The sequence below is a fragment of the Venturia canescens genome, chromosome 3, assembly GCF_019457755.1.
Source record: "Venturia canescens isolate UGA chromosome 3, ASM1945775v1, whole genome shotgun sequence".
Classification (NCBI taxonomy): Eukaryota; Metazoa; Arthropoda; class Insecta; order Hymenoptera; family Ichneumonidae; genus Venturia; species Venturia canescens.
This window is the reverse complement of record NC_057423.1, coordinates 5,685,210-5,757,298: the sequence shown is the minus strand read 5'-3', so window position 1 is coordinate 5,757,298 and position 72,089 is coordinate 5,685,210. Positions and strand designations below refer to the sequence as shown.

At 43.7% G+C, this 72,089-nt stretch overlaps 2 protein-coding genes and 1 long non-coding RNA gene across 3 annotated transcripts in view; all 3 read right to left on the bottom strand.

Annotated features, from left to right (window-relative positions):
• Nucleotides 1–9,790, bottom strand: part of LOC122407546 (uncharacterized) — a 10,788-nt gene extending 998 nt beyond the window's left edge. Inside the window, exons 1-5 of the long non-coding RNA XR_006260217.1 lie at nt 9,026–9,790; nt 3,744–4,212; nt 3,336–3,458; nt 942–1,365; nt 753–804 (exon numbers count right to left, since the gene is read on the bottom strand). This is a non-coding gene — a long non-coding RNA (uncharacterized lncRNA). The remainder of the gene's footprint in view (nt 1–752; nt 805–941; nt 1,366–3,335; nt 3,459–3,743; nt 4,213–9,025) is intronic.
• A 13,289-nt stretch (nt 9,791–23,079) lies between these two features.
• LOC122407787 (Sex combs reduced) lies at nt 23,080–51,010 on the bottom strand. Its single transcript, XM_043414209.1, has 2 exons — nt 48,741–51,010; nt 23,080–27,217 (listed from the first exon to the last, which is right to left on the bottom strand). The coding sequence occupies exons 1-2, from the start codon at nt 49,591–49,593 to the stop codon at nt 26,913–26,915; spliced, it is 1,158 nt and encodes a 385-aa protein (XP_043270144.1). The 5' UTR covers nt 49,594–51,010; the 3' UTR covers nt 23,080–26,912.
• A 7,541-nt stretch (nt 51,011–58,551) lies between these two features.
• Nucleotides 58,552–60,999, bottom strand: LOC122407480 (homeobox protein Hox-B5-like). The gene is made up of 2 exons (XM_043413722.1): nt 60,224–60,999; nt 58,552–59,884 (listed from the first exon to the last, which is right to left on the bottom strand). Exons 1-2 carry the CDS (start codon nt 60,945–60,947, stop codon nt 59,295–59,297), a joined length of 1,314 nt encoding a protein of 437 aa, XP_043269657.1. The 5' UTR covers nt 60,948–60,999; the 3' UTR covers nt 58,552–59,294.
• Nucleotides 61,000–72,089: the final 11,090 nt, after the last annotated feature.

Below are 72,089 nucleotides of genomic sequence, written 5' to 3'. Positions count from 1 at the left end.
TGAGAATGTTACTTTTTTGTAATTTTCATTGATTTTTTATTTTTTTCTTTTGCCAAAGTACTTAAGTTTTGTCCAGAAAGCAAGTCACTATATCTTCGACTTAAGTTATTTAAGTGGGGTTGCAAAAATACAATTTCATTTCATTCAATTTTCATAGGATTCGAGGGTAGATCGATCATTCGCTAAATGAAAGTGAAATGCAATGTAATTGGCAGCTCTCCAGGGGCAGCTTTGAGGCTCTTTTTCTTTTCCTTTTTTCATCCACCGAACACGTAAATAACAGCTGTGGTCGATACTGACTTGAGAGACGCACGAAATTGCCCCGTTTTCGCAGAGTCATTCAACGAGGAAGGATCCGTTATAAGCTCAGTTGGGATTCGAAAATTGGACATTCGAGCTCGAGAATTAGGAAAAAATGAACACCGCGCTTGATCACCGATCTTATCTTGCTCGGCAGAAAACATTTGGGTCTAGCGATTTATAAAATTCATTCGAGGCTTCCCCCCCTTCGAGGGCCTCATTCGTTTTCTCAATTTTTTTCCCCCATCGTAATTAACATACTTTTTCAAATAATTAGTTAACTAATCCTACGTCCAAACGATTTCAAAAACTCATTTTATCTCAAAGTTCTCTCAAGACATTTAAATGCAGAAATGGAAACAAAAAATCGACCCCACAAAACGTCACGGAATGAAATGTTCACCAGTGCAAAAAACGAAGTGGAATTCTTATTATCGAGCAACGGTTATTACTTCTCTTTCATTCGGCTGCAAGAACTTTCATTTTCCCTCGGTGACTTCGATCCTGAAAAAAGAAACAATCGATGAATATGTTACGCAAGAAATAATCTATCAACTTTAGTCTTAATTGATACGTATTTGGTGCGTTCGTGGAGTAAATCGATGGAGAAAATCTGTCTCGTCACGTGGCACACTTCTTACCTGAGGTGCAAACACGATCTCGGGGCTATCCCAGCACAATGAGGGAGAAAGAGAAAGATCGAGAGAGTAATGCGCTCATACACCTGCACTGTCGATATGTGCTGCATGCACACACATACACGAATACAGAGATAAATATTTATGTTCAGATATCGATGTGTGCATCGTGATTGATTTGACTGTTGGTGCTCGGAACTGCCGAGACGAGCATCCTCTCGTTCGCTCCATTAACGGCTCGAGGATGACACAGCCGAATCGTAAGCAAGGTCGAGTTTCTCGTCTCATCTTAGCGGTACAACTCTTTCCGTTCTCCCATGCGTCGCTTAACAGCTTCGCGATCAGATCCTCGTGACGATGCACCATCGGCTTCTCTGTAATTCTCTCCAGGTTACTTGGTCAACGTGTCATCGTATCGGTACCCTACCTGCAATCAGGACACGAATCAATTAAAATATGCAAAACGATCAGTTTCTTTTGCAGCTTCTTATAATCAACGGAATGAAAGTATCAATTTTGTGTATCCCATTTTTCGAATGTCCTAGTGGACCGTGAGCATCGTTTTTATTTTGTTCAATTTTTTCAATGAAAAGTTGCAGCTTTGGTTTGAAAAACCTGATGCTCGATGGAGGGTTAACACGAATAAGACGTTACTGCTTGTTTTTTTTTCTTATTGATACTTTTATGTCAAATGCGTTGATAAAAAATTAACCATTTCTGCTCTACTTTTGGGAGAAATTCATTGCAATTGTTGTTATAAATTGGATACCGACATTGGTGGTTTCAACTATTCAATTTTCTCGTCCTTGCTTTAATGGATGTAGAAAAAACATTTGTCCACGAATTTTCACATAATTCCTACAACTGACTCTGTAATGCAATTGAACTCTCGTTGCAGAAACATGCCTAAGTTGTCATGAAAATGGCGTTTTTAATTGTAATTGAATTTTAATAAGTCCATTTCGACTTTTCGGATTTTTGGCAGGTGTCGTCTTTATCGGCTAATTTTTCTGGCCCACTTTCTAAAGGAGCAAATAATTCGTCGGTTATTTTTGCCACTTTTTTGAGAATTCTCTTTCAATATTCATTTTTTTTCAGTAATCTGCCTTATCATAGACTGAAGTCGCCTCTTGAAGCAATAATCGACAGTAAAATTTAATATTAATTTTGAAACACAATTGTTTAAGTTTTTCGAAATAACGACCCGTTAAAACTCAGAAGTTATTGCAGCAGTCTGCCAAATCCACGAACTAATCTTACTGAAACAAAAATTGGAACGCGCCCAAAATGGAGTTGCGGCATTCGAGACCGCAAAGATCCTTGTGGGTTTCCTTCCTCGAGATTTTTGGCAGGGAGCGTTTTTATCGACCACACTCTCGTCGCATGTATAACGTTGTTGTCACAGATTAAGGATTTACCGGTGGGTGTTTGTGTACAAACCTATCAGATTAGATAACAGATTAAAGACTCCCTTCGGGGGTTCGGAGGCCGAGTTTGTTTATCCGAGAATCGAATTGGACAAGTTAAATCCTCAGGGCTAAGCAGGCAAGGGATGAAGACGTTTGAACAAAGGTACAAAACGAGTACCGGTCAAAATCGAGCATTAAGGGAGGTTAATATTGGCCTGGGATTGAGATAAATCTCGGTTGTCCAGGTTCTGGTGTCCCATCAAATTTGTCGTATTAGGAGAGTTTGCAAAATTGCTCTTGTGGGCGAGGCAACGCGTGGTAATTTTTGAAAAATCTTTGGCTAATCGGCTTAGATCCAACCTTCTCGTCTTTCTTACGTTCCTTGGCCCGATGGTTCTTCAGTGCATTTAGTTTATGCGAGGGCGTTTGAAATGCCCCGGTAAAATGTCAAAACACGTCTTCCCGCAGCGGGTTACTTGACTTTTCGAGCTCCAGGAGAGGAGAACTTATCGGTAAAGCCTTTTACCGGGATCCGTGTCGATCGACACGAATCCTCTTTATATCTCTGGACGTTATTCCGGCCCAGACGACACAAAGACTCGTCTCATATTCCCTCGGGAGTTTTCACTCAGAGTGGGCGGATTCTCGTCTGCATAAATGCGCAAGGATGTGGACTGTGCGAGCTAAAGGAGTTTCATCTATTATGTATAAAAGTCAGTATATCTATAGATATGTCGCTCGGTTGGGTAGCCGAGAGTTTCAGTTTCGTGTAGCGGGCCAAGGGTCCCCGTGTCGGTTCTCTATCGACCCGACTCTCATCGCGGCCACGACGCCATCGCGTTTTCACGTACAAAATGCGACGCTGACGCCGACGCTATCGCCGCCATCTCTCTCCCTGCCTCCCCTTTCCGTCCGCCCTCCCCCGCGCCCCTCTCTCGCTTTCTCTCTCTCAATTTCTCTCCCTCCTGCGCCTCAACCCCTAACTCACGGTATATAATTTCCTCCCTCGAAATTGTTCCTTCACTCGCCTTTCTCAGCTCCGGCAACGAACGCTTTCGAGAGCTTTTCCATCGATCGAACCTCCTCCAGCTCTTTCTTGCTCCTGCACAACCTGGAATAATGCAATGCCTCAGTTCAGTCACGCTCATGAATATTCAGTTGAATGAAACAGATTTTTGCGTCAATCGTCTCTCGAAAATGATTTTCGACAACAATTTTTATTGGTCAAATGCAGTGTATATGGTCATCTTCAGTCTATATATTTCTGTATAAATTTTACCAAGCCCCAGTCACTTTGGGCAACGATGCAAAGCATTCGTGATTGCCGAAGATGCTCAAATATTCTTGACACTCAGCCAATTTTGACAATCAATTATAAACTAACGTTCGTCCTTACCTCATGCTAGAATTTTTGCGCTCATAACCTTTTGACGCTTTTCCCTGGCTCTGTCCACATTTCTCTTGCTCTACCATCGTCCAAATGTAACTCGTGGCGCTCGTCCCCCCCGTTGAAGTTGGCTCATGAATGATAGGACTTGGCTCGCCTTAAACTAGGTCCAGTCAGTCGACACAAAGAGACTCACTTCTCGTCTCGTTGCTTTCGGGCGGGCCAAACTGTATCTGTACATATTCTATGTACGTACATACGCACGAATGTATAGAAGCAGTCGGTCGCCAGTATACCAACGAATAAACCAATAAACGGGGACACAACCATCTGCTCGCCAGCCGGCATCTCGTTTCTCCCTTCGTTCCAACGTCAGAGTTTACCGAATATATAGGTCCGTGTCCTTCCCGCGTCACCACATTGCTCCCTATCTCTCCCTCCACCTCTCTCTTCCTCTCGTTCTCATTTTATGGCGCTTCTGAAATGAGATCCACGAGGGACTCTATGAGCAAGGATACTGTCGCGAAAATTTACCACTTCACCATTTTGCCCAGCAACTAAATATTTGCTTTTCATTCTCTTGAACCCCAACATGCAACGCCCATTTTTCCTTGTTTGATTTTTTGTGTTATTTCCGTTTGAAGCAGACGTTTTTTTTGCACGGAAAACTCCAAATTTCATTTTTTTATCGATAATCCAATTTGCCTGATGAAAAATTTTGATTTATGTTGGAGTAGCATGCAGATGGAAAAAATAAATGATTGTCGTGAATTGAGCTTTATGACGGAATCGGAGGAATCTAATTTTCATTTAATCCGCTCAAATGAAAGAGAAATAAAACAAAAAATGTGGATTTAAAGATTATTCGTTGCGCCAACCAATCAACTTCGGTGCAGTTAAAATATCAAATTTGATGAGACAGTTTCTCTTTATACGTTGGAAACTGGATGGAAGTAATTTGAAAAAACGTTGTTCCGATGCTGCGATGCTCGTGAAAAATAACGGTTTTTAATAAAGGCTAGAAAAAATGAAAGCCCATAAAAATGAGGAAATAATGAGGTTTTTAAAGGAACTAATTCGACGGCGAAACGAGGAGAGAATTTCGCTGTGACCTGACCTCATCTCGATGAAGGATAGAAAGCCGAGGCCAGGAAGTGATAATTTGCAATGGCGCGAGAGCTCTGCACGGAGTAAGGGGCGGTGCGATCGATCGTCGTTCCCACCCCAAAAGCACCCCTCGTGGTATGAAAACCCTCTCCGAAAATGCGCACCCCCAACTGTAGCCGAATAGAGCCAACCATTTCCTCGCCAGATTCCTCTCGATCCAATCTACCTCAAATTCCGGCTACACCGGATATAAGAATACGAAAGAAGATTGCCTTTTTCTCATCAAATTTTTTCGTCCCTCCCCAGCAATCCCCAATCCCGTGCTTCTCGCTCCGAGGCGCTTGCAAACCGGAAACTTTTTCTCAGCGACGAATAAACAAAGGGATCATGATGAACGGTCAATCTCATCAGAACCTACGAAATCCATTTTTTGTGGAGGATTTAAAGGTATCATTTGTATTCGTTGCACCCTGATGGAAAGTGTCAAAAATTGTTTTCTCCATGGCGAGTCAATTAAATGTGTCGAGTTAATCAGAGAAAAGCTCCAGAATCGAATTTCCTCTACGATTTTAATGACCAAAAAAATATTCCAGTGTTTTTTGTTTTATTTTATGAAAAACTATATGCCACTGAGTCCAGAGTTATTCTGAATTTCGTTATTCCTGCTGGACCGAAATTAACTGCATTCCTGCTCAGATGTTATCGAGCAAACCCAATTTCACGATAAATTCGTTCAGTTTCATACCAACCTAACGTTACATTCTCGGAAACAATTATGGGAGCGAAATATAATTTCTCCTGGAATCGGTTTTGGCTGAAAATATTTGGAAGAATCGCCGACGTTAGGCCAAAAAATATTGACTCGTTCATTTATCAATCAAGTTTAATAATTTTATGAAAAAACCAAGCTAACAGTTCATCAACAAGTGCATCTATTTTTTGTTTCATAGAAAGCGGACATTTTGTATCGTCCATTAATTTTTTTCATTACTGATCATCAAGAATCTTTCAAAATTGGAAAAAAATTGTCTATATTATTTTTCAGTGAACAGAATTTCTTTCTGAACGAAGTGAAAATCAAGGTTTTCGAAAGTCTCATCGGATCTTGCGTCCTTGACCGTGAGAGGGACCCAAAAGTCGTAAAACTTTCGTTTCAGGGACGTGCTCCCTTCGCCATTTTCTACGTATATTGGTCCGTAGCAAAAAGGGCTCTGGTTACCTGCTGCGCGAAGTCGAAAGGTTCGAAAAGGAATAACGAATATCACGGGACCGTTTTCGTTTTCTTCCTTCTTCACTGGGTTCGTAATCAAAAGTTTTTATGTCAATTGATCTTTGAACAATTTCAGAAATTGTTTCAATTCTTCAAGAAAAACTGCGATCGCTGTGGTTCCGGTAGTGAGGACTCTCAATAAAAAAATGTCGTTCCCAACCTTTCGATAAGAGTTGAAACGATCGAACGAATTTCGAGGAAAAATTTACGCCAGCCTTTACGATTACAGTTCGAAATTAAAGACTCCACCGAAAGTGTCAGCATCAAAGCATCACAATTGTCGCAATGAAATGGATCCTCAAAAAACGAGAACAAAAACCCCAAAAAAAAGATGCAGAAAAAACGATAATCGTATAATAACGAAACGAGAGTCCTGTTAAGTACACACTCTGTAACAGACACTTCGTGTAGTTAGCAAACTGTGGGAATCTGCTGATCCGTGGTGCAGACAGTGAAGGAACAACGAGATAGGCCTCGTTTCGTGTCTCATGCGAGCGCGAATCGCAAATGACGTCATTCCCCGCGGAAACGGTTCAATTTATGTCGTTCTCGTTTCATCCTTCTCTCGTTAAACTCGGTCTATGTTACAGCCTCAATTATCACATCGGCCGGAGTCTTTGAATTGGCGTTTATGAAACCAAAAGAAATGGACGAAAGTGCGACGTCGATGATAGAGGCAAATGTTGCGATAATTAATTAAATCATCAATTATCAAATGCACACTAATCGAGCGCGTGTGATCGATTGGTTGATACTCAAGGGATGCCTCATTCGAATAATTAGAGGCGTCAAAGATACAGATATTCGTTTTGTCAGCGGGACACGCTCTCTGCTTATTCAAAGATTCAATGCTGCTGTGTATACACATGTGGACACACATTCGTTATCGATACATTTAGAAATATGCCACGCGCGACGAAAGAGCATCGATCATTCTACAACAAAGTTTGTCACGTCATCGTCCTCGTGTGCGATATGTTACGTGCTTTTGCTTCTTCAGCTCCATTAACATGCCGATTCATGACTACCTATATTCCTCGTTATGTCACACAGACTAAATGTATTCATTTTACTTTCTATCGTCCTCGAACCAACGAAAAAGGAATCTGAGGTGGCCTGGATTTGTTGGAATCTCGCTAATTTTTAAGACGTTGTCTGAATATTCCGATCGATTTGCCGGGGTTTGTTTTCAAATTCGTAAGAAATTTTTAACGGGACTGCGAATTCGAAGATTCCCAAATTCGAGAAGAATTCCGGGAGGTTGAATTTCGGGATTGTTTCAGTTGGAGGAGAACCGGATCCTTCGAAATTTCTGCATTCCGTACATAAATTACCGGGACCCACAAAAGCCACGGAACGTTTGATCGGAAATGAGAATCAGGCGATTCGTTTCGGTATAAAATTTACTGGAACGAATGTCGAGCGAAGATTCAGCGAAATAAACAAAATTAATCCATTTTACGATTTCAATATTTATTTGAGGTTCGCGACGTAACAGGAGGCATAAAAATCTAATGGAAACCTCTCGAGAAATTGAGAGAACGACTAAAAGCTTGTTTCGTTGTGAGAGAGAATGAAGAAGATCGGCGAGAGCCTAGCAGGGATTGGAAGACTGAATGTGGAATGCGGGCGAAGTGGACTCCTTGATTGGGGCCCGAGCTCAGCCGGTTTACCCTCTCGCTCATACACACGTTTGCAGAGACTCGACACAGACACGCGCATACAAAGAAAGTGCTTGGACTAACATACAGCATGTAATATCGACTTCCTCGAGATTATTCCGACGATTTCACGTTCGATCGCGAGCGCGCACACACACCGTCTGCTCCACTCCTGTTTTTCTCTCCTTTTTATTCTCTTTCTGCATCTCCTCCGATCACGTTGTTTTTTTTGTTTTTTTTTTTTTTCATTGTTTTACGATTGGCTCCAACGAGCTCTCCAGTCTATCGCTTCTTCGTCAGAAGAGAATCGAGTTAAAGGCTTTATGAAGCGGTGCTTGCTAATCGAACCTCGCCCACGAAATGGATTTTGTGCTCTTCCAGTTTTCTCAATCTCGCCAAAAATTATTGTTTGCTTAACCTATACCGTGAAATCAAAACATGCTGTTTAAGAGAAACTTTTTTGACAAAGAGATCGGTGGGCCACCATCGAGAGGGGAGAAGAGAAAAGACTTTTGTACGAATCGCTCCGAGTGAGCCAAAATGTATCAACCGCTTTGGGACAAAAGCGAATTTTTACATCGGAAATATTAACGGATTTACAAATAAATGGAAAACAAATTTCAATGTTCGATCTTCATTGATCGATTAAACATTCATCGTCGTTGTGAAAAACCAGGAGAATCGAAACCTTCCGTGAGAGCAAGCCTGGACGGGGGTCTCTCCACAGTTAAGTATTAGGCCTAATTCTACGCTCGAGTATCGCGGGCCGAAAAACGCGCGAGTCTCAAGATCGTGAAGTCACGGAAGTAAAATTCATTGTGAATGAAAGTAACGATAGCATGAGCTCAGTTGTAAAAACACCGAATGGTGGATGATGAGCGAGTGAAAATTGAATCGTGTCAGGTACACTTTTGAGCGATGATTTGTCAAATTGAAACTGAAACGAACACGCGAATTGGGAGCTCCTAACCGAGTCGGTGAAAAATCGATCGGGCTTGAGCAAGCCCACCCCTTCGCAGCATTTAGAGAACGATGTAAAAAAGGAAACGAGCCACCCTACCGTCACCGGCGCCACCGTCGGGCGTGCTTTCATCCCCGAAATGCAAGAGCGACTCCCTAACGGCAAAGAGTTCAAAAATTGTGATCGAATCTTAAAATAATTGAGAGATTTATAAATATAACAAAGCCGTGAAAGAATGGAGGAATATTTTGAGTAGCGAGTCTTTAAGGTCTCAATCGGTGGTTAATTTTACCTCGGAACTTGTGAGATCACTCGTTGTCACGAAACTGCCATTCATCCTGCGCCAGGAAGCTGCTCCACGTGATTCCCGAAGCTCGTTCTCCGTGGTAATGTTCGTTCGTATTTCCCTCTCGTTATGACAGCAAACTTAACGCAGATAAGCTCCGATAACGTGATCGATTATGCGAGAATCATTGTTGTTGTGACGATGATGATGCTTTGATATCGAAAGTTGTTTAACTCGACGAGTGACGTGTGACACTAGTGTACGAAGCACTCCCAGTAGCCGCGATCCCGTAGAACCGTTTGTGCGTTGGCTCGTTGGATTCTGGCGCGTCGGCGCGCATCTTCTCGAGTCTGCGTGCGGGAGAGTCCAAGTCTGACTGTTGGTCGTTTTTCGAGGCTCGCTGCTCTCTTTCTCCCTCTGACCAGCTTGTCGGGGCGTCGCCATTGCGTAGGATTGAGGAATTGGGGGGGCCGAACGTTCCTCGTCGACCTTTCGATATAGCGGAGCGACGATAAGACAAAAGGAAGGATGGCGGGAGGGGGAGGGTGGGAATAATCAGTATAAAAATCCGATTCGCGATTTCGGAGCTTCAAAAATTACTGGCGATGCAGTTAAACTCATTCCCGTTGCCTGAGAACGTGCTCGCGCGTTTTCGATGGAATAATAAATAGAAAAAAATGGCTTCAATATAACGTCGATTCGTCGATAGAACGAGTGTCTTTTTTCTCACTAATATCACTGTGGAATTGGTCGTGAAAAGTACGTGTTGCCAGAACCAAGTCAGCAGGAGAACTGCCTCGAAGAATCGGCTCGGGGAACTCAAGCACGACCTCATAAACCGCCTTTAACATAAATTATCATTGGCGACAGTTACTACCATCAGTGCAGCAGTAAACGAGCGGCAAACTCACACACACACACACACAACCAGCCCCGTGTATACTCACTTTGGAGGATCGGTGGGCTCGCGAAGAACACATCCGATGTAACATCCACAGTCGAACAACGTTTCTCGCATCCTCCTTGCCATAGTACTCCTTTAGCCTCGGCAACGTAGCACGCTTTTATTCACGGAGAAGGAGAAACATCACGCAGCTCGTATAGAAATCGAATAGAGGCAAGGGCTCCAAACTGCTCCCGCAATTCTCCAGGCGCTACGCCGAGTTTTGCTCCGCTCGTAAATTCGCGGGACAATCCCTCCCTCCCCTCTGCTCGTCTCTCCACCCGTAAAGTCCCGCGATGTACAATAGTACCGAAACTTTTGCTTCGGCGACCCGAGCGCGGTCTTCCAGTTGGTATATTACTCTGCTCCGTATACCTGGACAAAGTTTACGGGGCTGGGAATAATTTTTTTTTCATTTTACTCGCTCTGGAAAACACGCAACTCGCCCCTGCATTTTGCAATTATTTTTCATAAATTTCACTCGTCAGGGCCTCAAGTAAAACTCGAAGATCGTCATGATTTATCTGTGGATTTAACTTCCTGTCCCGGCGATGAGAATTTAATTATTCACCGGGTACTGAAGCGCGGGAGACTTTCCTACTTTTCATTTTTTTATGGTTTTTAATAAAGATTACTTTCGAAGGATTATTTGTGATTTCACTTGCAATGAAAACGATCGAGTCGAGGATTTATCGCGTTTAGAAACTTCGTACGTCAATCTTCCAACTTTTACGATCTTCTCGTTTCTCATCCGTTGCCTCGGGGAGTTCGAAATTCGGAAACTTGTTGAAATATACTGCGTTCGTTATAAATTGGAAAAATTAGAAATTCTCGATCTTCTTGCTATATACTTGGAATCGAATCCAGACCGATAAAAAACGGTGATCTTGATACTCGTGAATAAGAACGGACTGTCCCATAAAAAGTCTGATCCCTGGAGAAATGAGAGCTGCAGATACGCACAAAAGCCACTGTAATCTTTTCCAGCGAATCTCGTGAAAACCGAAACGTTATTTTGGCCCATAAAGAAAAGATAGAGGGACGCGACCAGATGCTTCGATCGTTAAGTAGTGTTATCTGCCACTAGTTTCTCTTGGCATGAAACTTTATCATTAACCTTGAACTTCGAACACAAAAGGTGCTTACGTTGAAAAAGATATTCGAAGGCTAATAGTGAGTCGACTAAAATTCAAATATCATTTCAGTACTGACAAACGCTTTTTCATCAGCTAGCAGATTTTTTATGGCTCATTAAATTTTTTTTAATACTTTCAATAATAGTTTGAACAGAAAACTGTTTGAACAGAAATATAAAATTCCCCAGATTTGACGAACTTCATTTTCACAATTATTTAATTTAAAATATTTTATTAAACCGTACTCAAATTGTATTTAATTCTTTTTGGGTTTCACCACATAAACGTGATTCCTCATTGGCAGTCGTCCAGTCGATTCGCACCGTCTCAAGTCAGCAGTACTGGAACCGTTGCTCGTGAATCCAAATATTCAAAACTTTTAGTTTCGAAGACCATCTACGCAGTGATATTTGAGCTCGGATTGTTTAGCTTTCCGATTCAATTAATCAAAATTTGTAGAAAATACATCTCGCTTCGGATGCTGCCTTAACGAGGTAGATCTCGCTGACGAAATCGTAAAAACCGGATGAACCAGTCGGCGGAGTTGTGTGGACTGGTAGACGAAAATGAGACTTTGGGTCGACTTATTTCTGAGGATAATTTGCCGACTCGGATCCACAGCCGGTTATGAGTCGGTTGCCGATCAGACTTTGCCCGCGGTCGTTAAAAACATCGGTACCCAAGCGCAGGTAACGCAATCTCTTTCTTTCCGATCGCAATCGCGAAAGCCTCTTGATCGATTGTGGGCAGTAGCCAAACTTCGAAAATTCGTGGAATCGGTCATCAAGGATTCCGATCGGAGTAAATCGAATTCATCACGAATTTGATGAAAATTACTTATTCAGCTAAAAACCCATGATTCGTCAAGCAGCTTTCTGCTTTTCCCCTTCGTTGCAAGGGAAAGCAACCAAGGGGAAGCTTCGTCCTTCCGAGTCTAGATGGCGCTGTGAAAAATCGGATTCGATTCGAGGGAATGCTACGCCATTGGTGAAACACGGCAGGTGGTCGACTCGTATGACGCATGGCCGGCTCCACCCTTCGAGCCGTAGGCTTTACTCAGGACACCACCTCTCTCCGAGTTTCCTTCCTCGCCCCCCTCCCCAGCAGATGTTTTGATTCATGATGGCTGCTGTTCGATGCCTGCGCCATCTCTGCCTTGCTTCCTCAAGCCTTAAAACCCCGGCGGTACGGCGTCGATCACGCAGAACTTGTGACCACGAACTAGTGCAGAAGAATTCTACTTTGGAGCTTCGACTTCGATTTACTTGGGTTCAGGGTTCCGGCTCATTCTTCCAGAGGGCAGTTTTAAATTACAGGATATTTTCTACCCAACGGATCTTTTGATTATCCGTACACGTTTCGTCTCGAATTTTGATTTTAACTTTCACGTTGGTTGTTGGTATTCTCAGAAAAAAATGAGGATTCATTCACAACGATTTTGGTTCTAGTATTTTTCGGAATTGTCCTAATTTTTCAAAACTATTTTACGTGAAGCATGTAAATTTAACGATTCATTGCCAGTTGTCATGTTTTGGATAATGGTTCAGATTCCAAAAGACTTTAGCGCAGGGATACGATTCAATGGCAAAGGAGCCGATAGCCGAGGATGAAAAATGCAGCTTCGTGTTACGTGAAATATAAAAATTTCGTGGCTGGTACTATCGTCAATGAGTTTTATTTTGAAACTGTATAAATTATCCTCATATTGTCGAAGTTGATATTGTAATCAGAGGCTACAGAGACGAGGATTCGTAAGTATATCTGTACATTGAGTGGAGAACAATAGGTACGGTTATAAGAATGAGCCATTGAGTGTCACGATCCCGAGAGTAGACACTATCGCGCCATAACGCTCGGATAAACGTAGGAGCCAGGCGAGAAGCCACGTCTAGTCGTGTTTGCTCGGATCTCGCAGGAGACGTCATCCCAGGACTTCTTTTCGCTAAACCCAGCAGAAAAATCCGATCCCTTGGGACGAGTATTCCAGGACATGGAACTGACATTGCTCGGAGAGTGACTCCGACTCTTGTGTCTTCATTGAAGATGACGTCTGAGACGAGAGCAAAACATTGTTTCTTTCTCTTTCTGGATCTGTTTCTTTTATTGTCCACGTCAAACGTCCGCTGTCCGTTCGAATCTCCTCCTCCCACGTGGACCTCGATGCACCTATTTTGGGAAAATTGTGTCAAACGATCAATGTTTTTATACTTGTTTTCAAATTACTTCAAAGTTCTTTTCAGATGACTTTTGATCTCTGGCGCCACTGTGATTGTGAAAGAGTTTCTCCGAGACTCGGTTGTGTCATTTTTCGACGTTTTTTTCTACCGATTGAAAAGTTTCTAGTGGAAAAATCATTAATATTTTGGTCGTTCAGGATTTGACGTATCGACAAAAAATGCAGAGTGATCGAGCCCGGAATTTCTTATCGTTGAAAAAGTTCTTTAACTTGCTGTGTGTTCCCAAATTTTAGTACGAACTTCTTGGAAACGATTTTCTTGAAGTTATCAGCACACGATGCCCCCCGGTGACTGATTATGTATATCGCGTGACCGTAACATAAATAATGATGAATATTCTGCAGTTGTCCGCTCGAGACTAGAGAAGCTCTGGCGGGGCCGGATCTTTTTTCCCTCGTATCAAGACAGCGATAGCTGGATCGTTCCTAGTTTTTTTCCCCCTCCACCCGGAAGCCGCAGTCGAATCTCGGCGCGTCTGACATGCAACGAGTGATTGATTCACTTTCCTCTTTCCGTCTTATCCATTCCATCGACTGTGTTGAAACTGCACTGAGGAGATCGAGAACAACATGCGAATGTTGAAATAATTAAAATCGTGCGTTTTTTCGAGGTCACACATGAACGGATCGGTTGGGAAAAAAACGATACGAATGTCTCTCCTAGGTCGCGATTGCTGCCGCGCCAAATTCAGCTGAGAGACAATGGAGAGGATTGGAAACGCGAAAGGCGTAGCCTGAGCCTTTTCCAAACGACTGAGTCTCCACGCACTTATTTCCAGCCCTTAAAATAGAGGAGGGAAGGAGAACTGCGGAAAAAAGATAGGAAAAGGGAAACGAGAATGTGCTCGGGCGACGAAACAACCCAGCATCACGTACATCGAGTAAAAAAAAACAACTAAAGCACACGCTTCATCTCTTTTCGAAATCCACCCTCGGCCTTGCTCTGCGTTGTTTTTAGCTACAAACCACCGAATAGTGGAGAAGAGTTTCATCTCTCCACGCTATTCGTACTCCTGCGCCGAGGAAAACTACTACAATTCTACGTCACACTTCCGCACTAGGACGGAGGTGGACAGGAGAGAATAAAGAAAGGCTGTACATGGTGAAAAAGAAGCCGCGGTTGTGCTAGTAAAGGGCACACGAGGGCGAGCGTTACAGCAAATAACTCGTACGTGTATACGAATTCTGTGCAGTTTGGGGAAAAGGGAACAAGAGGGTGGTTTTCACCCTCTCGCTCCTCTCTTTCTCGAAGTGAAGAGCCCCGCCGAAAACTGGAGAACGCGGCATCGCGCACCCGTCAAGGGAGATTTATAGCAACTCGAATTCCTCGACTACTAGTCGGCGCTTCTGGCGCTCCCCTCGCACCTTTATCCATTTGCAAAAGCGAGATGTAGGGAACAAACGAAAATGCGCGCGCGAGTGAAATGGAACTTTCAAGGGATGACGGACGTTCGGTTGCCTTTTTCATAAAACTCGAGGCCGGTTAGGCGAAGTTTTCGATGCTCGAAGTGATAAGACAACACTTTGCCCGTAGTTTTGCGAATGAGGAAAATTGGCCTCGGGACCAGTTATCAAAAGTTCAAAACTCTCTTCGCAGTATATTGGTCAAAAGTAGGTACGGAGGTGACGAAAAATTGGGCGTCCAAATCGCGAATTATTCGAATCATTTATTTTTGTGGGTCTCGTGATCGATATGATTTTTAATAACGAAAACTCGCCCTTTCCAAATATCCAATTGCGTATGTTAATGAATAATTGTGAAAGATTTATTTGGTGTTTACGTGAGATGTTTGTTAAGATTGTAACCATGAGCAGTTTGTGCTGTTGATTCGATGCTGGCGAAGGGGGCGAAGGAGATATGAAAAGGTTCGTGTTCCAAGGCACGAACTAATTACAGCAGGACGGATCGAAAAACTTCGTTCGAACTACATAGGCGTTCGGGGGCACAGACAGACTGCAGTCACAGGACAATTTCCGCTCCTTTTCTCTTATTTCTTCTTTATTTCTTTCTTTTTTTTTATAATTTTTTTTCACTTCTCTTTATCTCATTTTCTCGCGTTCGACTCGCGCAGACATGAAAGTATAGAGCAGGTGCCGGAAGAAATACTCGGGTGCGCAGGTTGTCGGGCCTCGTAAAGCTTCTTCGTCCGCTTTACTCCACGCGTTGGCACGAGGTTCATCAAGCAAGTTGAATTGGAGCAAGTCTTATTTTCTTTGTCGAGATCTCCAGACGAGATACTCTTGGCTCGCGTTCGATATCTCCGGATCCCTCGACTCTTACTACGAATATATTCACATTCCTATTCTCTATATCTGTATATATAAACAAGTATTCTCTGTTAGCACTGAATTGCAAAGCTACTTAATTTCACCATCCCTGATGATTCGATATCACGACCATTCAACTTTTATCTCTGGGAATTTCTCGCCTTCTTATTATCCAGCGAATTCCTGGGGCACAGCAGAGGACACCGGAACTTCAATTTATTCTCACACACGTACGTCGTCATTCCCGCTATTGGCCAATTATAGCATGCAATCGATAATGTTCATGTTCGATTCAATGTTACCTCACGTCGTCTCCGAGCTCAAGAAAAATTGGGGAGCAGATACTTTGCGAAAGTTTTTCGATTTCGATGATATTAAAAAAGCATTCAAGTGCATTTTTAATGAATTTTTTTACTTGATCGATAACGCTACAGTGTATCGCTTGGTGTAACTTTGTAAGGATTCGAGTTGCTTGTAAAACGAAAAAAAAAAACGAAGCAGAACGATATTGAGATAGGATAAGACTGGGAGAGGTGCAGAGAAGGAAAAGACTCGGCACATGGACACGAGAACGTAGTTTAGTGAGGTGGCACGCGGAATTTACGAGATAGCCACCCCACTTCACCCTTTATACTGCTAGCTCGCTCGCTCTCCAGCTCGATCCAAACGGTGTGTCGGCAAGCGCCTCCTTCAACAGGTGGTCGTTTTGCTCAACTTCTGTATTGTAATTTATAATTTAATTGATTTATGTCTCGGGCAAGTGGGTATCTCGTCGTCATGTTCGGTGAAACAATACTGCGGATCATGGGGAAGATGCGAAAATATGATTGTAAAATGGGGCAGCGATCTTGGGGAATTAACGAAACATTTCGATTGGCTTATCAAAATTCATGTGACGGAAATTACTTTTTTAAACGTTTCATTCGATTGGATTATTTAAAATCATGAAAATAATGAATTTATTGGAAATTTTTAATGGCGAAGTACGAATTGAGATTCATAATGCAAACGAGCTGTAAATTTGTTAAATTAGCTTGCTATTTTGTTGATTTATGCCCTCAAGCATAACTCATTCTCGCAGATAATATTTTCCCTTTCATGCACTTTTACCTCAGCGAAAAGGTTCGATAACCCTTTTCGTCCCTTTCAACGTCCTTTTTCCCACGTCTCTTCCGTCCGACGAAATTATTGCACCTCTTTTCCCGCAACAGTGTAACGCAAATAGAGCTCGTCACAAAATATTCGTCCGCATTGTTCCAGCCGCCCAGGCTTTGTCCGGCCACCCCTCATTTTGACCTCTGCTCGAATATGCTGCAAAAGCATTCGAGCTCTCGTAAATCAAATCCTTCGACGCAAAACTTTGGCTAAAGGGTTTCTCCTCGATTGAGGATTCTCCGAAATGCTTCACGCTCGTATTTCACGAAACATCTCTAACGCTCTGTGCAGTTTTACGAAATAGCGCTGCATTTTCTCTCGAAATTAAGCACTCGGAAATTTCTGTTCTACGAGAGGACAGAATCGACTTGAAAACGACACTGCAGTATTCAATAATATTAACAAAATCAATTTAGCGTAAAAGCTAAAAGTCTTAAAAAAATCTGCGTCAAATTAGAATATTTCTCGTTCAAGTTACTCTCAAAACCATGGCCAACGTATTTTCTTGTAGGAAAACGAAAACGTTTGAAACACTAATTGAAGGACAGTGATGATTCATAATTTCTTATTTGTTAGTATTCCTAATGGAAACACTTTTCATACACTTTCAGCCTCCAAAGAATTCTGTGTTCCGAACTTCCTTCTGGTTTTTCCTCATTTCTCCATGCCCTCGTTTCTAGCCGTCAACCTTTCAGCTCATCAGCTGTAAAATCAGTGAATTTTTTCAGTGAGTTTTTCTCGTATTACATTCCCACTCAGAGCTTTGTATTTTTGTCTCGATGTCCGAGGGTCGAGACACGAATGGCGTTGCGGCGCCAATAGGAGATGCGTGGCTCACTTCCGTAAGCAATCTAGAGCTCCGCGATAAAAAATCTACAACGGCACGTGGGATTATGGGCGATGTAAAGATGATCTGGGATGTCGCTTTTGGGAGAAAATCTTGACAAGCAAAAAAGAAAAGGCGGGAGCAGGAACATGCTGACTCGCTGGGTGGCGGTCGTAACTGTTTGGGCTAAGAAGCTGCCTGTTCGTGTGTGTATTGTATGGAAGGAAGATCGAGAGTTCCGTTAATCGAGATTCTGCCGGTGGACAACGCTCGGCGAGAGCAGATAGTTCGCGATATCGAGTATATTTGCATAAAGGCTATCGTCCTGAGTCTTTGTCGAGAGAGGAGAGCTGCCTCCCACGTATGTGCGCGAGGCTGTCACTCAATTGGACTTGGGATTCTGCGAGCCTTCGCTCAACGTTAGGTCCACGAGGAAAAGAGTGGAAGAGGGAGGAAGAGCGAGCGAGAGGGCGGAGAGGATCTCATTTCCTCTTCCTTTTTCTCCCTTTATTTCTCTTTTGAGTTCGAACCTCCCTGGCAGCGAGACTTCGCGTCGCATGTTAATACATATAGAAGAATAGCCCTGTGTATACTGCACCGTGTACTCTGCTGGCTGCATTCCTGCATGCCATTACCCGGGGGCCTCTCGCTCGCGCATTTCGTGCGTAACTTTTGCGCCCTCTCATCCTCATTTATTAAATTAAGAATTAGGCACTTTCCCGGAGCAGAAACTCAAAACAAATTTCGTCACGAGATCGAGTAGTGTGACGACATCAAAATCCGTATCGTGTTTTAAAAAAAAGCTGATAAACTTGCGACGAGTGTTTCATTGATTTATTCAAATGAGATCAAACTTACGAAATTTACATTCAAAGAGCCTAGTGCTGACCTCGCTCCCTGAGTTGCGTCATTGCCTTTCAGAACTTCCGCGTTTCCCTCGCGAAACTGTCCCCAATTTCCCAGTCATTCGAATCCCTCAAAACTTTCGTTTATTCATCCAACCGCTACAGAACCAAGCGTACGACTCGCTTCTATGCAACTTCCTAATTTCCTCCAAGTATCCTCGTGCCCAGAAGAATCACAATGATAAAAATATCCATCGCATCCACTTTGTAGCGAGAAAATATTCCTGAGGGTGTAGGCCCGGCGTTCCCCGCTGTGCTCACCTTTCCGCTCGTACTTTCTTTCGCGTATACAGGCGATACCACGAGCAAAGGAACGAGAGAAAACTCCAAACTGGAATGGATAACACGGAGGTATGAGTGTAACACACTCGTATACGAAAGTAGGCCCAACAAGAGCGGAACATTAATAAAACATTAAGGGTTTTGTAGACGATGTATCGATGTAGTGTTTATATTATCTTCTTTGATGTCGACATGTGAATTGGACAGATTTGTTATTCAGACTACGTACATAAAAGTGGTGAAGTCTTGCTCCGCTCCGTTTGTGGACAGAATCACGCAGACTCGTGGACGATCGGCGAGATATCGCCGAGACTTTTGTGTACGTATATAGCGATTTATATGTAGAGCGTATCATCGTCTTTCTATAGAGGTTTAACTCTCTCGGTCCCGGGACCCGGGAACGTCGAAGGTAACGGACAGACGCGGAGAGACGTGGACGTACGTGGACCTTACGGGATGGACGAGATCAACCAGGACTCGGACGTGTGTCCCGCCGCGGCTTTATACCTTTTGTACAATTCTCCATCTTTTTTCCCTCCTCCTTCTCTTTCTTTTTCTCAATCGCGAAAGCTTGCCCTGCCACTCAAGCCACAAACCCCCGCGTACGGAAGAAGCTTCATCCGGATTCGCCAACTCGAAGAATATCTTTCTCTCCCTCTCACTTTTTTCCTCTTCTTCTCAGGTATTATTCTTCTCTTTTGCCCTGATACCTTCGCGGTTTTCCATCTATAGATTCCTCCCGCTTCTACGTATCGAATGCACCGTACGAAAGATCAGAGGTGCCGGAATGGTCTTGCCTCGCGTTTCTTCAAAGCGTCAAGTAATTTCTTGCTCACCACCCGCCTCAACGAGGTCTCACTGTGATCGCCTTCTGACTCCTTCAGCGCGGTACAACCATAATTCGCTAATGTATATCTATAGATCAATACACCTTTTGCTTTCTCTCAAGTCGCTCGATTCCACATTTATTCCTTTTTTCTGGCGTACACCTCTGTGTACGCCGATAATTTTTTTTTCGTTGGACAACTCTATGAACATATTGCGTCAATTTTTTACGACGTTACCTACAATTGCGGGCATCCTTTTTGGGCGATTTTTTTTTATTTCATTGAAACTTTGATCCAAACTATGTAAGATGTCAGTAAGATTATTGCACTGTTGACAAAAAGTTGTTTTGAAATTTTCGTGAATTGCAGTTTTTTTTTGTTTCTCTTGCGATGTCATTTTTGTTTCGTTCGTTTAATTACTTTGAGATTTATTACGTTTAGTTTTCATTGAAATGTGATGATCCGAAGTAAAAGTCTCGATCGAATATTGTTCGGAGGCTCATTCGAAGAAAATGGAAAATTCGTGCGTGCACACTCGGGCGATTTCGACACGGAATTCCTTGTAGTTGTTTTATATATAGCATTGTCGTGCTCTCGCTCCGTACTGGCTCTCTCCGCTACTTTGAGAGCTCGACACAGAGCGCGATCTCGAACCTTGACTCTTCATTAATCACTCTCCTTGGATACACATTCTCAAGTTCTCTCTTTCTATCGCTCGCTCGCTCCATCACTATTGTGCCTGGCGCTGTTCGTCGCAGTATCAATGACTGACTGGCAACAGGACCGCGAGGGGTTACGGTGTTTGTTTTAAATTCGACGTGAAATTGTCGAATTCTGTGCCCCCGAAGTCGAGAGAAAGTCGAGTGTTCTCATTTGTTTGGTGGAAAATCGTAGTTTCCACGTTTCGTTATTTCTTTTACGAATTAATATTTATTTCAATTTTGCCAACCGCAGCATTTGAGGGAGTGACAAAAAAAAAAAAAAATCTTGAAGGAAAGAGAAGGGAAAAAATTTTGAAAATTCCCGCAGCATTCTGCGTGCGTGTATTTTCTAGTAAACAGTTGTATACGCTGGCCCTTGAGAGTAGAAAGACACTGTTTTATACAGGCGCCAAGAGATCGTGGCCCCAACAGTCCGGCGAGCAACCAGTGAATTTCGAACTTTTTCACAGCGGGACATTTCAGTATTTAATATTTATGGAATCGTATGGGTGGCTCGCCGGGGACACGGGGAGGGGGATTCTATCAGAAACGCATATACATAAATAGCCGCGAATGCTTCGAATGTTGTTGGTTTGAAAAGAGGGTAGAAATGAACTCGGCGCCGGGCAAACTATAAAAAAAAAATTGAAAAAAAAAAAAAAATAGAAAACCTAAAAACAATAAATTTCGCAGCAAAAAAATGGGAGAAATGTATAAGCTGGAAAATAAAAGGAGCGAGAGAAGCTCGCGCAACTAGGCGGGATGATCAGCGGAGTGCAAAAGCATCGCAGCGACATTCGAATCGTAAATAACTCAAGATTGCGTTATCTCGCAGCCGCGCGCCCGAATATTCTACGATCACAGGTAGCTTTTAGCCTCGACGAGCTTCACCTCTTGGTATTTCTTCCTCCCGTATATACGCGCACTCGCACAGGCACGCGCACATGCTTATACCGCAATGCTCGTTACACGTGCGCAAGTAATACTACACGCTGCATTTGTCTCCATATGCAAGTAAGCGTTTTAAGAGCGTTATGGAAGATTAGCGAGTTGCCGCGCTCCTTTTCCGTGCCACTAAATTTTTAATCTCGGCGCGCGCATACGCGCTTGATACACACTTCCGAAAGCGTTCGGTCGGAACGAGCAGTGCGTCACTACGATAGCAATAAATTTGCATCAATTGAACATTCAAGGAAATACGAGAGAGGAAGATACTCGAGAAGAAAAGCAAGAAATTCAAATTTCCTCGACTCGTTCGCATTACCATTTTACTTTTTTCTCGTTTTTTTTTTCTTTTTTTTAGAATTAGCGATATCCAGTCATGGGAATTGGGACAAAAAGTTGTATCCGCGGTGACAGAGTGATATTTCGAGGATTATAAAATTAACATTCTTCGGGGACCAAGGCCGGAGCCTCGCGCGTCGATTTTACTTTGACGCTACGTTAACAACTTCAGGATTATACGAAGCGGCAGCAGGATGTAAAACAGCTTCATCGGAGCTTCGTTACTAAAAAAGCCATTTCATCTTCGGTAGCTCGGCTCTTATTCGATGAACCAGCAACGGGAAGTGATCGTGACTCGAACGTTTACTCCTCCCTTCGACGTCTCTTTTCCCTCTGCCTTTCTCTCTCGCTCTCTTCCTCAAGTTCCATCGACACAGATACACAATTACGGGTGTCTTGTCTCCGGAACGGTGCATGCTCGTCATCTCAATCGGCTCTCTCTCTCTCTCTCTCGCAGGGCGTGAGTTTCAATCGCGCCCGATATGCAGCGATCCTTGCTGCCTGCGCTTGCAGACATGGCACACGACCCCCCGCGGACGTCACGCGATCTTATCTGTACACGTTCAACGAGACCAATCTCCAAAAGATAAAGAACGAAAGAGAAAGAGAGAGAAAACATGACGAGGAGCGCGACAGTGAGAATCACGCGTGGTGACTCGACTGCATTGTCTCGTCAATTTCTTACCGTTTTATCCTCTTTTTTTCACTAGATATCGATCCCGTGTTTTTCATGCTCCTGCGTCTCTCCGACGGGCGTATCAGCGGATCACTCGGAGCTCTCCACATTCAATGAGCGGGGAAACACGCGGTTGGCAATTCCATGAGAGTTTACAGAATTCGTGTGGAAAACGAAATAACGGAGCTCTCGAGTCCCCGAGAGTAATACAGTGCTGCCGATTTTCCGAGCTCACTTTCCTACAAACTTTCACCCATAAGATCCACAGTAAATTCATAAAATAAACAAGAATGCGTGCGTTGCTCTTCGGAACGATTCGTTACATTGTTCATCGTGGGGCCTGAGCGCAGCACCGCGAGCGAGCTGGATATTATTCGATCACTTTTCTCAGCTCGGTCAGCCACAATCTCGCTCGTTTCTTTATGCATTGAGAAGAAATGGGGGGGGGGGAGCGAGATAAGGTGAACCGCTTCTCGTGTATACTATGTTGCGATCTCGGACAATTAATAAAGCAGACATTGGCATTGTGATGAACGGTCATGAGGCAGGTCGAAAGGTCACAAGGAAAAAATAAATCGAACGGTTTTTCTTCACCGATCGAAGCACAGTCGTTCGTAACGACAACAATTATATGAATAACAACAACAACAACAATAATAATAATAATAACGAAAAAGTAATAAGAGCGGAATCATTTTTCCTCTCGTTCGTTTGATTGCACGGATGCAATATGGATTATAATTGGATCGATGAAAGAACGAAAGAGAGCAGAAAGATGGGAGGTAGAGGGGGTAGATGAAGAAAAAAATGTATGCAGTAGATTCGATGATGAAGACCGGTTTTTTTGTTTTTTGTTTTCTTTACGTCATGCCATTTAATAATTACAATTTAAATTATATATAATTATATGACCTTACACGTGTACGGTGCTCTAGGTTTACGTAGTTCGTAGTAAGTAGGTAGAGGTTTTATTTATTTATTATTACTTTTTTTACTTTTTTTTCTTTTCGTTTAGTTAGACTATTACGTATATTACATGGAATGAAGTAACATTTTGAGAAGAAACGCTACGCGAACGTAATACTTGGGCTTAATTTACGGAGGATTCTTTTGTTCTATCTTCTTCTTCTTCATTTTCTTTATCTTGAAAGGGGGCGCTCTTCGATCGGAGCATCTTTATTCTCGCGATGATTCTTCAATCGGGCTTTTCAAATCATTCAATTTCATTCATCAATTCTCACAGTAACGAGAAACTCGTCGGAGGGGGGCTAAGTTTTCAAGTGTTCGCGAAAGCGACAAATAAAATAGTGACCGAATGATAAAATACAAAATCAACAAACATTTATGTGCACAAATTCATATATATATAATAATAATAATAATAATAATAATAATGTGAATTTCATAACGAAGGGAAAAGACGTGAAGCTATTTTTCATGAATGTGTTCGACCTCGCTCGTTTCGCATAGATTTTTCTTTCGCTATTTTCGTGTTTTTCTCCCTCTTATTTTTTTTTCTATTCTTTCTTTAGGTACGGGAACGTGTGAACGCACGACACGTGGCGCGTGAACAACAAAATAAAGTGAAAGATTAAAAACTCATAACGAAACAAATAAAATACAATATTAACACTGGACCGAGCCATCGAGAACGGACTCACTCGCTATATAATTAATAATAAAGACAATATAATCATCATAATTTTCAATAATCGTGTATAATATTAATAATAATTATTATCATTATAATAATAATAATAGTAGTTGTAGTAGTAGTCGTCATTATTCCATTTATTTAAATACGATCGTGGAGCCAAGGTGTTGAGGAGAAAAAGTGCAACGTAAAAGTTATACAAAATTGTGCTTGATTTATTCGTGTTATTATCGAAGCAACACACGCTAACTCGGAATTCAGCGGGGCGATGAATTTTCCTCTCAAATCCTGGCTCCGCGAGAACATTCGTCAAACTTCCATCTCTCGTTCCCTCATTATAATATTCAATAAATTCATTATTTACAATTGAAAATATCGCGTCTTATACACAAGATACACTCTAGAAACTGCTATTCGTATACTCGTTAGATCCCTGTATGCTTCCGAATTTGCTTCCTCGTAACGCACGACCTCGTTTTACAATTGGTTGATAAGTTAAAAGAACAAAAGAAGATAAAAACATCGATTTTCATCGCATTTCAGTGCGCATTATCAATATGTTTTTTGTTTTCTATTTATTTTTTATTTAGTTATTTTTTTATTCTTTTGTTTCTTGTATCACATGATATTACATCGAAAATAACGCACTCGAACGCACGTGGAAGCGCTGAGCTTCGTTGTTATTACCAGAGTTTGCTCGCGCGGTGTGCGTATTAATAATCGTGCGCACGCACCTGTCCTCTTTCATTCTTTCTATTTCCCTTTCCCCCATGCCGTCGCCCCTTCTTCGAACTAACGATTCAATGCTTACATCTTCCCGGGCTTCGACTCGCCAATTTATCCGGGAATTAATCGACCAATTAATGAGGCCATATTGCACTCGGCTACGATCGTGTTTCGTCAGAGCAACACGTGCCTTCTCACTTATCCACGAACTCTTTCCACTCATATGCACACGCGGGGGCCTTGCAGTCTCGTATATTATTCGGAGATCGAAATATCCAACTTCGAATTTCACTGGAAATCATGGAAACCCATAACGCCGGATTTGGAATTGAAAGAGCACGAGAAATCACGATCCACTTTCGTGGGGCTGCCTCGACTTGCTCGAAAAAAATTGAAAGACTATTTCCGAGTTCGCTCTCCCGAGTTTCTTACGGTGGCAGAAAAAAATGACATTCGCAAAAACAAAACTCCCCAGTGCTGTGCAGCTGCTCGATTGTCATGAGTACGAAGTTACCGGGCGGAATTGCTCGCATACGTTTTCACGTGCCTGAATATCAACTTCGTAGTGGGCATTTGATGACGATCGTGGAGAAAAAGAAACACTGATCTCGTGAGTCGTTACTTTTTACGAAGAAAAATTAATAAATTCTCGAATTGACGACGAGCTTCGTATGAATTTTTTCACATATTGGACGACCTGACCAGGGTGGAAAATTTGAATGAGCTCATGGGACGCATTTCCGCGCGCGCACTCTCGTAATAACCGATCTCTATACATTTATTTTCCCCCGTGAACTTCGCTTGTATCTGTTTCTTTGTATTCGTTATCATCATTTTTAACCTTCTGTATTGTTTTTTGGCCAAGAACACTTTGAGCATTAGCAGGCATTCTTAAACGCTAACTAATTAAGAGAGCTGAGAGAAACTTTATATAACGCGTGCAGATGAAAACTTCGTTTCCATTGTACATATTCTTTGTTTCTTTCCATCGATTTTTCTTCCGATAACTTGCGTTGCGCGTCGTTTTTTCTTTTCAGGCTTATTTTTTTTCCAAATCTACCTTCACCCGTCTATGTGTATGTGAGATTCTCGCAGACTGCTATGAACTATTGAGAGCCAATTTGCATGCATCAGTGCATGAGGAATCTAGACAAGGATAAGATCTTTTATCGTACACGAAAGTTCGTGAGAATTAGTGAGAAATTTGAAATATTTGTGGTTCGAATAACGAGACGGAGACGCCAATGAAAAGACAAATGTCAATCGTTCATTACGAATGCGTCTGTGTTTGAAACGAACCCATACTTAGACTCGAGAAAAATACGGAAATTTCTGAATACCGATTCGATTACAATTACATATTTTCGGCGCTTGTGCACTGATGCAATGAAATTCACTTCCGTAATGCGCGCTTTCGATGCGAATAAAAAATACCGAGTTTTCGCAAGACTAGATCGCGTTGCTCGTCAGACAAATAGATGGGTCTTACAAGAAGAAATGAAAAAAAAATAAAAAAACGACAACAATATATTTATTTATATATAAGTACATAGGATGATTTCGCGATCGCATACCGTGTACGATGCGAGTCGATTTTCATATTCTCGTTTATGCTTCTATTGAACGCGCGCGTGAAAAACAAGAGATGCAGATGATAATGTGATCGGTGAAGGTGTGAGCGTGTGCTGCAGTCGGTTAAGAATCGGTGAGTTCTATTAATGAGACGTCTAATGATACATCTACGACTTACAATCTAATGAGATTCGTTAATCTCGCCCGCTGAGTCGGGCTCCAATGAGCGGCAACCGTGACTCGTGTCATCTCCCGTATATATAATTTTCAATCTCCTTCGTTTTTCATACGCATTTATTTATACTTATTGCATATTACGTAATTTGTATAATTCACACGGTTGCGCTAACAGAGCCCGGTGTCTCGGAGCTTGTCCAGTCTCTAGGATTTTTGTTTGTTACACGGCAGAAGTATCTCGGCTCAATTTTTCTCGTTGTTGTTGTCCATCGATGTTACGAAGGGAAGTCGTTGCTCGACGATCGCCGAGCAAGCTCTTCCGGCAGAAAGAAAAATCTTTCGCTCATTTTTCCCATCTGATTTTCGCAATCTCAGGAAGAAATTGCGGAAATCGGCACAGAAATAATGCCCACGAAATCTCCTCTTCCTCGCTTCTCGAAGGTAATCGCCTTAGAAATTCTGCTCGCCGTACATACCAGGAAACCGGACAGCGTGTGCCCCGAGCTCGGCGGGCGAGAACTCGTCCTATGTGGCCAGATGAGCAAACTGGCCTGGGTGGGGCGCGAATTGATACGGATGACCGTACGGGGACATGTGATAGGGAACGATATTCATGCTCGCCATTTTGTGCTCCTTCTTCCATTTCATTCGACGATTCTGAAACCATATTTTTATTTGCCGCTCCGTCAGACAAAGAGCGTGGGCTATCTCGATGCGCCGTCGCCTCGTTAGATAACGGTTGAAGTGGAATTCCTTCTCGAGCTCCAACGTCTGGTACCTCGTGTACGATGTCCTCTGACGTTTCGTTTCTCCGTTTGCGTTCACGGTACCTGCAACAGGTTCCGATGAATATGATCAACGTTTCTCTCTGTAAGCTAACTGTTAAAGCAAACAATCTTCGTTGCTTCAAATGGAATTAAAAGACTTTAGAATAATCACTGGGTTGGCATCATAAAAACCTAAAAATCAAATTTCGTGTGTTTACGATAATTGTACAAAAAAATCGAACTTTTATGGAGCAGAAATTGGAATTTTCTTTCAACTTAATGAATTTAATAAATTAAATGAAAATCCGCGAATTTATATTTGAAGGAAATGAAAATCAATCTCGGCGAGTTTGACATTCGGTGGAAGGATTGAACGATCGATTATAAAATTGCACGGTACTCGATTCAATTTATACAGTGCAATTTGTCATTTTTCTACGAAGAAAACAATTTGATAGCGGAGCAGTTGTGGAGCAAGGATTTCGAAATTCGTGCTCGACGCGCGTGTACCAAACATCGAGACATTTTCATGCGTGGAATGTGAAAATGAGAGACCGCGATTTTCTCGGGTCCTGAGCAGCCTGGCTGGCCGGCAATAAATAAAATTTGTTCACTTTTTACCCTCGTTTTATGCTATCGGAGCAATTATTGCCACGGATGTCTTGGTCTACAATTATAGCCTGGATATGATTCTGGCTACTAAATCATAGAATCCCGAGTCATATGTAACATGATTAAATAACAATCTTGGACTGGAATGTATTCTAAACCTGAATAAGTGAAACCTGCTCTTCAGCGTTTTGAAACTTGATGCCGCCAAGCGACTAAAGTACATCGTTACAAACAGGCATTTTTATCGACATTAATATAATTGCAAAGTGGATTGCAAGGCACGAAGTCGGCGGCTCCGAGGTGCACAACTGCAACACACAGATTGGCCGAAAAAACATGAAGTTTTGTGAGAAGAAGGTTGGAGCGGAGGAAAGTTGGGGGATATAGGTAACGCGTGACGAGCTCGTTAATTATTTCAACGAGTCGTGGTTAATGCCTCGCGGTGCCGCTTTCGCGCTACCGGATCTCGAACTGCTGGTCACTTGGCAGCCGTTTTACCTATTTGCTCGACACGCCTCGGCCATAAATAATTTGCAAACGCTATTATTACGATACACTCCGCCTTCCGTTGCACACCTACTCGTTTCGTCGAGTTTATACAGATCAACGGTTACCCTCCCTTTGCAGCGGATATGGATACGAAGTCGACACCTCGTCATCGATATTGGATTACGTTTTGGTCAATGGAAGAATCTTCTACTGGTTTACTGCAAGTTGAAACGTTTCAAAAGTTATTCAAAGAGTTGAATTTGGAGTAAGAGGCCTTGTTGAATCTTTAATACAATTGTTTTTCGGTCCTCGAGTCATTTTCCAATGTCAACGATGACGTTCAAGAGTGCAGAGCAACAAAAGGGCTGAATTCGCATGATTTCACGTGGTATTTGTCTGCGAGCTCGGCCTTTGAATTTCGAAGCAGTTGCGGCAAACGGCGCGTGTGTGGCTGTTCTGTGGGTGCATAAATAATTCAGCCTGCGCTATCGCTGTGGATAATCTCTTTTCTCTGGGTCATACACACGCGATAAGGATGCTAGCTATCGCGTTGGCCTTCATTCATTTAGACGCCTTTCAATTGCTACGTAAATCACGACCGACTTGCCAATTCAATCGTTTCCTCTCCTGCCACAACGTTTATCTTTTCTTTCGAGGATTCTCCTTCTCGTCATACTCATCGCCGAAGCATTTACGGTGGTTTATGGAGAGATTCTGTCTCTAGCTTTCGCTTTTTTTCATTCGACGTAAGGCATTGTCGTGGATCGATTCGGCTGCAGGGATCGTTAATCCCCCCCCAAGCACTTAAATTAGTGTAATTTCAACGTTTGCAGTGTCTAATGAAGTGTTCAGAGACTCGTCGGACACCCAACTTCCAAAACTCCGAAAACCCTCCAAGGCTGCGAAATTGAGAGTTGATTAAACTGTGAAAACGTGAAAAATGGTGAAACGAGGGCACCCCGAAAACTGAATCTCGGGGGAGGAAAGACGTTCGAACCTTTTTTCGAAAAACACAGCAAAGTGTTTGTTTCGCTGGTGTTTGAGGTTGTCAAATGTGGGTGCAGTACAACGCGAATGCGGATATTAAAGAGGCGGCTCATTTGCAGCAATAATGAATGCGCTATTAATACTCGAGTTGAGCAAGGAGAAGGAGGATGCGCGATGGAATAGAAAAGCCGGTTGATGTATGGAACGTTTACTCGGCCCCGTGCGTTCCTGGGTTAATATCTTTCATTGCCGAGTCTCAAACTCCATCTTATTCTCCGTACCGTCGCGAAAGCACAAGCGTTTATGTGTTCGTGGGCACTCAACGTATAAGAAGTTGTTGTATCTCCTTTTTCTCTGTTTATTTTTTCCTTCTCTATCTCGCTCTTGACGCACAAGTCAAGGGGTTCGTTCGAGGCGTTGAGTTAACCACGAGCGGTTGAACATTCGCTGGACACCGCGCGCGAGCACGAGTCGCTCGGTGAAACGTACATTCTCCTCTGAACGAGCCGCGGAGATGGCAACCTCGTTCGCAAGAGCTTAATGACCGAAGCCCTCGCAAATAAGCGTTATCGCTTTCCTCGCGATAAAGCACACGCCACTTCGCTCCAGTGTCCGTTTCGCGTATGCATTTGATTTGTTTTTTTCGAGGGTGCTTGGAAAAAAGATGCTTTCAAGTTAAGCAGCAAAGCTGACGAGCAGATTATCGTGACGATTCTAGTTCTCAGAGATTTGACGGCGCGTTTGTGTTTGCTGCTCTTTTCAACGAAAATGCCAAACTCGAATGAGGAAGTCGTCGATTTTCATGTGTTCCGAATGACCCAACACCCTCGACTTTCCGAATACGAGACGGACGAGAAAAAGGGCAACGTTTTTTAAGTTTTTTGCTAAGATCCTCCGGACAAAGGTTATTCAGCGCGCAGTGCACACGAGCACATGCTCGCACACGCTTTTGGAACACTCGCGGATGATTCCTTATACGATAGGTCTGCAGGGATTTTGCTCCGTCCGTCTCACTCGCCCTTTCTCTCCCCCTCGCTTCGCACGCATCCGCAAGGAGAAACTCTGAGCTCTTCGACGAGGTTTTATCGTTGTGTGCGCGGGGGCATCCCCGATCTTCATCGGTGATTAATTGATCCCCGTGTTCCGCCGACATCGATACACCGAACCCGAGGAACGAGAGATGCGAGCGAGAGAAAGAGGGGGAAAGCGACGAGAATAAGTTCTGTGAGGGCTGTTGTTATATGGGATAAGCCCGCGAGGGGGAAGAAACAAGTCCGTCGAAGGTTGACGGGTTTCAGATTTTTTCCGCGACATTCCGAGCGAGCCGATTGAAAAATACCTTCTTCCGGACCCGGCAACGATCACGGACGGATCTCGATTTCTGGGGAAGAGGAGCTCCTGATTTTAAATCGCCTCATCTTTGTATTATGTGTATACATGTGCCTACAGTAGAAAATTAGGTTTGTAAGGGGCTGTGACTGCTTCCGGATCGTTCCGGCATTTCGGTCACAATAAAATTGCTCAAATATCTCGTTCGCGAAAGAAAGAAAGAAAAATAATTGTATACCATTCTTTCACTATTTATCACATAAAGCCCAATATTTGTAGACCATCGATTCGCGTCTGAATTTTTCGAAAATTCTCATGTTATTCGCCTCCTCGAAATCGCTTCGCTACCATGAATGAGTTATTTCCTTGCGACAGCTGTTAATTTGTAGCAACGAAGTAGTTTTCCCGTCGCAATTCCTCCTCCCGCTGATGGCTATGAATAATCTTGGCAAGATATTCAAATTCCACCTGAATCATTGGACAGAGGCTTTTTGATTAATTCGTCGTTGCTTGCGTCGCTAGATTCCTGATAGAATTTTTTTTTCCAAGTATCATTTTTATTTTCTGCGTCGTTGGATCAGTACAATGTGGATTGACTCGAACAGTCGAACAAATTATTGTCAATCAACAGGCTGGCAAAACTCAGTTTTTTAAATCGGTGCCTCTCGAAAAAAAAACTCTACTCAAAATCCGAAATTTCGAGTAATGAGATGCCATCAAGAGCTGATTGTCCCCATGAAAAGAATTTATATTTAAAATATATGTAGTATTGTTGAAAAGTATATTCCGCATAAATAAAAAAAATATTTTTAATCACGTGTAAATATAAATATACATTTTTCATAAACATGAAATACATTTTTTTTCAATTTTAAATGAATATTTTTTACATAAAAAGTACTATAATAATCGATCGGAAATACGTTTGTTTATATGAAATATCAAGAGACTCGGTAGAGTCTCGGGACAGTACATTGACAGCGCTGTCTACACTTTTTTGTATTGGCATTAAATTTTCATTGCCCTGAACATCTATTTATCACATGCCAAATATGCGTATGATTAATGTGTGGAAAAATCTATGTTTTTGATGTCTACACGCTAGTTTAAGGTTACATTTTAACGTCTTAACGTTATCTAAAAATCTTAGAAATTATAATATCTATTAATGAAAAATGTATATTTAATATGAAAAAAATATATCGTTAATAATAATACAATACACAATTAAGCTGAAATCAGCAAAATCATCCATAAAATAAACACATGATTCATATATTTTAATGAATGAAAGTTTTAAAAAAATGTAGTTTTTATATATGCGGTATGTACTTTTCATAAAATACTACAAATATTTTGAATATAAATTCTTTTTATAGGGGTGGACCAGGGTGTCGTCTAAAAACATACTTTTCAGTTCAAAGTATTATTTTAAGTTTTACTATCCTACCACTCAAAGGAGTTTGAGGGTTTTTTAATTTACGAAGAATATGTCGAAGTCACGAGAAATCATGGAGACTGGATAGCCTTGCTTTGTTGGTATTATCGCGAAAGGGAGCTGAGCATTGTTCGATCCGCAATTTCTGCGTGATCGATCGATTTTCTTGCGTACAACGCTGTCTCCCGGTTATTAAGTATCCAAGAGTAATTTTCAAAGCGTTCTTTCGCTCTCCTTTCCCGGCAATATCTCTGTCTTCCGTGGCGATTAAATTTCACGCCTGCCATCTACTTTTTAATGAATAATTCCGAGGAGAAATAAAATTAATGAAGGAAAGATCGAAATGATCGATAAATTAACTGAAAAATGATTTGCAAAGTAGTGAAGTCGAACCGGTGAGAGTCTTCGATTTTCAGGGTTGGAAAAGTGCCGTTTCCAACCTCCATCCTCAAGTCCTAGAATTCGCTATCGAGCAGACTTTTTTCAAAAAGTGTTTTCCGGCCCTCAATAATTTCCCGATAAAAACTCCGAGATCCACGTTCCCAAAGAGCCTTGAAGATGTTGCGAGCTTCTATTTCGCAGAGCCAACTTCCAATTGGCTCGAGCGAGCGTTCCCGCGTGAAGCAACTCCTAGAGCCCTGTACCCGTGGCTCATCCAACAAAAAGAACGGAAGAAAAAAATGAATTCATCACATTTAGGAATAAAAATATACACCGGCGTGCGACGAGATTCAAAAATACACTAGAGTCGCCCTGAGCAAAGTCACAAAATCGATCGTTCGTGTCAACGGAGAACGTGTCGAGACTCTCCTTCCTCTCTACATACACACACCCCACGAGAGAAAAGACTCTCCTCGACACTCGTGTCTCTCTTTTTTCAGCATATCTTGCTCTCCCTCTCTTTCTCCCGCGGTAAGAGAAAACGTTGTCTCGAGAAGTCTGAAGCACTCCTCAGCAGGGTTTATCCCGTCGTCGCAGCGCGTTGTCAGTCTGGCAGGCAGTCAGGCTGCCTGGCAGACAGTCCAAAGCAGCGGACTCTCTTCCTCTTCGCGTCTCCTCTCTTCCTCGCTCTCTTTCTCTGTCTCCGGATCGTTTTCTGACTGCCAGAGAGAGCTCGATCCGCGTTCTTCGTTCTCGTCAATCCCGTTCGTCTTTCTCTCTCATAAAGACACATATATAAATATCAGTGGAGGAAAAGTCTCGATGCAAAATATCTGCGTAAAACGGTGGAATTGAGCGAGCGAGCAGCAGCGGCGTCATCGCGCGAGCTTATCCCATCAATAAAGCGAGGATACACTTTAATAGAAGTGACAAAAAATCTAGAAATTTCGGTGTTAATGAAAGTGCGTTTCGAGCCCGGAGTAAATGAGGAAGACGAAAAGGAGCGGACCGCGAGCGAGAGAGGAAGATTAAAAAGAAACGGTGACAGAGGAAAAGAGGGAGGGAGAAACGAAGACGCGCTGACGTGACATCGAGATGGCTGACAAGACGACACGGCACTGCGCTTAGGACCCGGCGAACAGAGCTTGTTCGTTATATATCCTCGCCGTTATTCGTTTCATTTCCCTCCTTTCTACCCCTTCCCGTTGAGCCATCTCGCACAAAGACAAAACGGATGCTGCAGTGTTTTTTTTAATCTTATGCCCTTTTCTATTTATTTTTATTAATACTCGAGGCATTTTTTCCATTTTTTTCTTGTCCTCCACACGTAGAAGCTTTTCGCTTCTATATGTACTCCACATCGCGACTTCGTTCCAATGTGCAAACATCGCGGGAACATACGCACAGTTTTCAGACGCTCTCGTCGTACTCGTACTTGGGAGATTTTCATCCGGCGGGATATCTCAATAATCCTATTCCCGAGAGTATACCGGCTCGATAAATCTGGCTGAAGGATTTAATACCGCGACATGTTGCCTCTACGAGACATCTCGCCATTATGTCTTCCCTCTCTCTCTCTCTCTCTCTCTCCTTCCATTCCGCTCTTTATCTCGTTGCCTTTCTCGTACCCGTTGCTCTATTTCCGTTTGACCAGCCGCCTTAGAAATGATCTACTGTACGAACACGCCAGTCGTGTTTTCCTTCCTGCCCCTAACTTTCTTGTGTGCTTTGAAGATTCGAAAATTGCTCACTCCGCGATGGAGCCTAAGTTTGCTTAATATTAGCCCAACATTTGTGAGCCGATTGGCCAATTAATGGCGCGGAGATTCGCCAAGTTGATTACGCGGACAGCTGATTTCATTTTCATATTTTTATCGGAACGAAAGATCGCGGATGGGAGCATCGGACGAACCGTTCAGGGTTTCTCACTATCGTCCGTTACGGTGGAGTGCAAAAAGAGTCGAGTGCGGAGATGAGCATTGGATAATCAATAACTCATAAGAAAATTCTCTAGTTTCGATCTTTTTTCTAGCTTCCCATCCGCATCTACTCAAATAATCATTCGACTGAGCAATAAACTCAGTCTTTATACTCATAAATGTGGAATAAAACTCAAGAAAAAGTAGATAACAATTATTAAAAACGATAAAATACTTCGTGCCGAGGATGAACGAAAGAGGATGAGAATCGGTAGGAAGAGCAAGGGGAGCGAGTGCGCCTATCAATAACCACGATCTTTACGTTCTTCAACGCATCACGATCCCTGCCCTCCGAGGAGCGTTCTGATCGACAAGAATATTCAATAAATATTGAACTCGTACCCCAAGATTCCGTTGCTTAATAATAGACTCTTGCGATCAAAAGATCGATAAGATCTAAAATATTATTTTCCACGATACCGGAAGAGCTTTGCAGTAAACAGCAGCGTGAAATGAGAGTCGAGTAGATTGAACGTGTCGTCATTTAAAAAGTACGAAACTGTTCGTAGTTCAACAAACGTAAGCTCTCAAACCACGCTACGTGTGTTCACGTATGAAACACATCGTTGGAGCCAATTACCGTCACGGACGACCGGAAGTGGGGACGTTCTTTGGGGCGTCGTGCTCAGCTCGCTGTGCATTACGTTGCATTCGTGTACGAATGCGAATACGCGTGTGTACTTTCTATACGAAAGCCGAATAACCGGCATGGACGTACTCGTCGAAGTCTCATGCCGTTTATTTGACAAGTCCGACAAAGCGAGATATATAGACCGGCATAAATAACTCGAGAGACCGTTCGCCGAGGGTTATTATACAATTACGATCAGGCCTCTCTCTCCCTCCCTCGCGTTCTGTGTCCTGCTAACTCGGTGGTCTTTTGCTCGCCGAATAGTTTTTTTTTTTTTCATTCAAATGAAATAGCGAAGTAACAAAAGTTTTGAAAAAAAGTATCCAAAGAACAATCGCGTTCTTTGATGGCGCGTGCGCTGATATATTTTTTGGCAATTAACTGATTTTCTCTACTGGAAATTTCGGCATTTCCTTGCTACCCTATAGAACTTCTAATCCGATGATAATCGACGCTGAATTTATCCGGAACAATGAACAGGAGCGAAATAATTTGATGCGAACCCCAGTAAAGTTGTTTCCAACAACATCGAGTAGATCTTTCCCGATGAATGTACTTCCAAAGACATCTCTCAACTCGGGCGACACGGAGAAGGCAAAAAAGCGAGGACACCGTGGCAGAAACAAAACGTGCTCGTCTGGCTACGATCCAGTCGAGCCATTCGGCCTGGCAATTTGAGCGCATAAGAGAAGTCTCGTAATCCCCGCAAGAGCAGTCGGTAACAGGGGATAGAATCTCTTTCGCCAAAGCGTCGAGTTAGCGCAGCAAAGTAGGTAGTCCAGTGTGGCCCATTGTCGGTATTTAAATTCACCGAAGAATCGCACACGAGAGGACAGATTCGCCTGATTTTCTCGGGCGAAGCAGGCAAAAATGAGAGAGAGCGAGGACAGTCGAATGACAACGTACTCGCTCTAAAGCCACCGAGTATTCGCCCTCTCTTTTCCTCTCTGATTTGCGAGTTCGAAGTCGAGTAACAGCTGTGAGATCACGACGTATTCCTAAGTACGCGAGAACCACACACGCTGCCGGCTAAAGACCGCGCGTCCCCGACGTTGCGAGCCACTTGCGAAATCAAAGCTCCGTCCACATTCTTCAGGACTTCGCCGGGCCTATTTTCATTACCTTTCATTCTCAACTTCTTTTTAAAAACTTACAATAAATCTTCGACGGTAATTCCGACTAATTTTTGTGGATTGAGCCTCAACGCGTCACTCGATTTAAAGTAAAACGATAATTGTTGTCTAATTTAGAGATCATGAAGAGAAAGTTAACTCAAAATCATTTCCTCATTCTCCTCCATTCACACGGAATTTAAATCGAAGTTTCTCAAATGAGACATCGTCCTGCAAACTCACATTCGGAAGACTTTTTTAACTCTCTTATTCAAAAGACTTTATCGCTACAATCATTTCAATGGTTCAATTGGTGACTCGTTCTTTGACCATGGTTGAGTAGAAAGTAATAAAGCACAAGGGCACGGAGGGTCGAAGGAAACTTTTGGAATGAATTAAAAATAATTTCTCCCTCGTCAATTTTTGGATTCTTCGTCAAAGTTTTGAGTTTTCCTGATCAGTATTTTAGGTATTTATCAGCACTTGAATGCTATTAAATTCATGGTAGCAGTCTATGATTAAATCAATCACGTTTGATCGTAATGAAGACACGATTGAAATATATTATTGCGGAGATCGAGAAATCGGCGTAATTGAATCCGCAGTTTCGTTCTTCACCCCTCCGTGTCTTGGCCTGGGGATATCATTGGCGAAAAGGGGTTTAAGAGCGGAGTGGGTACAGCGGTGAGAAACAAACCTATTTGCGTCGGAGAGAGCTTTCTCCGGGTCTGCGCCCTTCGCGTAGATAACAAATGATCCGCGGCGGCGGGACTCTCGTACTCGGCAGCTTTCTCTCTCCCACTCCCTCTTTTACTCTTTCGGGTGTTCTCGAAGCCGCTGAAAGCTTGAGAATATACCGGCACCCCTTGAACCCTCGCAGTATTCTCGCGGTCCTGGCTCTCACCAGCCGCCCCCCTCGCGCCGTTCCTTCTTTCTCCCTCAGAGTACATGGTAATGAAACTATATCTGCAGATTCTCTCATTCATAGAGAGAAAAATGGTTTTATTTGATGCGAGTACATTTTTCATCGAACGCGAAAATAAAAATATTCCGACGGGGCCTTTTTACGTTGCCGGCCATCGTTTTTTCATGAGTGAAAGACAAATTCACTGCTGGACTGTGAAATGCTTTGGAGAAGTAGATGAGAATTTAGTTTCTAGGGCGAGGAAAAATGTTTTTATTCCAATCGCCAGGTTTCTCCAACCTGAAAGTGAGCATAAAAAGATTGGAATGATTATGAGGACTGAATTGATCTCAGAAGACATATCTGAATTGCAGTTTCTTGGACGATGCGTCGTAAAATCGAAATTCATTTTTTTTCTCGCCCACTCAAACTGACCCAATTCTTAGTGCCAGAATGATGAATTTTCAACGATTCTCAGTGAGACGAGCGATTTTTCCTCGCGAGTTCAAAAACGTGTTGTCAGCTGACAAGCGAGGGGTTATCTATCGTAAATGTATCCTTTTCATTCGCGGAGAGAAAGGAAATAGAGAAAGAAAAAAAAACATGCTGAGATTATTTTGAATCGTATCTGCATAGTTGGGAGCACTGTTTAAAAGCTTGTGGAACGGGAATAGAGCGAGAGGCAACAGCGGCGAGTCCCATCCATCACGAAAGAAGTTTACATCACTGACTGCTCGTGCTCGCGTTCTCTCTCCTCCTACTTCTACTTGCTCCCTCCTGACACGCGCTCATATATGGGGCTGAAACGCAAATTCGGGGTTATTTCCTCATCTATAATTTCTTCAAGCGCCCCTCGTACTCCGCATTGAAATAACGCACATTTCGATCGTCCAATATAAAAAAGCACGAGCTCAAGATCAGCAGCTTCATTATTTCGACGAGGTTGTCAAGATTTTCCATTTTTTTCGTTTCGTGGCATTCCAATCGAAGCGATGCGAACACAAGAAAATACTTGAAGCTGTTCAGCCCGGAGGCAGTATACGTGACGGGTCGTACGCGTTCCTTGGAATCTGATAAAAATAATATTTCCTTACATCGCGCGGGGGTCGATTAACATAAACGTATTTAAATAAGTGTAGCGCGGCACGCGGAGACACGGAGAGTAGAGACGCATGGGACACACCCGAATGAATTGTTCGGAGACTGGATTTTCCGGATTGAAAATCTTGATACGAAGTTTGATAGGTTGCGACGTGCCTGGTATTACGCAAATGAGCGATGTAAAGTACATTTTAATCGCAATCAAAGAAAATTAGTTTTCATATCGATCGTGGAATCGTGAAGCACTGTTGGTTCGTTCTGATTGAATTTCATTTTTTTTTCGGTTTTTTTTTTTCATGAGTGGCAGCTGTAAATTTATTTCAATTAGAGAGACCGCGTCGTGTGAATGAAGCAAATACTTTGTTGTTGTTTTTTAACCCCGGTTAATCGATGAGATTTATCGATTGTCCGATCAGATGAGCTCATAGTTAGCGACGACTATTAATGGACAATGGTCGAACGAACGTGAACGCGCGTTTATGTTTCATGTTCCGAACAGTTCTCTTCCCAAGATACCGGCCTCCGAGTTTTATTCACATGTTCAAACACCGAGTATACGTACACATCGCTACGAGACTCACGCACACAACGAGAAACGACGGGGTATATCTGCTGGACGGCACCGACACCGGTTAAAATTAATGACTTTTACCTTCCGCACCGGGGAACAATACCCAGTCAGCTGGGCGCAAACGACTCACGAGCTAAACTCTTCGTAGGTGTCCGAAAGCAGAATGCGTTCGGACTTTTAAGTTCGTGTTGTACATCAATTTTACATGTGTATATCGAACGTGCTGAATCGACCTAAATATAGACACTGGAATATCAAATGGAGGGGTTTCAATGTTACTTTGATGATCATTAAATGTCTTATCGCTCTGGCTACTAAAGATTAGCATTTCTAGACACAGGGAGTTTCGAAGACTTGAATATTTTTTGAGCTGTGGGAGCGGAACATGAAGGAGAAGACGCATTCAAAATGCGATATGTTCACGTTGTAAAAAGCAATGATAAAAAGAACAACTTTTTATTAAAAAATAATTGGAAGTGAAGAAAAAGTAAATATGAAGCGAAGTGACAGTTTTCCTTCGTGAACTTCGAAGGACGAAGTCGTTTAAAAAAAATATTGTGATTCGTTTGAAATTGAAATGGAAAATAAAGAATTTTGAATTTATTACATCCGATCCGATTATCGAACATTTGAATGGTTATCAATCGACGTGTATCGAAATAAATAATTCGTTACAGCAAATTTGGATGTATTTTGAGTAAGAAATAATGCTGGGAATTTCAGGTTTGTTGTCAACGAATATGATCGTGGTGCAACAAAAAAAGAGATTTGTTGTTGTTTTTTTTATAATCACATTTTTGTAGACATTCAAAAAGTTATTCTCACTGAAAATGTAAAATTTCAGTGCGAACCACGATTTTAGATAGCTCTCGTCAAATTTTTAGTTCTTTCGATTGAAAGTGGATCAAAGCCGTGAGCCTAAAAAAAGTCTGAAATGAATTATTCACGGTCCCTCGGAGCATTGTGAACCTCGAGCCGTTGAGTACGTCAAACTGTGTGGCAAAATTCGTACGTATCGATTCGGTATTTGATATTAAGGGCATCAAAGTACGATATACGGCGGTTTTTATGGGTGAAACATAATCCTCCCTACAGAGCAGCATAAAGAATTCTGCGATGGCGTGGGCAGCTCGTTCGAGCCGAATATGCGATTAGCTCCCGTGCGCGTGGTTAATCGATTTTCCAACAGTGATAAAACCCTCATTAATATCGTGGGAAGATCGATTCGTCGTTTTCGTGAGGAACTTCCGGTTGTAACGTTATTTTAACGCGCCTCATGTGTACGAATCAATAAAGAAAGACAGCATAAACAATGCAAGTACTTTCATCTTGGAATTCAGAATTTTGGTAATTCATCAGCTTTCGTCCTTTCGTAGAACATATTTGAATGTGTAGTGATTAGCACAGACGACCCTAGAACTGAACCGGAATCATTTAACAAAACTCTGTCGGTGCGACCACTTCGTCGAGGCTTCGACTGCACGGTTGAAGCAATTTTCCGCAAAAAGTGTTCCATTTTTCCGTCTTCGTGCTTCTACGAGGCTCTTTTGTCGTTTTTTTGAGACGCACAAACAATTTGAATGGTTCGTTCTAGAAGAATCCTGTGATTGCGTCATTCTCTTAGCTGATTAGAGAAAAGCAGGGATTTTTTAGCGTCGTGTAATTGCAGCACGAAGCCTCATTCAACGATCAACGAATCAGAGATTCATTCTCCGGAGATTTGTCAATTTGACAGCGTTGATATTTAACGTGGACATTTTTTACGTCCCTGCGTTAAACTCCGGTCGTTGAGAATCTCGCGAGGTGTTTCTACCCATGAATCATGCAGTGGCCATGTTTCAGGTCGATTCGGTAGGAGGCTGTCCGCTTCGATAGTCCTCGGCATGCCTTCTGGTTAGACGTGAAAGCAACGGTGCCCCTCTCTCTCCGTGCCCCCTCGCTCTTTCGCTCTTGCCTCTCTTTCTCTTCTTCAAGTTCACAGGTCCACCGTAGCAGCAGCTTTCTGGATGTGGTATCACGGAACTTCGAAAGATGTTGAGCCTCCTCGCGCGATTTTGTCCGCCGTGTGTTGCGGCACCGACACGACTAGCTGCGCTATGCTCGCGCGAGCAGCGCAGCATTTATTTATGGCCTCGGGGTCGCCGGGGTGCGCGCGGGTACCGCCCCAATACCGAGTACTTTGCACCGCGTGTGCACCACCCACGGAATGAAGTCGTCGTTTTTACACTCTTGTGTATTCTGCATTTCTGCCTTCCTCTTATTCCTCGTGGCTCTCGAGAACAATGCCGTACAAATTATGCGTTTTCGCACTCTCTTTCATCGGGGGCCGAGATGTCCTTGGTACTTCCGCAGGGAGGAACCGGGTCGGGACACTGAGCTGGAGGATCGAACACGTTGAGAGCATCGATGATGAGATTTCTCTCGATAATTGTGTGCATGCCTTCAATTCTGCGTTCATTCACGGAGCATTCCGTCGATAGACTTTTCGTCGAGCCAGAGTTCTCAGGATCCTAAAACGATGCTTTGGAATCGTAGCTTTGTTTGCGGAAAAGCAGGATGGATAATCGGCGGTCTCTCGAAAAAAATCTTCCACATGGAAACAGCTCGGAATTCAAGTGTTCGAGATTTACGGCGTCGGATCGACGGGCGTTCGTATGACGGACATAAAACGAAGAGTTTTCGATCGTTCGATGATGAAATTATTGCGAAAAGGACAATCTGGCACGCCGTAAAATGTCACGCTCTCGAGGACACGAAAGAGGCGGTAAATAATGGAAAATAAATGATTGAGAAAAAAAATCGTCTATGGGAGGTGCAGGAACGAAGGAGCGAGGATAATAGAGCGTGTAGGGAATTGGAGGGTAATTATTGTGTCGTGCGGTTACTCGGGGATACGAGACACACTACACTCGTGTCGCGTCAAAACCGCTAACTCTTTGAGAATGGGATCGAGGCGGGGGGAGTTGAGTAAAGGGAGCGGATCGCGACCACCCCGGACTCCATTCATTCAAAGAGAAAGAGAGAGAAAGGGGATCGCGAGGGGCAGGAGAGAGAGAGAGAACACGTTGCTCCGGTGTCTTGAGAGCTCGTAAATTCTCGAAAACGCGGGGCCAATCCACCTCAGGGGGTTTGTCGGCCGTATGTACGGAGCACGCCAGCCGCTGCCGTTGCTACGAGAAGAACGGGCTCAAGGATCAAGGATCCCCGTTGCGGGACGCATGAGAGCGAACTCGCGGCAGCAACAGGCTGTGGCCTGAATCTCTTCAACCCCCGATATCCTCGCGCCCTACGACGCAGCCCCCCAAAGTCTCTTCTCAGCGTTTCTCTTTCTCTCCTTTCCTCTCGCTTTATCTAATCATCGTTGCACCATTCTTTATTTGTACTCCCGAAAAAACAGTACGAAAAATTGCGATCTCATTCTTTTCGAGACACAGTTGCGCTTCCCGCTCCGTAAATCCCTCGATGAAAATTTATGTCCCGGCGTACGATTTGTATACTTCTGAGCATCGTGACAGCAGGGAAGAGTGTCCAGATGCTCGAGATCCCAAACGACGTGACAACTATTTCTATCTTTCGATCATCGCGCAGCTTTCGAACGCGACACTTCTTTCACGTTGTTTTATATAAAGGAGAATCCACTCATTGAAGAAAAATATCGTCTCGTATCCCAGCAACGATTTGTATCAATACGAACGGCCGTTCTTATCTCAAAATTATTTTTCACACAGTGAATAATCTCTTGAGGTTGATGAATATACGTGCAATTATTCACTGACGAATATAGTACAATAAATGAAAATAAACTGGGGCTACTTAGTGACTGAAAAATGCGATTTTAATGGAATAGAAATGAATACAGAACATTATTCATGTTTTTCTCGCTAAATGCTTTCCTAAACGCCGCTGTAACGTCACATAGCGTTCAGTCTTAGCGAATAATCTCATTAACCACCGCGCATGACTCTCGATGTGAACGCTCGATACGAAAACCTTCACTTTTTCTCTTTGTGCCTGTTGTTTTTTCCTCATAAATGTAAAACTAGATTAAATTGATATGAGCAGCGGCGAGCACTTTGGAACGCCCAGACGCTGCTCCAAGTGTGAGTATACTTTGGGCGCGACTAGAATTATTACAGAGTTTACGAAGAAAGAAGGAAAGAGAGAGAGAGAGAGAGAGAGAGAGAGAGCTCTCGTATACAGTTTTATCCGATCGTGGGGTTCTCGCAAGAAAAGCGTTTCTAGTAACTATTCCGCGTGCATGTTTACGTACCACATAGTTACAAGTGCGAAGCTGTAAATAAAAAATTCATATAGAAAAATAAGAATCGAGAGTCTAGGCTGTTAACTCTTACGCCATCTCTCTTTCTCGCTCTCGTAATTGCCCCGTTGCTCGTCGCGCGGCAGCGAACCAGTTCCCGATAAAATTGACCTTATAAATCTTGGCTCGGGCGACATGATCCTCGTTTCTGTATGCACCGTAAATATGTAAATTACATCGCGATGATAACCTCCCCAAGATTATCAACAAATAGAATACCAAAGAACGAACATAAATTTAGTATGGCACGCATGTGTTTCGGAGAAAAATTAGTGAGACGTTCGGAATGAATTTGCTGCTCGAAAAATGGCGAGTGTTCCTACGAGAGCCTGCCCATTTATTTTTTCACGATACCTTCTTACCTCGGTGTGTGTTTTTTTCTTTGATAGCTGATATCCAAATTGAATGGATATCAGACAATGGATCGTATTTTGCTTTTCAATAGGATCGCGAGAGTCAAACGGCAATATCGTTTGGATACTCGATGCGGAGCGAGAAATCGTCTTCTTATCGGTTTTGTTGTTACTCATGAGTTCTCGATTCGCAACGGCTCGCGTTCGCCAGCTACTCTTGGTGCGCTTATAATCGCTCGACACCGGTCTCCGCGCGGGCAAAGAGATGAAGCGAAAACCAGAGGATCCTCCTCTCCCTCGCTTTCTCTCTCTCTCTCTCTCTCGTGCCATATTTCTATAGATATAAAGAGCCGTCGACGTTGTCGGTCGTCCGTTCGTGGCCTTTATTTATGGCGGAATGATCAGCCCGTAATTACAATGCCGATCGAAGGAGGCCCAAGGAGGTTCTCGAAAGGGCGATCTTTTCCGCTTCCCTGTGGCCAGGCTCAGGCGCCTTTTCTCTCCCTCCTATCGCGCTCCGTTTTACCTCAGCCTCGCCGTGCGAACTAAAGTGGCCGAAGGGATGCCTCGAATCGAACGAACGTGCGGGCACTGCACGATATCCAAATGTCTCGTGTATATCACACGTCCAAAAACACATATTTTCAACTCGCACGCGTATTTGTAGATCGAACACCACATGGCAGAGCTCAATTATCCACAAACAGAGCGAGTACGAAAGAAAGGGAGAACGAACCCGAGAGATCGACCCACCCTTTGGCGCTCACGTTCGTCGACCTTCGATCGCGCTCGAATGAACCGGCAGCCACACCGTCGATAAGGAGCGAGAGCTCGGGAAGAGAGAAAGGGAGACCGATTTCACGATATCCGCAACGATCGAACAGGCGAAATTACGCAACGAGATTGTTCGCTCGCGTGCACACACGGACTCGTAACGTCGGTTACATTGCCCATGATTGTGAGTACTTGGAAAAGTTTTCTCTACTAAAGGCTGTGGCGTTGTTACGATAAAAGGGCCCTGGAATTTGTCAGATTATTTTGTCTTTGGTGCACCACCGATTATTCCCCGCGATTTGGCCTACGTATGAGTTAGCGTTTCCTCGTGAAACGGAGCGCGCTGCTTTATAAATAGATTCGTTTCTCATCGGGCTTTGGGCTCTCTCTTTTTCTCACTAGCCAAGCAGAAAAGTTCTGGCCTCCAGAAGTGCGTCTGCTGCCTCGTGAAATAAAGAGAGAACGAGCCAAAGTGCGTGCGTGAACGACTGTTTACGTGTGTACGTTTTAAAGGGAGATGAAATCCATCACCCAAAGATGTTTAAATCTTCGAGCTCGTTCATAATACACGAGGAGCCAGAGCCCTCAGAATTTTTGTGCGCACTTGCCCCGGATAGCGCGGTTGTACCCCCCGAAGATTAAGATCTTACGCACGCTGCGACGTCTGTTTGTTAGAAAAAAGCCACGCGTATCGTTCGCTTTATCACGGGCGAGATGCCTTCGCCCATCCACGGCGTACACTCGCACGAACTCTACGTTGAGTAAACGCGACTCTCGCGTCTGGATTGAACGAGAAAATTTCTGTGGAAATAAAGGAAATTAATCAATTACAGATATTTTGCGGAAGCATCTACGGAATTCAAGTCGTTCACGAGGACCGAACACGAGCTCTCTTCCAACATTTATTTTACCGCTTTCGGTATAAATGAATGAGATTTATGGCACGAGTTCGTTCGAACTCAGCCTTGTTTCAGGGGCGTTTACAGTATTTGCATAAGAGCAAGTATTTTTTGAATCGAAAGGGTGTTGTCGACCGTTCGATTCGTCGACGCTAAGTAGCTTCGGACCATTTTCGTAGTGACCTTGGCCTTCGTATTCGAGCGATCTCTCGGCAACGACTGCGCGAAGAAAAACCTTCGAAAAATATATTCGCATAATGGAGCGAGCGCGTAATCCTAACGTTTCTGTACAAGAATGCAAAGTAGTCGATGCTAGAAGGAACGTAGCGCAAAAGTATAGACGGTTAACCTTGAGGGCGTCACCGGGGAAAGGGGTGCGTCGCAAGAGCCCCGAAGGGGTCACTCCTCAGGATGCTGGCAAGAGAGGTGGGGGCAGCCGGTTCGATGCGGTCGAGCGGGAATGTACCGCGTGAAAAATGAGAGCGACTCCTTCGAGTCGGAGATACTTGCTGTCGAAGGGAAAACCTTGGGACGAGCGATTAGCGAAATTTCTGACTTTTCAAAGACGCAAATAAGTTTGACCGACGAACCTTTCCTCAAATTCTTCGCTCTTCGGGCCTCAGACTTGCACGATTCAATGCTGGCTCTCACGCGGTGAGAAATTCCAATGCAATATTCACACAAGGTGTACAAATTAGAGGAAGCTTAACGTTAAAAAGGATCCTCGAGAAGTTAGTACAATTTTGCACATTTCACGTTCCTTTTCTCCTCGCAGCTCGTCGAAACTCCGCGACCGACAGAAAGACGGGAAATAATACCCGGAGCAAAAGGTAACAGAAATTTAGCGTTCGAGCTGACTTCGTGCGAATGCCGCTCCAGGATGCCCGATAAAGCGCGAAAGATGCGAAGTGCGGAGAGGGCGAAGCGTCGAAGACACCGAAGAAGAAGAAATAAAGAGCCCCTTCCCTGCTCCCCCGCCTTACAATGCGGTCTGATTTATGGTCTCGCCGCACATACATAGAGTTACACACGATATCATAATACCATTAATTCTTCGTCAAATTCCCCGCTGACTGAATCATACCGGGTCGGGGCAGTAAATCACGGCGCGACTAATGCTCGACTCTCGCGAGAACGCTTGTGTCCGCTCGCGCACAAGAATTGTGCGCGCACTCCTCTTCGCGTTTAGTTCGATGATTGTACGTCCGCAATCTCTCGTGCTTAAATTCCAATGTCGATGCGAGATCTCCGAACTGATTTTATGGAATCCGAGTCACTTGTTAATCGGCAACGTTCCATTCGCCGGAATCATCTTCGATTTCCTGTCCCGGGATGAGGAGCGGACTTTTCGAAACTCAATTCTTCAAGGATCCTTGGAACGGCACCAATTTTCCCGAGCGAATGTCCCACTAGTCGGAAACGTCACCCCGGAACGAAGCTTTGTCGTTGAAAAAAAGCGAAAAAACATTGAAAAAAATATGTAGCTGGCACGGGAGAAAAAACAGATAAGAATGGGAGGCTCCGCGTGTTTTGAGAGAGACGAACAGAGGCTCGTGCCCCTTGCACACGAGGGCTTTCGGAGATCCAAAAACACATCGGTGGAGAGATGCTACAAGAGTTTGCTCGCGACGAGTTTACGAAACGGGTGACTCGAGTAATTCGTCCCGCGTGCTTGATTTATCGCTCGACCTTCTTTCGTTGGACTCGTTAATCGAAAGACACTGTTGCGTTATGCTCTCGCTGCTGCTGTATGGCTCCGATTCCCAAAGTAAGGTCGCCCGATCCAACGGATTCATCGAGATTTTCCTTCTTCTCTTTCTCCTTCCCCTCTCTCGCTCTCTTCTTTTTCTCTTAACTTCAAACTTACGGAACACGTTATTTTTGTTCTCGTAAAACATCGAATTATCGAAAATATATTCTCTCATGAAATTCCAATTCACCATACACACTCGCGTGTTCTCTGATCCTATGATTTATTCTCGCGATCGCCAACGCCTCACGATATTTAAGAGGCTCGCGGTCGAAATAGCGGTTTCGGTGAGCAGCTACATTTTTATTTAGAGTGGTGCCTAATAATTTCGAAATAATTTTCTCGTAAATATCTTTCGCTATTTCTGACAGCGTACAGTGCTAATCCATTATCCCATACTTGGTGAGCATATTTATCGATTTTATTGAAACCTGCTTAATTTTACAGCATTCATGCTCATGGTAGCTTCGATGTATTCATCGAACGCGAGTGAATCGCGGATATTCGGTAGCCGAGCAAAGCTACTGCATATTGATGAGAGAAAAAAGTGACTTTCGTCCAAATTATCACACACTCGTGGACGATATTTATAGTCGTTAATGCCGCTCAATTTTGCAGCGAATCCGTTCGTAGTTTTTCGAATACTTTGAATCGCCTGGAGCCAGAAATAAAATCGCAAATAATCAGAAATCACGTAACTGCGTTTCACGAACGAACGAATGTAAAAAAAAATGATCCCTGCTTGAATTTCGTTGGAGACAGATTTTTCGGAAGATGTTAAGGGACCGGGCGAGAAGGGTCTAGACTGTTAAGGCACGGAAGTTGCGTTCCATTGCGCCGAGAGAAGATGAGCACACGTGGGCGTGGTGGTGAAGACACACGTTCTTCCCTCCTCCGTCTTTTGGCTTCTTTTATTTTTCTTCTTCACGCGAGAATACACCAGCGTTGAAGTCGTCTACATGTGGTTTATGGGGGCACCGAAACACGAGTATGCGAACGAAATTTTTTTTCTGACATTACGAAGAGTCTCTCACTGGTGGTCCGAAATGAGAAGGAGAAACTTTAGCTGGTATCCGACAGAGAGCGGCTGTATAAACGTTATCGACAAAACGTTTTCGCGTTGTAAGCGTGAAATAAGTCTGTTAGCTCTGTAATACAATGACTGATGGGAATTCAGTCGTGAAATAACTCGGTTATCGTGACACATTAGCGCCTAAACGTTTCTGTCTCTTCTATATTCCTGCGTTTCATTTTTTTTTTCATTCTCGCTTCTCTCTCTCTCTTTCCCTTCCTCCGAGTCTTTTCTCCTCGTCCCTTTTCTTCACCGATCCGCGATCATGAATCACGTACGCCCACAATGAAAAAACTGAGATCATCAAACATTGTACTCTGCTCGGTGGTGTTGGTCCAGAATATTCTTGAGCCTGTAACAACGCAGAGGCGCGCGCGAACGGAGCTTCGTCGATCATCGCGAGCCGCAGTCACGATGGCCTTGTCTTCTACCGTACTTATCAACTACCAAACGATACACCTTCGCATTCTGACTATTTCTCCTCGTTAACTTCTATACGCCGAGTTAATGATCCTACTGGTTTGATTAGATAACCGATCGCCGATAATCGTCGCGTTCAACGCTCGCGAGATTCGGCGAACACTAGTCCGAGGGTTTGTCCAGTGAACAATTGCACTTAATCTTATCTTCGAGAAGCAACTGCCGTTCGTTTAACGAAGGAAGACCTGACCGATTGGTTTCTCATAGCCAAGGGGGACGATAAAAAGGATGGTTGTAAAACACCCGAGGCTTCGGAGCGCAGGGAGCTTCTCGTGTTTTACTAGCATGTTAACTAGATTGCTCGATTGCTCAAGTGATACGGAACCCCACACGAGTACGGTCTCGTATTTTATTCGCTGTACGCTACAATCTACCGAGCAAGAGTTGATAGTAAAATTCTACTCACTTTGACCTATGTGAACCCTTTTCATCCACGGATAAATTTGTGGTGGATTCGAGCCACTGGCGTTGCCCTTGTTCGAGGAATTATTCCCGGTGCTTGATGTGCTCGAGGTGGACGAAGCCGGCGAGGATGCTGAGGAGGCTGTCGTCAAGGTAGAGCTACCTTCGCCGACACCCCGAGAGCTCCCACTCGGCGGCGAAGCTGCGGAAGCGGCGATGGACGATCTCGAGGAGCCTCCGGGAGGTGAAGTTAGTCCGGTTACCGTTGCTTTGGAGGTGCCCGGTGCGACCAACGGCGTAGGGCTGTTTCTCGATGTTCCAGTAGTCAAGTCTTGGGGCGACGCGACGCTCGTCGACGACGTGGAATCGGCGTATTTGCAACTGGAAGTTGAAGCCGCGGCCACGGCGTTCGGTACCTGCAGAAGAGTCGCGCTAGGATCTTGGTGGATCTGGGACTGCGAGTGATGCTGCTGCTGTTGGTGATGTTGTTGGGCAACTGCCTGCTGAGCTGCAGCGTGCATCGCAGCTGCGTGCTGTTGTTGCTGCGAGGTTGTCGTTGCGTTCAATCTTGGCTGTGGTTGCAGTTGCGTATAGTCTATCATACCGGTTGGCGGTGGATGCTGCATTCCCGATGCCGGCGTCGCGTAAGGGTGCTGCGGATAATGCTGCTGCGGCGAATAACACGGTGTCGGGTATCCGCTCGTCGCGGCATTGGGATTGTAATAATCACCACCGGCGGGCGAAGCAGCCTGGAGGGGCTCGCCCGGCGAATTTGGCGTTGGTCGTTGTTGCTGTTGCTGCGATTGCTGTCCGGCGTAGCAGGATGCCAGCGAGTTTACAAACTGATAGGAACTCATTGTCACCAATTTCGTTGAATTTTACTATTACGAATAAATCGTATTACTTGTGGAGCAGCGATCAGCTGATTGAAACGTCTTGAAAGCAGAATCCAATAGGCTCTTTTGGATTCTCCAGTTACTTGAATTTCGGTCCTAGTAACACTTGGCGCACTTTCGTCCCGTCAATCCTTCCGTTTCATCCTTGCTCGTTATTTTATCTCAGAGTTCTCTTGCACGGTCCTACTCGACGGAGGGAACTGCACGTAAAACGGGAAGCCCCCACGATTTCAGGAAGATCGTCATCGACACGGTTACACTGAGCACGGACGTCTCGATGATAATGAACGACGTGTCAACGCGCTAAACGACGACTAATCGCCAGAAAAAAAACACACACACCACAACAAACAACCGAGGCAACGAAAAAAGGTAACACGACACAAGCTTTCGAAGATATACCCGCGTGTCACGGGCTCGTGTTTATAACGTGTGTGAGTGGCGCGCGCGAGACGAGCGAGGTGCGACTCTCGCACGGACTTTTGCTTTACGAGCTCCTCGCCACGTGGGCCCGGGCTATAAAACTGTCTTCCGCTTCTTTACGACCTTACCGGGGCCGCGCAATTACCCACGGGGAACACCCGACCTGCTGCCGATCCTGTTAACTCTGCTTCCTCCTCTTTCACTGCCTCCTTCGAGTTCTCTGTCGTAGTAGAGCGTAGTACGGGCACTGCTCCATTGATGACTCGAAGAACCATTGAGGGAAGACAACGCTCTTGGTGACGAGCAACACACTCATCAGTAAATACCGAATGAATCGCGGTTTGAGCAAACACTTTCCGCTGGAAGCTTGATACTGGACATGACCCTCGCGCGTGTCAGCGGGAGTCAACCCCCCCGTAGAATTTCCCTTGAGCACACACCTGGTATCGTTCACTTAGCTTTTACTCCATTAATATCTTCATCAAAGTTGTGCAAACCGAACGAGAGTTCGGTCCGAGAAGAAAATCCTTAATATCTCGCGCCTTTCGATCTCGGCGATTGCACTAGATTGAAAAATCTCGAGAATCGTTTCCCCGGGGCCGGGAAATTTTCAAAATCCGTCAATCCCCCCGATGGGACATTTTGCAAGAAAAAATAATTGAAAAAGAAAAATAAATTATCTCCCGCTCATGATCGCCGCACTGTTCCAGCGACCAAGATGCAAGTCGCCGAAGAGCCTTTGCCCCTTGTTCTCTCGCACGTTTGATACGACAACACACAAAGATGGAACAAAAAAACAACAAAAATTTGTACGAAGAGCTCGCGGGGTCCGGCACCGTGGCTCGTATCGAACCCGAGTGACGGCGTATCGTCGAGGACCGGCTCGGGTTACCGTCTCACTCCGAGAGTGCAGCACCACTACGCGCCGTAGGGCACACACTGGCGAACAACTCCGACACACGAGTTTTAAGAGAAGTACGAATGTGTGCGTGGCTCCGGCTCGCTCCTCGATGTCGGTAAGCGAGTGGCGGACTGTGGCAGCGGGAGCGCGAGAGAGCCACAGCAGCCAGAGAGCTCACACGGACAAACAAATACACACGGGAAATGAGCACGGCAGCAACGGAGAATGAGCAAAACAGAGAGAGAGAGAGAGAGATCGCTCGAAGAGAAGGTCCGGGAGATGCGAAGAGTCGAAAAGAGTGAGCGCGAGTGGCGAGCAGCGACGGGAGCTCGTAAGTGTGCGTGGCGCGAACGAGCTCAAGAAACGAAGTGAGGGTGATTCGTGAGCGACCTCGCGAGTAAGAGATAGACCGATAACACCGATACCGGCCAAGATAGAGAAGAGAGAGTAAGAACGTCGTACACGGCTTTCGTTACTCAGGCGTGTCTATGTGTCTGTGTGTTGACACATACAAATGTATCGTCGTATGTGTATATGAGGATACTCTCTCCTCTCGCTCTCTCGTTTAAAGGGAGAGAGAGTGAGAGAGAAAATGTGTTGCGTGCGCGGAGGGAGGTGGTATCGTACTGAAAGTCTCTCGCGGATCCTCGTAGCCGGTGCGGTAGCTGTCACGTGCCCGCGCTGCGTGTCAGGAGAGCCCTCGACCAATCCCCGTCGTTCGTCAAACCTTGATTGGTCTCTCTCTTTCTCTCTCTCTCGCTCTCAACTTCCCTTCCTTCTCTTACTCGTTTCTCGTCTCTCTCTTTCTCTCTCTCTCTCTCTCTCTGCTCAAGAGTATACTGTGCCCGACGCCGACGCCACACAACTCGCTTCGGTGAATTCTTCAACCCCGTTACCGTCTGCTTTTCGCTTTAGCCACCGCCACCACCGCGTCGACCTAACGTCTCGAGCTCTCCTCGGGCTTCTCTCTTCTTCGTGACAAGGGCTGCGTGCGAGCGAGAAACACGGCATCGCTCAACGGAGGGGGGCACACCACCGACAACCTCACGAAAAGAGAGATGGAACGAGGGGTTGCGCTGACACATTCGAACCCCGGAGAGGGGACCCGGACAAAGACAAAGATAGGGAACCATCGGAAAGGCTAATGGAGAGATATTCGGCAGCTCTAGTCGCATCCGAATCGTGGAGGGGGATTTTCCTCTTCTCTCTATCTTTTACCGTGTTTTTCCTGTTTACGTACCTTCGTCTCTCTCCTCCCCAACTTCTTTCTCCCACTCACACGGGTCCTCTTCAACTCCATACGTTCGCTAACCTTTTCAACTCTTCCTTGTGATACAGAACCGTTTCCCATTCTCCCGAAGCCACAATCGGGACTGCGGAGGTTAACATTTTCCTTTCTTCTTCCCATTCTTTCAATCCTTTCTACTCGTCACGCGTTACGTTAACGTGCAACCACGCATGTTTCGATATACTTTTTGCCACGTACGCTAGAAAGCAACCGTCTGACATGGTCACTCGCTCGTGACAGTTTTTGAAGCCTCGTGAAAATTTGACGTGCGTTGTAAGAATGAGGAATTTATTGACAGCAAAATTTTATAGGATTCGTTGTTTTTGTCGTGGCCTGCTTTTTCCTACAGCGGTTCTATTCGATTTTACTGCTGGAACTAGCCTTTGAGTGGGACTGCAACTCTCCAATGATGGAATAAACACGGATTATGTGAAAAATTGCGGTGTCATTTGGCTGATTATTCGATTCAGTTATAACTCTGATTTTCAGAGGCTGTTCAGGCTTATGAGAGCTCAATATTCGTGACAATAATCATTTTCAAAGTACCCTCTTTGCAAGGGTTGAATATGGAGGGTGAAAGAGGGGGTGGAAGGTTACGAAGTAGATTTACGTGTTGTATATAGACGCGAAAGTGAGTCGGAGCTAGAGCGGCTACTGTGGGATAAGAAGAGAAGGAAAAGACACGGGCTCGCACATAAGTCAGCCGGGGCGGTCGCGGCTGACAGTTTTATGAGAGTTTGATAGCCTCGGTTGCTCTCCTCTCTCGCGCGGTGCGAGAGATACAACCTCCGAGTGAGACGCGGTGGCCAGTGGCGGCAGAGAAAGGGGCATGGAGGATCGAGAGAAAGAGAGAGAGAGAGAGGAAAAGATTCAGCTATGATTGCGAAGAAAAGAGAGAAGAAGAGAGCAAAGAAGACAAAGCAAAGTGAGCATTCGAGAATCCCCGGCATATACGTGAACAAGAGAAAGAGAGAAAGAGACACGCGCTCACTACGCACGGCACTCTTTATTGTCCCATAAATTCAAACCTGTTGCCCCGAACTCGAGGGAGCGAGCTGTACAGAACTCAATTGAAACGAGAGAAAGGGAGACGCGAAGAAAAACGCGCGAGGTGAGCGAGAACCTTTCGGTTTATCGTTATACAGAATGGAAGAGAAAGAGAGGGAGGTTCGTGGTCGGCTCTTCTCTCAAATCGCGATGCAATCGACGGGTTATCGCCTCGTTCACCAAATGCTCGATAGAATTCACTCCATTCGCGATAAGTAGAGCCATAAAAGCAAACGAAAATTGTCACGACTCTGAAAAGAGTTATCCCGAAATCTTCACCGCTCGATAACTTTTCATTCTTTTATTTTGAGCTCAGCAATTATTCAGGATTGTTTTACTATTTAATTGGATTGAAAAAACGTTTTTATCTTTTTCATTTGTTCACCGACTAAACGACCAATGTTTTTCCATCATTTACCTTTAGAATTTACCGACTGTCAAAAATTTTTACATATCAATTCGGTCGTTTCGAAATCTATTTTTTTTTCATTACTAGATAGCAATAAAATTTTGAAAAACAATGAAAAACGGCCGGAGCAGATTCGGGAGAAACGAGCGAACGAGCCGAGCGACGCAAAGCATGTGTGAACGCTCCGCAGTAAGAGTAAATTGCGATCAGGTTCCTCGGATGCTGCGCTCCGTAGCCGCGAACAGCGCTGCAAGCACTCCAGAGATGTGGCGGGGAGGAACACGAGACTCGCGTTCTCCTCGGGGGGCGGCAGCGAGGGCAAAAAGGGAAGGGGGATAACGTGACGCGAGGGCGGAGCTCTGGTCTCTCTCAAATCTCTCGACGATTTCATTTTACTGGATTCGATCGTGATGATGGAGAAATCAAAGTGTTGCAATGCGTCTACTCTGTCAATGCATCGATACGTTTCGATGACTATTTTATTTGCCGAGAAAAATTCAGTCTCGAAACTCGGGAGCCAAAATTTCTACGAAAGCCAATTTTGTCTTCCGATTTTCTTGCTCCCGATAATTTTTCCCTTTGATTGATCAATGTCAATAATTACATGGAGCGTGTATCATCGATTTGATGAAAAATAATAAAAATCAAACATTTTTGTCGTTTCGTTGAAAAAGATTTTTATCAATCTTTCCAAAATATTGCAAATCATCAGAAGACTTTTGCCTCTATTTTTCTTCTTCGTTTTTTAGATAGAATTTTATATTTCAAAAATTACATGTTTTAAAGTAGCTGAAGAGATAGTCGCAGCAGTTGCACAGCAGATGTGTCGTGAGCGCTCGAAAGTTCCCGCTGAATTGCGAGGTACCGTCGTCGTGACCGCCCCCGATTTCCCCCTCTTGGCTTTTCGCGCCTCCCCCACTCGAAGCCTCGATTCTCCCTCCACGTTTTCATTGTACACGCGTTGTGTCTCGCCTCGGAGGAGAGCGCGGACTCGACAAAACTGGCTATCTCTTCCGCTTGGTGCAGCAACGCTTTCGAGTCTGCCCGTGGCAGGGGACGGTCGTACGAATCCTCGTCCGACGGCGGTCTCCTCGCTCTGGATCACCGACTCGGCAATCGTAACGTTCCGGTTTCTTATTTTCATAAAAATCTCTGAAAATTCAAGCTTCGTGTGCACGCTCGCAAATTTATGATTTTTCGTAATTTCCTCGGAGGGGTAGAATTCCACTGTTGATGTAGAAAAACATTTTCAATTTTATTCTTCGAATCAGAAATTCATCACGGAGCCAATAACTCGAGCAAAATTCTGAGCAATTTTTAACGTTAAAATAAATTTGCTTCACTTTAACTGTATTTTATCGATCAGCAAATGAGATTTAAAAACATAAATAAAGAAATATCGAATATTCGTTCCGATGACCATAATTTTGCGACGTGTTTCTGGAGAATACAGCAATAAATAAAAAAAAAAATAAATAAAAAAATGAAGCCCCGACTCAATTTCTTGAACGAAGCCATCAAGTCACGGAGTCCTGAACATTTCATCGGGAAGAACCGCAACGGATATTCGCGCAAAAAGTTCATGCGGTAAAATAGAGCGTTTCGTCGAAGAGTCTGAATAGCTCTGTATCGCTTCTCGTCCCGCATCCGCTTCGCCTCGAGGCTTTCTCGTGTCATTCTTTGTTGAGGCCCGGCATTGCCAACTCCCGAGACTCGCGTCTCCCCGCGAGCATTCCCATTAGAATTTCTAATAAAGCCGTTCCAGAGGTGTAAAAAACGGATCGAGTCCTCCATGAATCACTCGTCGTGAGATCAAGCTGCTCGGACACGTGTATCTGTTACGCGTCAAATTCGCAGGACATAGTTTATGCACCATTCCATTTTTTTCATATATTTTCAACAGGCCCTAAGCGTCGTTGGGATAGCAATCAAATTTAAGAGAAAAAATTACTATTTTTTCGCAATTATTACTCCAAACGATTATTATGGCAATGTGAGAAATTTGAAACTTTTGTATTCCGAAAGGACTCTTTTTCCATGTTTTCCAATTTTGTCATCCACTTATTTTGTGAAATAGTAATTTAAAAAAATTGAAACAATCAAGTTTTTGTCTTTTCGACGTTGAAGTTTCGTAACTTTACGTTGCTTCAAATATTCCGATCCAATATTTCAATTCGATCACGTCCGAAGGTCCACTGACGTCAAAAACTCTTGATTTACCAAAGTCACAGCGAAATAATTGGAAATAAAATAATAATTAGCATCAATAGAAGTTTTGAGTGATTCCAGTTTCTCGAAATGTCTCATAATATCATGAGGCAGTGCATGCAGGATCGTCTTTCCTTATTCATCCAACGTGAATTTAAGGGACGAACATTTGGTATCGGTTATTTCGAAATGCCCAGTTGAATTTAGAACTCGAGGGTTACCTTAGAGCTGCCACGCCAGTGGGTTAAACTTCTTGGGGTGAGGCTGACGAGTGCCAGGGCCCGTCACGCGGAGCTGAATGATAGAGAGTTGAGGAGGACTCCGAAAGAGCGGAAGCCTGTAAAAGAGAAAGAGCAAGAGGGATGGAGAGCAAGAGTAGAGTACAGTCCATGCAGGGGGTGTAGAAACAAGGAGCTCGGAGAGGGTATTTTACGTGTAACCTCATAGCGACAGGCCTTGAAAAATTACTCGGATGCTTGGAACTAAAGTGTCTGCTAATAGATTGGGTACAGTGAATGGTTTTGCATTATTAAAAAGCTTCTGAGTTTCCGGGCTCGCGGCGTGCGTTATCAATAACGTGTGAGGATTTGTAACCCGCGGCATGAATCGGCGATGAAATGGGACGTTGACGAGCCCAACTGGATTCGGGGCATGCAGCTTTCCATTAAAATCTGATTGCAATTGCGGGCGAGGGTTGAATTCTTTGAAGATTTCCTGGGTAAACGTTTCCTTTGTTTCCCCGGAAATGGGGAGTCCCCGGTCCATACGAATGTCATGTTAATGGAGGGTCGTAATAATTTTTCGACGAGTCGAATATACAGCGGCGCGTTCTTATGCGAGAGTCGAATAATATCGCGAGTGAAAGAAAAGTATTCAATTTAAGTGTACGCGAGCTAAGACGCGTAACGGGAAAACCAATACGTCTCCGCGAGCCGGCCATGATGGATAGCCGGAGCTATGGGAAACTATCTGTCAAGCACAATATCGACCCTCGCCCTCTTCGCCCGTTCAGCCCCCAGCAGAGCGACAGCTCTCGGGCTTTCGTTTACTCTTTCTTTCTGCCCATTTCTTTCTCTCTCTCTCTCTCTCTCACTCTCTTTTTCGCTATTCCGCGAGTCTACCATTCTCGCCTCCTCGTGTCTCGAAGTATATTTCGTTCATCGAGACGTGTGAGCTTCCCTCTCACACTCGTATGAAAGCCCGAGCTTTACAGAACACACACCGATCCCCCATGCGCCCCGGTTTTCACCGATCTTTCAACCATACTCCAGACACTCTACATTTTCACCTCGTTCCCCCATTTCGTTCCCTCATTCCCGCCATCCGCCATTTCCATGAAAAACCGAAACTGAAATGTCCGATTAATTCTCAACGCATTCCAGTCTCCACATCCTCCGCAGGAGCGTCCTCCCACCAGCCGAAGGAACACGTATCGAAATGACAAGTTCAAAAATGTACAACAATGGACCAGCCACTTTCCACAATAATTTATTCAAGAGCATAAACTGTTTTCATATAGATATGGATCCAGAAGATTTATATTTATGTACATTGAATCATATCATTTACAATTGTACTTACATTGCGAATGGACTAGTATTTTGTTTGAATATTTGGACTTAAAAAATATATTGTCTATCTATATATTCATGTGATCGATATGACTTTTCTAATTCGTTCTATGCTTATTTCATATTTCATTTTATTTACCAAAAATAATTTTTTTTTATTGAATTTGAAAGTTCTACTCGAATATATTCACAGTATTTTAAATGCTAGTAGGAACGTTGCTCAAGCTGTTCATAAACAACTAAAGAATTTTGAAGTTTTTCAAAAATTGCTAGCACGTTGATAAACAATTTTTTTTATAATTCATATGAACAAAAAAATATTTATTTTCACATCGAGTGTGTTTCATTCAAAGTCATTAGCATTAGTTATTAGGATAGCATAAAATTTCTTTCTTGATATTCCAATAAAATTATCAATTTATGCTGCACGCTTTAGAAAAATATTTGAAATATTAACTACGGGAAGATCATTGCGAGGATCAACTGCGTTTAGTGCTCTTCACGAAGGCTAATGACTTCGTGAGCAGGTAAACTGCACGCTGGCGAAAAAAAACTTTCACTTTTACGGTTTTGTGTAGCTCACCCTCTCACTTGATTTCAAAACGAGAATATACGTAAAAACGTTAGAAAATATCGGTTCCTGAACTCAGATGTTCGCAATGATTAACAGGCACAAGTAAACAGGAAATCGATGGACGCTAACTTTCCTAGCGTCTCTGCGGTCTCTGTATTCAAAGTGGCACGGCGCGTCGAGCGAACTACCTTCACTAAAAACACGGTTCACTACTCCAATTTTCGAATCGTCAATAATTATTTGACTAAACTTGATTTGAGCCCAGAAGTTGAAAAGAATGAGATAAACTTAAGAAAAAACGTGGACGAACGCTTTCCAACGATCCACGCGTTCAGCCATCTTGTTTTCCGATGAAGCAGCGCAGCTGCACGATCGAGGGAGCCCCCCACCCTCGTTCTACCAACCCCTCGACTTTTAACCGCCCTGAATGGTTGTCCACGTTAATCTCGAGATATGAGTCTCGTTGCAAGAGCATGTAACATGATTTCAGTATCTTCATCAAATTATTCATTGACAAGCCCTTTTTCACTAGAGAATTCAAACAGTCATCGGGAGTCAAAATATTTTCGCGATCCTTCGCGAGTACCTCGATAAATATAGTCGAAGTACTTTGAATAGTGGAGCAAGATGAGTGGCCGGTTCGCCCTCGACTCTGAATCCGCATTGAACAGTTCGTCGCGTGTTCATGAAACAGCTACAAAAAAATAAAAGAAAATACAGTGAGACAGAGACAGTCCCGAATACCTGGCGTGGGATGCTTTTGGCTGTTTAGGCCGCGTTTAGTTCATAAATCATGCTGGTTGGTTCGCAGAGAGGCACGTATAAAGCCTGGGTCAGCTGCCGCCAGGCAGCGTCCGGCACATTCCCTGTTGTGTGTCCGCATACGCGTCGTCGTGCTTCCCCCACTCGCGGTGCAAGAACTCCGTAACTTCTTGGGACACAGCGTGTATAAACTAAGCGCACGCATAAAAGCGCCAATCTCCTGGTGCTCAAAAGACAGACGATGTGTCTCGTAGTTGTTCGCATGCCGATTGAACAAAAAAAAGAAACAAAATATCCGACCTCTCGACATTCTCTCATGCCTGAATTTATCTTTCTGATCTTTATAACGATAACTAATCATAATTGATGATAGAAATACGGATCGATTGGTGAGAGATGAATAATCGTATTTTAAACGACTCAACGTGTAAAGCTGCCCTTTTTAGCTATTTAGTTAGTGCGTATTATAAATCTCCACTTCACGAGCCAGTGCGGAGCTCCATTTTAGCTGGATGACCGTAACCCAGCATTTGTTGATGGTGAAGTTGGTGCTGTTGATGCGTGTAGTCATGAGCCGAGTACAAGTGTCCTTGTTGTTGATAATGCTGATGATAGCTCAGATAAGCAGCCTGCAATTGTTGTTGCGTTGGATGTTGCTGGTCATGATTGCGTTGGTGATTAATCGCTGGATTGGTCTCCCCAATGACGGCATTTGGCGTCTGATGTGATTGGATCCCGTGCATCATGATGGCTGACCCATTGGCGGATGAGGTCATCTGCAAAAGTCCGTCAGTCGAGGGATGCTGAGCCTGCGGTGAATGCACCTCGTCCGATATTGTCGAATCCATCGAATTGTACACTCCCGTTTTGCCATCTTTCTTCGCCTTCATACGACGGTTCTGAAACCAAATCTTGATCTGTCTCTCCGAGAGACACAGAGCGTGCGCGATCTCGATTCTTCGTCTTCTCGTGAGATACTTGTTGAAGTGAAATTCCTTCTCGAGCTCGAGGGTCTGGAAACGCGTGTACGTTTGTCTCGTCCGCTTTTGTCCGACTCCGGCAACGTCAGCTGTTTGACAAATGATTACTTCAGCATACCAATATATCTCGTACAATTCATCATTGGATCACAGTTTTTTACTTTATCTTTTGTTCATTATTTTTCATCAAATTAAATATATTAACAGTGCTCGAGATCCAGGGAAAACTAGTTCTGACTCCTCAAGCCTGAAACAGTTCAGCCTAATCGTACGTTCAGCAAAGAGCAGTTGAAAGAAATTAACGTTCGACACTTTCAGCCTTCCGACTCCAAATTCCAATACGTGTCGATCTCGTTTGAAAGTGTCAAAGAACAATAATAATTAACTCTAACCTCAACGACATTAACCTCAAGTCTGATGTCACTTACCATTAGCATAATTGGATTTCATCCAGGCGTAATCGACCCCTCTCTGTGGTTGTTCATCCCCATACTCACTGGCCTCGTTAGGGCTTGTTTTACCATTGTTATTGTTGTTGGCCCCATAGGGTGAGTAGCCCGGTTGAAGAGCTTCGTAAGTTCCAGTAGGGGATGCCGGTGTCAGAATCGAAGGTGCGCAATTGCCACTCTGCGATTGAGGAGCGTAGTTTTGTTGATAATTCGTCGGGGTGTAGCCAATTGGATTAAGGTCCTCCGATGGGCTTGACCTCCGTTGACGTTTAGGTTGGAAATGATCCTGTGACAGGGATTCAATAGCCAGTCCGTCTAGGGGTGAAGTTCTGTCGGATGTTGAGGAAGGTGTATAAGGCGGTGTCTGGGACGTCACGTGAGAAGTGGTGCTCGGCTGAATCCCATTATTGTTAATCTTCGCGTTAGCTCCACCGGGGTAACTTTCCCTTACAGCTTCTTTGCCATGGCGCAGGAGGGTCTCGAGGAGGCTGGAGGGTGGGGTCGCCGCAGACGGAGCTTCGGTTCCGTAGCTCGGTGCGAGTCGTTGATGTAAGTGTCTTTGTTGCGAGGCTTGATGATGGCTCTGCGGGATTTGTGGATCCGGGTTATACATGCTCGAATCTACGCTACGAATCTCGCTCATTGCCTGGTGATAGGGCCAGTAGCCAGCATCGACGGGGGAATAATACGCCGAACTAGTCATCGTTACGATCACTCTCCAGTCGATGGCACTTTTCAAACTCCCAATAGTAGCTCCTGAGAACGGCTGGCGTACTCGCACTCCGCAATACTCCGAACCTGGCTCACGTCACTGAACTCCTCTCACTCACTCCTGTCCGTTCGAGCCTCTATTTAATCTTATCGCGCTTTTATACCAAAGAATCGAAAAAATGGAAAGAAAATTCTAGAACAAACGCACTGTGAGCTCCGCAGAGCGGTGATGACCGGTCGCGCGCCACTTCGTTTCTGCCGAAAATGTTTCGCGTGTCTAGCGAGACCCGGGGCCCCCAATATTCGAGAGTGCCACGGACCGGGTAGTACACGTACACAATGGCGATAGAAGGGAAATGATTTGTGCGACCCCCGGGTGACGATTTCGTGTGCTGCGTTCTCGAGGGGGGCTCCACGCTATATACAATAACAGCGTAGGACTGTAACTGTGTTCGGTACACGAGGAAACAACCCGTGGGCCTCCTCGGTCGGGGGATGGAGCGCGTGCCAATGGGTCCCCGGAAAACTTTCACCAGTTTTATTGCACCGAGTCCATGCATTTGGCTATATCTGTGTCGTGCATCGGGATAGAAATAGAAAGAGGGGGAAAGCGAGAAAGAATGATGAACGGAAGCGAGACAGCCCGAGGGCGCAGATATCCGAAAAGAAGGAGCGAAGGTGGAGGGAGTCGAAAGCTACCCCCGACGCCGAGTCCGTGGAGCCTTCACCGATGGCAAACCTCGTGCCAGTGTCACCAAAATTTCGCCTTGGGGTGCCCCTATCAGCTGCTTCTGGATACCGATCGGGACGACGGGAGCCACCCCCGAACTTTCGACCACGCACGCATATTCTCCTCGCTCGCAACACGTATCACTCGATTCGAGCGAGCCACGCCGCTCCCCTCCCACTATTAACGCTATTCACACAAAAACCCCCCGTTTTTTCCAAACTGGCGAGAACGATATGGACGTAAGAGCGAATTATTTTAGAGCGAACACAATGCAGTCGCTGCCATGTGTGCAGACGCCTGTCGCTGAAGTCCACCCCACGTGCCACCGACCTTACACTCCGGACAATGCGTCTGATAGGTTTTGGCATTTAGTGCCTTCTGTGGACATATTTTACGCACCTCGTATCATTGCAATCTATGAAAATTGCCGTGTCAATTGAATTCACATAGAAATATATCGAGAACTTTGGACATAATGAATTTATAAAATAAATTTCATTGAGGTTTGAAAATCTTTTGAAAATCTCAACCTCCCAATTGTTTAATCCCGGCTAATCGTGTTTTTCAGGTAAACAAAGAGGCTCCAGTCGGCGAGCATCCATGCGCTAGATATCTTAATACGTAATTCCTGCAACTACGCAAACAGTTTTGCGGGTGACGTCTCTTTCCAGAATCCGTCGTGGCTAACGTAAGAGGAGAAGAAGAAGGCGTAGGAGGACGAGAGAGTGAGAAAGTGAGACGGCAAGAGAGCGAGGCCTTGGGCTTCTGTGGCGTCAATTAATCAACCCTCTCGTGCGACCCTCCCGGGCCGTTATACACGTGCATTTAGCACGAGAGACCTCTCCGTATTTTCATTAATCCCACTTTTCGCTGGCTCGTTTCGACGCATCGTTCCTTCGCTTTCGTTGCTGCCCAAAGGGAGAGCGGAAAAAACGCACACATCGAAGAGGTCACCAGGAAGATACGTGCGGCAGAGAAAATACCTAGGGACGAGACGCACTGCTAATGACGCGAGAGAACGCTCGAGCACTTTTTTCTTCACGCCGTTCATTTTCATAAAGCTCTCAACATCGATGCCTCCAACGAGCCTAAACGTCTCTTGTTCCAGTGTCAAGAAAACTTCAACGAAATTATCTTGTGACGTTTGACACCTCGCCACCCAGAAACGTTTTAAAACAATTAACACTAATAGTCGAGATAGTAATGGGCCTCGAGCGAAACACTCAGTGTGTCTGGTGCGTCTGTGTATATGGAAATATGTACACATATAAATATCTTGGTTTAACACTCTCCGCCTCGTTCATCGTTTCGTACGTAAATGACCAAACGCCTGCCCGCGGAAAAGTGATTGATGAATCGTTCGCCCGGTGTCCACGAACGATGAGTGTAACTGTATATCAAGTCGACCGGAGTAACGATCAGATGGATCCCCAAAATCGTGCGGTACACCAACCTTCCTGACCCTGTCGACTGCTTTATCGGATCATGCTTTCCGGCACATCTGTATGAGAGGATCAAAAAATCCTGTAATAATGCATTTGCATGAGTGATTCTGACTTTCGCAGGAGCTTAAAAAAAACTGAAGGAAATTTGCGGTACGGTTTATCTTTGGTAAACGTTCATGCGGAAACATTTACATTTTTCTTTCAGGCAATTGTACTTTTGCAGAAGAAAATTTAGATCTTGTTGGCCTGGAAATAATTCGTGCCCAAGCATAAACTTTCGATGGCTGTAAAAGCGAATACTTTACACGCTCCGTCGTTACTTTTCTTTCAACGTCTCGTGTTGGATCCTTTTGTTTGCAGATGAAAACAACTTCAGCCAGCTGAAGCTTCGTCAAGTTTTTGGATATTCCAACGAAATTTGTCCCAAATACGCTCGAAGGTTTCTGGAAGAAAAATATAATCGAAACGTCGAATCCGACCTACGACTTTTTCCGGCGCTTCACAAAGTGAATCTCGTTTTGCTTGCTTCTCGCTGCGTTCTCGCACACCCAGCCGGTCACTTTCACCGAGCTGCGCGGTGCTATTAGAAATGGAGCAAGATAGGGCTCTCCCGCTAACGCGCCGCAACGATAATAAATAATAATTCGATAGAAGGGCGACGCTGCTTCCAACACGCCCGTTGTAGCCACTGTGGGAAAGGGACCTCGTATATATAAATATATCGAGAGCACGACAGAAAAAGCACAATCCATTGCGAGCTACGAAACGGTGAGAAGGGTGGCCTGAATACGGAGGGCGCTGCCACGTACCGTATAATAACCGACACAACCATAAATGATTCTTGGCTACTGACTTCATTTCGTCAGTCAGATAATCATTGCTCATTCTCGCTCTCTCACTTCCTCCGCTATGATTTCGGGTGCTTAATGCAATGCAGAAAGAATAAACGGAGACCGAATGAAATGTGAAAAATATGTTCTCGCGCGAGCAACTCAACGTCTCGTGTGTGTATGTGTGTGTGTGTACGTGCGAGTGCGCGTTCCCGCGAGGATACGCCCACAGCAATGATATATTACTGGCTTACCACGTTGCGTTCATTAATGTTAAAATGTCTCTATACATACGCTAACAATAATAATAATCACAAGATACGAGCTTTCAGTGCGAATAACGTTATTCACCTCCGAGTTGTTCGTAATACATGCAGCATCTGAACCGCAGATATGAGTCGATCTCGATAACTCATTCGAAAACATTGTCGGATATGGATGTGCTGAAAATATATTTTGTCTGAATTGAATGACTCTTGACCGCGGAATTGAAATTCCAGTCTCGAATCAAATCGTTCATTTTGAATTTTATTGCGCGGAGAGTGCGGAATACTAATACATTTAAAAAATGATTTAAAGTAGTTTATGCACGAAACGATTTTCTTAGAAAAGTCTTGAAATTTACACAGAGTTTAAATGGGTAGTCGACTGATACGCATATCGAATTTTAAAGGATTCGTCTTATTGGTTTTTTAGATAAACGTCTTTAAATATGAAGAAAAATACACAGGGGTATGGGGGCCATGCGTTAAAAATTGTTTATCTTTCCATCTAACGAATGAACGCTTCTAACGAAGTTTACGAAAAAGTACACAATAACAATGAAGTTTATAATGGAGGTCTGAGAAAAAATTCGAGACAATTGTCTTACTAGTAATAAAGATATATTATGTTAAAGATTGAATAAAATTGGTAAAATGAGCACTCGTAACCTCACATTTGCTTATTTCATCATTTTGTTTCTTCTTGGCTTGGTCCATTCCTGTCACAGCCTTCTGTATTTTTATTAACACTTTTTTCTTTATTCATTTCCCTTTGTGTATTCCCTCTGCGCTCTCTAAAGCAATTTTTCACATAAAAAAATTATAGTATTTTAGCCAGGGACGAATGAAATTTCGAGTTCAGTCAGTGATGGATTCCCACTCAATTAATGGCTTGTAATTTCCTTCGCCAAAAAATCAGTTGAAAAAATTGATTTACAATTTTGAATGAATAACTGACATTAATTTAAATATCTTTAATTAGGAAGTAAAAATCAACTCAATTTAGGCACCCATAAAATACGATCCTGGGGCATGATCTACCTTAATGTTCTGGGAGATTTTCGAATTATCGGACTCGCACCATTTCGATGGGATCAGCTTCTAATCTGAGCGGGAATATTTTTCGTGGAAAACTATTTTTTCAGCCCTCCGGGCGGAAAGTGGCAACTTTCGGCCCGCTGCGCGGGCCGAAGTTGCCGCATTCCGCCTGCGTCGGACAGAAAAATCGTATACACTCCACGGGAGTGAAATTAGACCACCTCAAACCGCGTGCTTATCACCCTCGCCTTCGGCTCGGGTGACAATTCTGCCCGCGGTTTGAAGTAGTCTATTTTCCCTCCCTAGGTGTGTAATATACTATTTCTTCATACCTCGGTCGAAAGTACGCACTTTCGGCCCCGATTTCAGGGCCGAAAGTTCAACATTCCTGCATTGGTAAAAAAAAACACGCTCGCTGTGACAGCGGGCGCAAAAATTTTTCTCTGCACACCTCAGTCGAAAGATAACATTTCTGCGCTGTCAAAACTGCACGCGCTTCATTTGTCTCGGCGGGAGCAAAAACTTTTTTCTGCATTCCGAAAGGTTTGACGTAATTATTTTTTTTACTTTTGACGTTTGACGTTTGAACAGATATTGCTTACGTGTTTTTTGAAAGGTTGTGTCTAGTCATCTGCAAACCGTACGAATAAGATTATGTTATTCATTCGGAAATATGTTATGGAAATGCCATATTATTTCCAAGCACTATTATCAAAACAGTACAAATCTGAACGAATAACATACATTTATCCTTCCAGATAAAATCAATGTGAAAGCCAAAAATAAAGTGACCAGGCTGATAAAATGAATATAGTCGTTCGAAATAATGATCTATTTTCAGCTTCATAGGAATGCAAATATTCATATTAATTATCTTTGCTAATATCTCGTTTTTTTGATGCCTGCCCCCCCGACCAGCAGCACTCGCTTCGCTCGTGCAGCAAATGTCGGGGGCAGGCATCAAAGCATCTTCTATCGATAGTTGCGTATTTCGGAAGAAACGTACTTTCGACCGGCTATGAAGAAAAATAGTATACACTACACGGGCAGAAGTTTGATAGCCCTGAACTGCGCGTCAAATGCCCTCGGCTTCGCCTCGGGCATTGTGACGCGCAGTGCAGGAATATCAAACTTTCTGCCCTTGTGGTGTAATATACTATTTGATTAAATGAATCGAATGGGAACAAAGAAAACGATTTTTGACGCGAGGATTGAGAAATTGTTGTAGTCGAAGTTTACTGTGGCTCGTTGCATTCCTTTTTCCAGTGCCTTCTCTGAAACTCGACCTGAGGCGAAGCGAAGTATGACGTAGAACCTGGATAAACGAATCTTATGGCCCATAACTGCGTTCGTCAATATTTTATGACGGCTATACACAAACACAAGTATCGAGACTTGAGCTGTAAGACTCGGAATGCTTTCCCACCCCCTCTATTTTCGTATCCAAGAGGGATGAAAGCCACGTGGGTCAAGAGTCCGGAGTACAAGAGAGATGTCGTAGAAACGGTCCGGGGACACGCGCAGCCACGCGCCTCTCGTTGACCCCTCTCACGTCATAATAATTTTTATTTTACCTTTCCAAGCCGGAGGAGCGGGCTCTCGAGCAAAATTATGGTCGGTTGTTGTCAGTTTTCTCGTCTCTGTCACGGCGTAAATCTTCGACAAGACTCGCCTCTTGGACGTCTTTCTCAGCGGCCTCGACTCAGTACTTTGCAAAAGCCTTGCATTCTCCGCTTTTCCACGGATTACAACAATAAACCGTAAAACTTTCACTCCCTACTTCTCTCCCAATGGAATATTCCTGCTCTCCTATATCTCGTTCCGCAACTTCGTACCAATATTTACATTCGGAAAAGAAATGAAAAAAAGGTAGTGTGACTGACTCGAAAATTGGCTGGATGTTTTCCTACGGGATTTTCTTGTTTAGCACGCGCGTCCAATTCGTCAAACTTTCTTTCACTCAGGCAAAATATTTTGTCACGCAACGGCGGCTTCTTGTGTCCGAAAACCTTTTTTTTACGTCACATAAATCGGCTTAAGATGCTATTGAGATACCGATCTGTAAGGGTCTTGCATCAGTCGATGCATCTTCTTTCAAGAACTTCTAAGTGGGTGAAGGTCGAATGGAGAAGCGGAAAAAGCTTTTTAGTTTTTACCTTTTTTTGCTGGTTCACCAGGCCACTGTTACTCTGTAACGCGGACTGTGAGAGCTCACCGATTGCAGCCCGGTTATTGGGCGTTGGCTCGCATGCATCCCGTTCGAAAATCTCAACTCAATTCGGCCTTCGACGAATTTAATTCGTCGGAGCAAATCCCCGGAGCGTGAAATGGCGTCCGGCTACTTTCAGAAGTCGACATGTGTTCGGGTCTTCCGTCAATACGGTTCTGCCAAATTCAACATTTTCGCTCCCCACACGTTTTTCCCTCTGACGTTCACTTACGCAAACTCAAGCAAGGGCAGGAAGAGCAAAACTCGGACTTTCGGAGACAAACAATTTCGTTCGTCGAGCCTCCCAGTGTCGTTGCGAAGGGGGGCCAGCGCTTGCAACCATTTGGGGAAAATTCGAAATATCGGGAGCCAGATAGCATAAGGCGCGCACAGATCACAGCCTCGGCTCGCCATTATTGTGCGATTGATTTATACTTTGTTTGCAATCCTCTCTCTCTCCCTCTCCCATCTCTTTTTCTACTCATTTCGATGGTTTCACGCTGCGCCAGACTGTGCTCGCGTCTATATAAGATTGCCTTAACCGCGTGCTCCCCGATAAATCGATCTATTAGTTCGAGATTCATCTTTCTTATTCATTCCCTGAACATCGCATGCGTTTCGTGGATGAAATCAATCCCGCAGAACCCTCGAATCGGGCCTCCACTCTCTAACTCCATTGTCAAATAAAAGGGTTCAAGGCAAAATTCAATCCAGTCACTTTAAATTGGTCCTAATATTTGAACATATTTTGGCTCCGTAGGATTTCCATCCAATCATCATAAAGTGGGAGCAGCTTCTGGAAAGCATATTCAGAAATCAATTTGTCTCAAATTCCCTGCATTATAATCGTACAGCAACGAGTGAAATTTACTTTTTTTGTATTTTATTGCTCACTACAATTTCCTTCGTCTCCAAGAGTAATTTCATTACAAAAATCAATTAAAAAATGACCGTCTCCTTCGAAGATGGAGTAAAAATAAAGAAAAATTGTATGAGAGCAAACTTTTTATGATACGAGGCCACACAAATGATTTCATTGGAGGAATACATAGCTGTCAGTACGTACGAAGAAAGCAGGCGTTTGTGATGGGCGGAGCGCAAAAAGTGTCGATTCATTGTTGGACTCTCATCGACATCCAACCACACGACAGCCTCGAGCCTCCATTCTGGTTAGTTTTTCCAATATTGCCAGAAACTGCACGATGGTCGAAAGGGTTAAGAAGGTTTTGGGAAGCAATACAAATAATTCGCAATTCTTAACGACGAGTGGGCTGAGGCTTGATGCAGGAGAGCAAACATCCAAACAGAGGATTATCCTTCTGGCGCGTTCTTGCTGGTTCCGTTCAGGTAAACACTTTGGTAAAACGTATTACGAGTCTCTTGAGAATTTTCAAAAAGATTAGCACCCAAAGGGGTGAACATTGGCACGAATTAGTCGACCACGCCTACGGCATTGTTGGTTAATATTGACACTTTGTGTGTATTCGATACTGCGATTTTCTGGTCGAGTCTTTAGCCCCGTGCTTAATACGCTATTTTTAATTCCTCCGGGATTTGTGTGAGGACAGTTGAGAAAAGAACCTGTTAAAAGTGCCCCCGGGAATAGAGACCCAAAACATCGTTTAAACTTCCCCTCCAGTTTTTCAAAACTTCTCCAATGGCCCTCGAGCGAGCCTCTTTGAATCGTTTCAACACATTTTTTCCCTCTTTCTACTAATTTTATTGGTTTTTTCCCGATGAATTTTAAATACCGATCGATACCATTTGTTTTTTATTTATATTTCTACTCTATTTATAAAGCACACGAATGAAAAGAAGATTAAGAGTCCACCTAACCTTCCGGATGTGTGATTCGCTGTGTATCCCAGTCTGAATGTATCCATGCATGGATGTATATACGTCGAGGCGTCTGCAATGCTTCGTCGTCGTATCAATGCCTCGGAGATTGACAGTGCCGAGCTATGATAAACGATCCTCTTCGCTCCTACAGAGCTACTCCCAGTATTACGGACTCCGATCCCGCACCCTTGCGGCCGCTCCGATCCGGGGGGTTCGTAAAAGAAGCCTGAAGAAAGGAGAATAAAGACTGCTGTGAGAAGTAAACACGTTGTTCCAGCGGAAATGTCGACGAATCGATATCACTTATTTCGGATATTTGCGAACCGTGAATTATACGTTTGAAATTGATTTAAATATTTTTAAAAAATGTGTTAAATTAAAAAATGATTTATCAATTATTCGATTGCAATGATTTTAAGGTAGTATCGATCACGAAAACGTGTGAATCAGTTTTTTTTTCATTCTTTCGACTCGAATTAAAAATAATTCACGAAAATTGAATGTTATTTATTAACTAAAGGGCTTTCAATCGAAATGTTTTACGCTGAATGGTTTAAAGTCTTTTCGAACAATCTCGTCTCTCGAACAAAGTTAGGATTCAACGTCAAACTCTTTTCTCCATAACCAGTCAATTGATAACCAAAAACAAAGACTGAAAATAAAGGCGCGCATTGGAGGTTGATCGGGCAAAGTTAACGAGTCTTTTGCGTGCACCGGAAAACGACGAGCAACGAAGCGCCTCAGTATTGGTCTGTTTGGGCGTGTGTGACATGGAATAGACAGAGGGAATGGTTTTCGCCCTGCAGTTTAGATCTCCTCAGAAGCACGTGTTATCCGTCGGGCTTTCTCTGCGCCCCTGTCCGTAGATGGGCCATCGTGTGCCACTCCCTATACGAGCACGCACATTAAATACCCTTCGCATTTACCGATTATGACGATCAACTAGCAAAGCTACTCTTTAATCCAATCGAGAAGGAATTCCGGAAACACATTTAAACAATAATGGCTAAGTTTTTGCTCGAGCTTTCAACTGCAATTGTCATTCGAAAAAATTTTATTGATTGTTTCACTATGATCAACTGTAATTTCCTAAATTTTTCATTCAAGTTTGTAATTTCTGTAAAATTGGATGTCACAATATTTCTAATTTGTTAAATTCTTCCAGACTTCGACATTCACTCGCCGAAATATTAAAATGACTGAAATATTTTGTTTCAATAAATAAAAAAATCGAGTTATTAACACGCAAACTGACCCAGCCCGAAAATTTTGACATTTTTATCGAACCAAAAATTTTCGACGTTGAGGAAAAGAGGACAAAGAGCAGTAAAAAGATTTTATAGCGCTGAGCCGTGGCCGAGCAGCTGAACGACGATATCGAAAGTCTCTCGTTCGGCGTGCTGAGCTCAACGGGCAAAATGCATCGTTAAGCGAGATCACTGTACTGTGTAGCATGGGCCCAGATAAATGACGTGGTCGCCTCACGTCTGACGTGAATGAAGCCAGTGAATGGCTCACCTATACCCCACGTCGTGGCTGTCCGGCTTGTCCACTGTACTCGCACAGTTCGATACTACATTTATACTCGTATGGGCCACTCTCAGTCATTTCAACCGCCAAAAACCATCATTATTCAGCAGCATTGAACACTTTTTGAGTTTTTTCAATATTCGGTTTCTATGTAACTCAACTTCTGAACTAAACACCAAAAAATTTGAAAAAGAATTTTAACTGAACGATCAAAAATATTAACTTCTCAACTAAACATTGAAAGCTTACAAAAAATTCTAGTATTCTGTCAAATATTTACAATAAATGAAAATAAAACACAATTTCTCGAGTTCATCAAACTGTTCATTTAAGTATTTCAATATTTAGGAGAAGGTGACAATAATTGAGTGTGAAAATTCGATTTTTTTCCCATCAATCTTCACAACTAGCAGTCTTCTGATCCATTTTTCGAAATGATTCCTCAAAATTTTAATGAATCGGAGCATTTTACCTTCATTTTTCACAAATATAATTGGAAATCTGATACGAATATTGAGCTAACAAGATTTTTGAAAAAGACGTGAAAAAGTCAAGAAAAACAGTGGAATGAAAGGTCCCATAGATTAATGGGGAAGTAGATAGCGAGGAGTGTAATGTCTCGACTCAAAATAATATAAAACTATGTGACTTATGAATGTTGAAGCAGCGCGTTGGTGATCGCAATAAATGCTTAATGATACATTGAACGAAGCTTCGCAAGAGCCTCCCCGAAGAGAGACGAGAATCCCAAAGACTTCCACCTCTCGCTCTGTACGTCGATAAATTAAATCCTGGCAGACCAGTAGGGGATCCCCGCATCGAGACTTCGTCTAAGTTAAACATGAAAATCCTCCGCACTAACCTTTCAAAACAAAAACAAAAATTCTTCAACTATTTTTCATTTGTCGTGGGTACTCATAAGAATTTCGAAACAACGGGAGTTCATTATACGATGTTATCGCCTTTCGATGATCAGAAATTCAAAGATATTTATTTTCATATAAAATAAATCGAATAATAGTGTCGGAAGCTTACGTATTTGAAAATAATTAGTTGAAATTTCGAAGCATTATTCTCACTCTTTAAAAAAGATGATGCGTTACTTGTGATTCAAAAAAGCAACTTAACTTTTTGCTCTTTTGATGATCAAAGAAAAGGATAAAATTTATTCCCGCAATTACTAAAATAATGTGTTACTTATTTGTTGAGATTGATCAATTTTTAATATAATCATAGCGGTTAAAATACTT

Bases quoted from the DNA above. Each gene is read 5' to 3' on its own strand.
- LOC122407787 (XM_043414209.1), bottom strand. From the start codon at position 49,593: ATGAGTTCCTATCAGTTTGTAAACTCGCTGGCATCCTGCTACGCCGGA. The intron at 27,218-48,740 runs GTGAGTAGAATT...AACCTGTTGCAG, and splicing joins AAGGGTTCACATAGGTCAAA to GTACCGTGAACGCAAACGGA.
- LOC122407480 (XM_043413722.1), bottom strand. From the start codon at position 60,947: ATGACTAGTTCGGCGTATTATTCCCCCGTCGATGCTGGCTACTGGCCC. The intron at 59,885-60,223 runs GTAAGTGACATC...TTTGTCAAACAG, and splicing joins GAAATCCAATTATGCTAATG to CTGACGTTGCCGGAGTCGGA.